This window comes from Etheostoma cragini, chromosome 1 (genome assembly GCF_013103735.1).
Source record: "Etheostoma cragini isolate CJK2018 chromosome 1, CSU_Ecrag_1.0, whole genome shotgun sequence".
Taxonomy (NCBI): Eukaryota; Metazoa; Chordata; class Actinopteri; order Perciformes; family Percidae; genus Etheostoma; species Etheostoma cragini.
Window position 1 is genome coordinate 27,065,714 of NC_048407.1, and position 71,937 is coordinate 27,137,650.

Consider the following 71,937-nt stretch of genomic DNA (forward strand, 5'->3'; position numbering starts at 1 on the left):
AAAGAAAATTTGATAATTCATTTTTTACCATGTGATGAAGAGATCCTAACAGTTTGTTAAATGTAGTATGTATTGGCCACTTGGGTCAAGATGTTGCAGGCAGCGTCTGACATGCCAGCGCTGTATTCTAAGGTTGCATTTTTGAGATGCCGCACGTACATACCTTTCCCCTGAATATGGAGTGATTTGAAGCCTCATCAGATATTGCTGTACATAGCTAAGGGAACCGATTTGTAACTGCTGTCTGTGACGGTACAATGTCATTTTGCTGATTCCGAAGCCCACAGATGTTTCTTCCGAATTCATGCCAAAGGCCAAACGTGGGCAATTAGTTGATGTAGTATATTGTAGAAATACCCATGACAGTTTTTGTCCAACAAGGTTGTTTTTGTCCTTAGTTTCTTCTTCTTGATTTAAATGTTCCTTGTTCCTCTGAGTTGGTGTCTGTAATTTCAGAGCAGATAGCCCATCAGCTAATGATAACTCAAAATGGCCCCTTTAGCCATTGAGGAAGTGAGAATTTAAACGGTATACATGCCATACTCTCCCTTACACACTACTATACTCTCTCACACACTACTAAACTCTCTCACACACACACAACTATACTCTCTCACATACACACAACTATACTCTCTCACATACACACTACTATACTCTCTCACATACAAACTACTTTACTCTCTCACATACAATACACTACTACACTAACACACATACAATGCTATATTCTCTCTCTCACACACACACACACACACACATACACACACTACTATGCTCTGTCAAAAACACAGCTACACTCTCTCTCATACACTACTATGATCTCTCACATACATTACTATACTCTCTCACATATACTACTATACCTTCTCATACATACATGTAAATAGATTTTAATAGTGTGGTTGTGTATGAGTATAGTGGTGAATATGCAAGATCATAACAGTGTGTGTAAGATAGAAGCCTCTTACAGAGGTAAGAGGAATGGAGAAGTGTGTGGAGGAGAGAGCCCAGAGATAGTGTAGGAAGGAGGAAGAGGGTTTGACAGGGTGTGAATGACCTGTAAAGGTGATGGGTGAGTGATGGAGTGTAAGAACGAGACAGACAAACAGGGAAAGAAAGAGGCAGTGTTTTGGAACATCCAGTTCTTCTTCCTTTCTAATCCTGGCACAGCCGTTGGGATTAAAGGAGGCAGTTAAACTCGATACGATTTGTTTGTGTCAACCAAAAAGAAATTTAGATTGTTAGTTTCAGAATTTTGTTGTTGTTTTTCTTGACCCATATCTCCTGTTTCCTGTTTACCCAGTTGACCGTCTGCTAAACCCCTCTGCCAAACAGCGACTCTCCAATCACAGCAAGAAGGTACGGGGTTCGAACCCTGGTCGTCCCGGGCCTTTCTGTGTGGAGTGTGAGTGGGTTTTCACCGGGTACTTCGGTTTTCCCCACCACTAAAAATATCTTCCCCTCCCTCTCTGCCAAGATGATGTGTGATGAGCGTTTGGCGTCATAAGGCTGCCGTGTATCCCCTAGGTGGGTGCTACACAATGGTGGTGTCAGAGAGTAGTTGCCCCTCCTTTGAGTGTCTATGATAAAGCGCTATATAAATGTGATGAATTATTATTATTATTATTATTATTATTATTTTTATTATTATTATTATTATTATTTTTATTATTATTATTATTATTATTATTATAGCTTAGCAATGGTAACCTGGCAGGGCGAGTTGAAGTGGTTTGCATTGGGTTCTATTAAGAAAGATACTTTTACAATTATTTTAAACGTATTGATTATTTCTTTACTTATAATATTCATGATACCAAGACTAACTGGTAGTGATGGCCAAATGAAGCTTTTATGAATCAGTGTCTTTATTTTCGGAGCCCACTAGATGGCTCTCTCTGTTCAACAATTGGTTGAGAATACACCGAATTGCAATGCCTTAGCCTTTCTCTTTAACCAGAGCACCATCTAGTGGGCTCAGAAAATGAAGACACTGGTTCACAAAACTTCATTTGGCCATCACTACTAATAGGCTAACCACTGCTAGACAACAATTCTCTTTTCTTTACAAAGCATTTTTTTATGGATCATCAACTGGAAGGGATGCTGGATTTGTTGTTTGCAACATGCAGCTTTAGTCGGCATCTTTTAGCATAATATCATAATGTAGCCATCAAGTGCAGATTTAAGACCCCTTTTACAGGATTCTTGTTTAAAACTTGTCAGCTGGAAACATTAGAAAGAAAGCTGGAGACAGGGTTTTAAGCCAACTCATTGAGAGTTATGGTTAACTTAAATAAATAGTTCATCAAAAAACATGATGGTTTATCTACCTCAATATGAAATTTAAGAATCCATTTTTTCAATAACTACCTAGAATTGTTTTGTGAGAAAAACTGCTCATCTCAACATTGCAAACTGCATAGGCTACAGTATGTGTCCTGCAGAAAGGAAAGCTAGACAGACAACCGAATGGTAACTGCTCTGAATGAGACAACATTGCTGTCATATCATAAAATATGGTAAAGAAAAACCCGGACTGACCATGATAGGCGATGCATATTCTTTCATTTATTTTTTCTACAGTTCAGAGTTATACATCTACTCTATTTTCAGAGTAACAGATCTTGCTTTGTGAAATAGTGTGACTAACTGGCTGTATCCAATCAGTGAGTGGAGTGACCGCAGCGAAATGTCTTAAATCGCACAGAGGGAGTTGCTGAACAAATTCAGTAATTCCCACATGAGACAGATCTTGCACTCAAAGAGGTGAAATCCACTTCCTAATCCCCTGCCAAAAAGTCAGCTGGAGAAATGAAAGAATTGGTTTTCCGGAGTTAGTTGGCTGGAGCTCCAATAAGGATCCTATGCTGTCTCTTTCTCTCTGGTTTCCCTACTGACACTTTCTCCCCTTCACACCCCTTCACACCCCTCCAAAGCCCTAAATCACTCTGACTGTGGACAAGCAGACAGTTAATAAACCTAACAGCTAGTAGGGAAATGCTAGTGTTGCCTGTGTGTGTGTGTGTGTGTGTGTGTGTGTGTGTGTGTGTGTGTGTGTGTGTGTGTGTGTGTGTGTGTGTGTGTGTGTGTGTGTGTGCGTGTGTGAGTTTGCGTGTGTGTGTGCGTGTGCGTGTGCGTGTGCGTATATGTGTACGTGTAAGAGGTCCACCTTTCTACTCTACTGTATCTATAGTATGTATATAGTTCTCTTGGCAAGAAAAAGCCCCCTTTCTGAAACTAATAGCAGCTTGAATTGATAAATCCATTCACTGTATTTTCCAGAGCCATCTTTAAACATCCTTCTATTGCCACAGTGGAGTAACAACTGTATACTGTATGTGGGAAGATATTTCCCAGTGATACTATTTAACAATGCTACAAATTGCTGAAGACATGGTTCATTATCTGAAGCACAATGATGATGAGGCGTCAAAGCCAAAGCCGGATTTAGGCATGGATGTTTTGTGCTATGTCACGGCTGAGAGGTTGGGTCACACAGTTTGATATGCAGGTGCACAGAAGCCTCGGGCTTTCTACAGCAAGCAGGCAGCTCTTTTGTCAGAGGGGTACTGAAGCATGACAACTAAAGACGCACACATGAAACACACACACACACACAGACGTCCCCTCACGCCAGCCATCCGCCACAGGACAGCTGATAAAAATATCACAAGCCCTATCAGGCAATTAAACAGGAAGACTCAGTAGAGTGTGTTGGCTCCTTAATGGCTTTGGGCTCCCCGCAGAGGAGCCAGTGTGACTAGCCATCAGGGGGGATACAGACCACTGATGGAGTGGGAAATCAAAAGGTGGGTGAAGCAGCTACATTGGTCTCAGTGAACAGTTTTTCTGTCACATGGTGGAGGAAGACTTTTCAGGGAGGTCTCACCACGTATTGAGTAAATGTATATGTGTGGAAAAAAAGGTTTAAACTGTGATCCTATGTTAGAAATTAGAATAAAGATATTCATCATCAATGTAAATAAACTAACTTTAACATTAGTTTTTTATGTATAGTATGTTGGTACAACTTTTCACCAAGTCATAATTTATGAATTGTCAAATAGAGGGTTTATTAATGGTTAATAAATCATTAGGTAATACTACCATGTGTCAGTAATAAGCCATTTTTTAGGTTAAGACTTGGGTTGCCAGGTTGTGAAAAATCCTCCACCAGCCATGGGCTCATGGATGTTTGGGTTCTTTGTAGCTCTTTATAAGTGGTTTGTAAGTTAAAACATGTAGATTTATAAAGGATTTATTATCTAGGCCTTAAACATGTGTAATAAGGCCATTCATTACCAGCTCTGATAATGCTACTCTATATGCAATGTTAAGAAATTTCGATTCCTTGAGTTTCATTAATTATCATTTGTACATTTTTCTGTATGCAGTGTTCAAAACTGTCTCCCACTGTTCTTTGAGCTCTGATATTGAGATGCAGTCAGAGACCCATGTAGAGGTTTTGCTTACTATGACAGGTACATTCCTGGGCTCTAGGTTTGGGACCTTATGGTAATCTGTCTGTCAGCTAAGTAAACATATATGACAGCCTGTCACTGGTGAAGAAGACAGTATCTCTGAATGACTGTTAAAGGAATAGCTATATATGTGAAATTGTATGGAGACATGCAAAAGCTTGTCATTGGTCATTGAGCCTTTTTCATTTCTTTTGAAAGATATTAATTTGGCTGTTTTCCATGAGCATAGACTTCTTGTTTTGTGACAAATATACAATAAAACCATAATGCTCTGCGACATTTTTTGGGAGTTGCTGTTAAAAACTGATTTGGTAAGACATTTTGCTTTATTTCAATTACTTCCTTGTTATCAATTACATAAAATGTAGCATCTCTGTGTTTTCTGTGCTCTGATTATCCCTAACAGCAGCACCACAGTTTGACATCCCAGGTCAACCATACAGCAGTTTATTATCCCATCTGTACATGTAGATGTCATACCCCTGATCCTGCTTCGCCTTATGCGGAACACCATGGAGGTGATGGACCTACACTTCGTAATGGACATTATTAACTGGGCAATAGAGGTTGGTGTCTGGGCCCTGGCATGTCTTGGCTGCTGGCTTGTCTACCACTCTCACCTCAGCAGAGGCTCTGGGATGGACTCCATATCGCCTCACACAATCTCAGCCAGCCGTTACAATGTTGGATGAGAGCATAGACTGTGATAGAGACACATCTTTTTGGTTTTGTATGTGTGTTTTTATAAGAGATTTACAGTAAGAAAAACGAGACAGCGACAGCGTGTGTCCCAAGTTTATGAGATTCCAGCTAAAGTTAATGGAGACAGATAGTTCTCACTCCAGTGGAACAATAGCAATGATAAACTAGACACCTTGTGTATAACTCAAACAAAAATCAACATTCACCCCTGGTGGAAAACCTTTTTTCAAAGGGCTTTCTTTGTTGGTTTGAAAAATCTCTTTCAGCTTGATTAAGGTTTAAACATTACAGAGAAGATGAGACATATTTTAGCACATTTGTAATTGTGAAAACTCACATTTGTAAACCAATTATCCTCTGCCTGCAACTTTGGTCAGAGTAATAATAACTGATATTACTTGGTTTGTGGGAAAGATTACACCACAATGAGACGTTGCTAGTGTTGCATCAAATTAAATCTAGCTTTAAAATGTGCTTGGAGTGTGTTGGTTCACAGATGTGAGGATTATATCACATTGCTTGCAGACATATGAGTAGCAGTGTGTACAGTTGGTACAAGCAATATTCAGTGCTGTGCTATCAACAGTGCAAAAATTGGATTTAACAGGCAATCAGGGACTTACTTGTACAATACTGATTAGAATAAAACTATCAACCGTATAATAACCAGCCTGCTGACATGTTGCCTAATGTGTCTCTTTGTGTTTTCAGCCAAATATGGCACACCATGGTGGATTTGGCTGAAAAAAAACATGGGATGGAAACACATGGTGAGTGGGTCAAAATGGAAAAAAACACTTACTCAATGTAATAGCTCAATGTTCAACTGTACTCTGTTAACATCCTACTTCCCTCGCTATCAGCACTGACATCCAGATGAAGGGCTGCTAAGTCAGCTCTGGTCCAGCCTGCTCCACAGCTCAGCCTCCCAGTGTGTGCATGCTGCAGACAAAGATAGGACTCTCAAAGGACCAGCACAATACTGGCCTGCTCAAAGGCTCCCATTTCTGCTTGCGCAACTCAGTCTCCCTCCCACTATCCATCCCACTTTTTCTAATAGAAATAAATAACCCGGCCAACACATCAGATCAAGCTGTAGCATTGGCAAAATGACTTATTACCCCTCGCTGCACACTTTCCTCTCCCTCCCTGGAATCATCAAGCTCCCAACCTCCCCTCAAAATGGCTGGTACCTCCTGGCGCTTGTCTAGCCTGTCACACTTCCTCTGCAGTGACCTTGAGACAGAGATGAAGGAGTGACGGTGCTACCATAACGGTCGCAATACTGTCCCCCCCCCCCACAAAGCAGCAAGACGGCTCTCACTTACACTGACAGCTGGAGGAGGGGGGGAATCCTCTACTTATCCGCATCAATCAGATTAGGGTGCCTCTCTCTAGTCTCTCTATTTCCTATTAACTTAAAGTTGCTGATGAAACACTGAGCTGTAACATTGTAACTGGGGTTACAGAGCCACAATGTAGCTTTTACCATCTTCAGTAATTTCGTCAAATTCAAAAGAGTTCAGCAACATGAAATCACAGGCAAGTTTAATGATGTAGATTGTTTTTGACAGCAATTTGAAATTGTGTGACAATGTGTGAAAATAAATGTCTGCTGTGATCAACCACCTTCACATTGCAAGATGATCCACCCCCCTTAGGAAACTGTTTTGACCAGTCACGTGAACCATTGCATGCCATTCTTCCATGTCCTGGTGGAATAGGGACACAGACAAGAGATGATGCAAGCATTCTTAATCAAATAAAGACAGTGAGAAGTGATAGGAGTGGAAGGCAATCATCCAGGCCGTGCAGAATTAATAAGGCGGTGGCTTCCTTCCACATGCCAAGTTTCTGAATGACGCCGCTTGTCACCGTTGGCTTTCTGGACCCGTCTTTACCATCGTCCTCAAACCCAGGGCCCCAAACTCCACCCTGTGATGTCAAATCGGCAGCCACATCTTCATGGAACCTGGAGGACAGATTGGTTTACAGGGTTGTTCACCTCCTGTAAATTTTGAGTTTTCAGGCTCCGCTAAAAAGTAGGCTTCCCTGGCTCAGCGACCCTGTCCAGAACATCCTTCTCTGACCACCTGAGCCTGTGCTGTGTCCATCTGCTGGCAATCAAGTCGAACGCACAGAACCAATTCATTGCTTCACACCAATTCAAAGTCTATTTGCACTCGCCCTGCGAGGTTACACCTTTCCCTTACACGTCTACCTCTTTTCTTGACACCTGTGGTGATGACACCACATAGCTCTACCAGAATAATGCTGCTCTGTCCTTATTGCTTAGAGTGAACAAAAAATTACTCACAGAGGAGTTGGGCATTCCCACGACAACCAGGTCCTGTGGTACAGGCAGGGATATCAGGCCCAGCCCAATGCTATTTGCATACAAATTGCCCAGCTGGCACCTTGTTGTTATGACAACGGCACACAGCTCCCAGAATTAATTTGAAAGTGAAATACAAAAGGATAGCAACCAGCGATGAGAGACATTGACATAATTCTTTTTTTTATAATGACAATGTCGATGACACAGACTCTATGTCATGTATCGCCTTAGTACCTAGTACCTGCAGGAAATGAGGAAAAAATCATATTATCAAGACTGGAATTACTGGACAAGATAATGACTAGAATGTAGGTCTTATTAATTGCAACATTAAATGGGTATGTACTGTACCTACAATAAGTTCAACTGACGAAAAAATTGTTTAATATTATGTGAATAATTAACAAAACATGCAACTATTCTGACGTGAAAATCTTTTTTTCTCTTTAAAACAACCACATTTTGTGTGTGGCAGGAAGTTTACACAACCGCTTGTCCGTCTAAACGGATACTATTTAGCTCAAGGGCAACTGAGCTGATGCTTTTCCATAGTCATCCTGCCTCAGTTTACTGGCCAGTTAAATTGCCCTGCCATGGGCACCATGAGCATTCTGTGAACCCAGAATATCTACTTATCCCTACAACCCCCACGAGGCTGGTTTACTCATTGGCTTCTGTGCAGCTATCAGACCATCAAAGGCTAATCAGTGCCTCTCTCAGTGGGAAACAAAGCAGTTCCTCGTTCCAATACTTGACCTGTAATACTGTGAAGAGTGCTGATCTGTGGGCAAAGGGAGCACTTTTTGCCCCTTCAAGGTTTTAATGATGAGAGCACCACAGAGTCCTAGTCCTGTTACAGATTGTTGGAGACAACTGGTGCAAACCACTTCAGCCCAGATTGAAAAGGCCTGTATCAGCAACAACACAGCTGTGTGGGTGTGTGTGTGTGTGTGTGTGTGTGTGTGTGTGCATGTGTGTGCATGTGTGTGCATGTGTGTGTGTGTGTGTGTGTGTGTGTGTGTGTGTGTGTGTGTATGTTTGGCAGAAGGAAGGTGACACATCCTGCCTCCCAGCATATAAATTCAGGAGCCTTCTCGCTGAAGTGGCGCTGGCTTTAAGGCATGACAGTTAAGTACGCTGCTTCCTCTGAAAGTGCAACCTTTCCCAAGGTTACAACTCGCCAGCAGCTTAGATAGGCTACTTACTAAAGCACCATCCCGCTCATTTGCCATCCAATTGAACATGGCAACCCGACGGGGACTCTGTGGTGCAGGGAAGATCAGCCATGACTTCAGCGGGGCCATGAAGATCACCAGGTAGTCTATCCAAACAAACTCAATATGTCTTTATTGCTACACAGGGTGTGTCCCTTGCACTGAACAGAGCTGCTGCCACAGCAACACTGTGATGAATGCGTTTGTGTGTGTGTTTACTCTCTTTTATACAGATAGCTGTCATTGCATGGAGGAGTTTGGAGTGTGCCAAAGAGCTTGCCAAGATGCTTAGTATTCAGGTATTCCCCAAGGCTCACGACAGCTATGAGGAGCTGGCCAATGACCCAGACGTCGGTGGGTTAAGAGCTGTGAGCGCCCTGGCAGCACAAGCAGAAGTAATAGCATGTTTCTGTTTGAAGCTGAGCCTGGACATCTTTGCCCTCACAGACTGAGAGTGCTTTACACAGAGCACTGGCGTGTCGGTCTGCTGTTCCTCAAGGCCGGGAAGAGTGTCTTGTACGAGAAACTGTTTGCTATGAACTCTGGACAAGTGAAAGAACTTGTCGTGGCATCCCAAAAAAACAATGTCTTTCTGATGGAGGTAAGGTTGTAGGGATTTAGTCATTCAAGTAGACCTTTGCCAAGGGGCTACTTGCTGCCAGGAGGGGTCATTTCAGGCGCAGGTTTGGTAGAAACATACCAAAAAAATGAAGGCGTGTTAAGACATTAAAACTAGAAGGTACGGAAGAGGATTAGGGCCACTGGTGAAAAATGTATGTGAGTTCTGACTTTTTTCTAAGCTTTCTGACATTTTTTTAATTCTGAGATTAAGTCAGAATTCTGAGAAAAAAATCAGAATTATGATTTTAATCTCAGAATTTAAAAAAAGGCAGAATTCTGAGAAAAAAGTCAGAACTCACATACATTTTTCACCAGTGGCCCTAATCCTCCTCCGTAGGAAGATAACACACAGACATCCTTCCCTTTAATATCTTGTGAAATGCACATGTATCAAATGCAGACAAAAAATGTTGTTTATGTTGCTCCTAATGTAATTGTTTGACATGTACGGTAGGTAGGTAGGCTTAGCGTTATTTGCTTTCCTGGCAAGAATTAGATGAAAATATAGGTACAGTAGCCATATCTTGTTAGCGTGCTTAACTCTTCTCATCTAACTCTTTGTTAGAAAGCAAATAAGCACATTTTGCACATTGTCTGTCTATTGCTTTAACCTGTCACAAACAGTATTGCAGCAGGTGGCATTTTGGTCTAGGAACAGTTTGTTAAAATTCACCTTGAAATTTAGGTTAACAGCTGTATTAACGCAGGAGTGCAGATATTTTAAGAACAGGAGAATAAAGTAGTAAACAAAATGGGAATATTTATGACTCATGGTGCAGGAATACAGAATGTCATGTTTGACCAGCACATCTGACACAGAACTTACAGGAGGTGGGAGAAGTGGAAAGCTGTGGTAATAAACTGCAGCTCAGATGAAACTCCAGCACAAGCTGTTTACTTGTGCAGTAGTGCTATGTTGTCTCCTCTGTCACTCTAGGCCATCTGGTCCCGCTGTTTCCCCGGCCTACTTCGGCTCCCCTCAACTCCACATTCCCTGGTCGGTGTAGAAGGAGCTGGGTGGTGCTTACTGCTGGATATCGGAGTGTACTACCTACACCATGAATCAGTGATCACTGGCTATTGAAACCATAAAGAAACGGCAGGAAAATAGGAATCCCAAGTGGGATGTAGAAGAAACTTATCTATAAAATCACATTTTTTAAAGAACTGTCCAACATGTAAACACCTCGGGAAGAATTCTTCACACAGAAAATCCCAGACTTATCTTTAACATGTCAGACTAATCCAAATCCTCCCCGGAGAATACAGTAATTCAGTAAACCTGACAGGGGAATATGTAACTGCATGTCTCACAGCCAGATATTCTTTAATGTAAGACCATCACATAACACTATCCTATACATAAGACACATTTTCTAATCCTTTACCTACCTTTGTGACATATATTTGAAAACTAGAAAAGAAAAAAACGTTTTTTTGTGACCTATTTATTATCAGGTCATGCCAGTAAAGCTGAATAGAATTTGACCTAGTGAAAGTGTGCTGATAAGCAGTGTATTGAAATGAGGTGAACTGAACTAAATGGAACATAATGGCCTTTTGCGCCTTTCCAATTGCTGCTCTACTTCCGAACGATGCTGTCATCAGCGGCACCAAGGGCTCCATTACAGTATGCTATGCACAGGAACATTTTACTTAATTAAGAAATGATTGAGACGTGCAAAAAACTGAATTAACTGGAAATTACTTTCACATTTAATTAAATTGAAGTATTCAGACAAGGATCCACTGCATTTGATGATTTATGAGTTAAGTGATTGAATCATTCAAATATGCATTTCCTCTTTGTTCTCCCAGGTTTTTGGCCCCATGCTCCGCCCTACCACGCTCGTGGTCAACGACGAGATACGGGTACCTGCTGCCCATTCCCTGCCTCCCTCTGAATTTCACCAACAGCCCCGGGCTTAGCTATGAGGCAAAGGAAGGGAAGCAGGTTCTGATTAAAGGTAGGTGATGATAAAAGGAAAGATATGTATTTGTTTTCAAAGAGGTGGAATTGCCAAAACCACCGTTTCAAAGGTATGGTGAGTTTGAAAGAAAGCCGCTGCAATTCAGTGAAACAATCGCCTTGCTGGAGCTTCTCATGAGAATTTCTATGAATGCACTAATCAGATTGACTCATAATCAATGCTGCTATCAGTCCTTGGAATGTCCTCTAGCTCATACAGTAGTACACTCCTATTGGTTTTGCCTCCTTCATGACTTTACATCCCTGCTTTGATTTAATGTTTGCTTCATTGTGGATATCCTCATAATTTAACTGTGGTTATAAACAGACATGTTTCTCACTCAGTCTGATTATTCTGTTAAACTCCTCTTCATCTGCAGGATTTAAGGAGAGCCCACGGATGCCTCTGGCAGACAGAGTCTTACTGACAGAGATCATGGATGAAATCAGGAAACAGGTGGGAGTTGCCTTCTACAAGGACAGACAGGGACATCACTCCTAAGACGGGCTGTTTTACCTGACCAAAACCTACTCAAATGGAACAGAGGGAGCTAGTCGGGGCAGGCTTTGGATCTTTGGTATTAGCAGATCACTCATGGGAGTGTGTGAGAAAGCCCAAGCACAGTATCACTGAGACAACTGTGACTCAGACAACATAGTGAGCTGCCACTGAATTAAAGATACAATCTGCATATTATTAGGACATGTAAATCTTGGGTACATATATTACTCTTTGTTTCTTTCATTTTCTCTTTTTTCATTTTATATTTTAAACTGTGCATGTAACACCTTGTAGGTCCTTATGATACAGTACACAGCAAACACTGACAGTTTAAAACGGTCTTAAACCAGATACATCGCAATGTAAACACACACAGCAACCATGTCCTGTAATCAGTCCTAGTCCTTTGAAGGAAAACCCAGCTGTCACTGTGGGATGTGTGATTGATGAATCCAATAAAGGACCAATTGGGGAAATCCTTGTTTCATTTCCAATATAATCCGCAGGAGAAAAGAAGAGACTTCGAGTGGGACATGATTTGAATGAAAGTGTTCTGTCATGTCTGACTCCTGCAGCCTTTACCAATATACTCTCTGTTCTCCATACAAAAATAGGTTGCACTCTGCTTTTCAAGGTTAGGACAGAACAAGGCTTTAATGAGTCAGCAAAGAGCATGGCTCATTTAGTACTTGTTCTCCAACCTTTTGGGCTCATGGGACTACTACAAACTGGAGGGTGTCTCATTGAGACAAGATGTAGTGGGAAATGGCATATTTCCATGCAGTTACATTTTGTTGCCTCCTGTTTTCTTGCTTAATGAATACTGCAGATGTTTAGTTAGGAACAGAAAAAAGAATTCTGAGGAAATTATAAACAATAACATGCATATACCTTTCTATACATGTTGTGCTGTGTCTGTGCCACAAGTTTAACCTAATACATTTCCTCATTTAATAGAGGTTAAATAAATGGACCATTCAGCCTCAAGCAATAAAATGATAAATAGCAGGCCTGAAAAAATGTCCTTGTACATGCCAGCTCTTACCATAAAAAAATGGGGGTGGGTAGAATAATTTAAAAGATGAACAGCAAACAGTAGATTTAAAAATTAAAATACATACAAATAGAAAAAAAAACAATAATACGAGTTCTGGTTAAACAGAGCTGTCATTGTATACACTTAATTTTACTGTCTATGAATATGGCTCTTTTTTGGCTCAATTTGTTGGACATTGGCAAGACATTTATAGTAAAAAATCAAGTGAAAACTTGTACAACTATAATAACACCGAGCAGGCGGTGAAAGCACCGATTTAAGAACAAGGTGATGGATAATATTAACGAGGTGGTGGATTTAAAGTTGCCCTCAATTCTGGAGCTGATATGCTAGCTAACGTTAGCCCTGGAAGTGACAACATCCCCAAGTCACCTGTTCTAATGGTAACTACTAACTGGTTTAACCTTATTCTTGGTAGCTTGGGGTAACTGTCTTGTTGTAAATGAGCATGGTAGTGTGTCCCTTTGTTTTAGCTCCACAACAAGATTCCCTACACATTACATGCCTAAGGTGAACGTTTCCGCTAGCTAGACCAGGCTTAAGTTTACTGCCACAGATAGCGTTAACGTTAGTTTCTTAGCGGACCAGGAAATGCATTGGGACACAAACATAACTTGAAAATGCAACCAGCTGCTGGTTAATGTTGGAATTTAAAATGTTATTTGTGCTTAAACATTGTGTGTGATTTGCATTATACATTTGAGCTGAAGGGCAGAGGAATTGTTTCAGCATAAATGAAGATGTGTTGGTCATGCATTGAGTTTGTTGTTCATGCATTAAGTTGTTTTGCAATGCTCTGTTCTATAGCATGGGATGTTCTGGTACATTCCGTTATAATCCAGCCTCTCCTATATGTGTCGGAAGCAGAATTGATTGTTAGCGACGCTTCCTGAACTAGTTTCAGTCCCACTTTTACAGTCCAGTAATCTTTTGCTCTGCAAGTCATGAACTGAGGGTAATAAACTTTCAGTCACAATCCAACTGAAAAGATAACGAAATAAGCACACAAACAAATGTGTGATGTGGTCGTTTGCTTATTTTGTGACCTAGAGACCCCACCCTTTAGTGAATAAGACCAGGTGCAAGAGTCGAAGAGCCAAACAAAGGAAGGGGAGAGCTGTGATAGCTTGATCCAGGTAACTTTGTCTCTGGATATTCGATGTAATAAAAAGGATTCAAACATTAACATCTGAGATTCTGATTACTAATTGACTGAACCCTGAGACCGGAGCAGGATTTAGCTACAAGATTAACAGGTAGGAAATTACCTTTGTTTCCCCACCGAATCACACAATCAAATTCAAGCTAAACTGTTAGCTTAAAAATAAATAAAAACAAGTACTTTTCATGTAAAAAAAAAAACAATACAAAAAAGTGACCATCTGAGTAAAGGCAGGGAAGAAAGAAGAGACAACAGCATTAAAAAGTAGTTTGCCTATTCTGCTGTTATGAGCTCTATCTGGACGTCGTTTTTGTTCAGATCACCATTATGGTATTTTTGTGCAACGTCACACACTTAAAAAATGATGCTGTGTCTCCACCTTCTGGAAGAGGACTGCTACAGCAACTGCACTCAATCTCCGTCCGTTTCCTGTCCAATATGGCAACCAGGTGGGGAATCTGTAGCGCTGGAAGGATCAGTCATGACTTCACTGTGGCCCTGAAAACTCTTCCTTCTGAAGACCATCAGGTATCTGAGTATGCGTACACACAGAAACATCTCGGGTTTCAAATGCAACACGTCTCTTTAGAACTCGGCGAGGCTTCTCGTTCCGTGCAGGCTGTATTGTTTCTGACTATCTGAAGTTCACACTGTTACAATGAGGTCCTGTTGTTATGTTTTATTCAACCTGGCGCCTTAACGGGCTAAATGCCACAGTCACGGCACAAGTGAGTTTATATCGTAGACAGTCAAGCAGTTTGCAGCATTTCGAACACTTTGGCACACTTTTTTTCTTTACCGTAAACTCCCCACTAAATGGGCGTCTACACTTTCGTTGCCCTCTATATATAAGTATTACGGTACGTTTCACACATTGATTGAGACGTTAAGATGAATATTATGAGAGAAACTGTAAGAATTTATTTTGCCATTCTGGTAAATTTACATCCACCAAACACTGGGGAAAGCCCAATTCTAGCATTCAATTAAGTATTTGAGTAACGAATAAAAATAAAAATGTAATATGATAACACTTACTCCCTATTCCTGCAACAAGTTAGATTGTAACGTTGGGCCTTTCATTAAGTTGGAACAGAAGCACTGTGTGTATTAAATACTACGCTGTTACTGTATTCACAGTTGGTGGCTGTGGCAGCTCGCACATTGGAAGATGCACAGGGGTTTGCTAAGAAGCACAGCATCTCCCGCGCATACGGCAGCTATGAGGAGCTGGCCAAGGATCCAGACATAGGTTTGTTTCTGTCAGACATGGATCAGATTAGACTGACAGATGTCTCTTTGCATTTATTATTTGAATATCTTTGAGCACCACATCTAAGCAATTTGCTGTTTCAGGACCCTTCAGAGTGAGCTAAAACTTTACAAAACAGCAATCCTTAACCATATGTTAAATCTCAAATCATTTCCAGTTTAGTTTGAACCACAGCTGAATACCTTTTGCTATTTTACTGTTACTCTCTGGTTTGTGTGTTTATGTGAGTGCAGATGTGGTGTATGTTGGAGTTATCCACCCTTACCATCGGGTCACTTGTCTGCTCTTTACCAACGCCAAGAAGAATGTGCTGTGTGAGAAGCCGCTGGCCATGAACACCAAGGAGGTGAAGGAGATCCTGGCCTCTGCCAAGAAGAATGACGTCTTCCTCATGGAGGTAGGGATGGAGCAGACCAAAAAGTAAAAAGAATGTCCTCTTCAGAGCTTTTATTTCTTCTTCTCCATTTGTCCCCTGTAAAATCACTGAGTTAAAAGTTTACTTTATTCTTTGCTTGTTACAGAAAGTGTCTGCAGAATGATTGCAGCATTGGGTATCGCTTGGATTTTTAAGATTCTGATTCCAAAACCGATTCTTTGAAAACTGACATCAAAGAAAGGCTCTTTCATAGCGTTTTTTTTTTTTTAAAGTGAAGATTAAATTCAACAATATATTTACGTTTTATAGTACGTAAATATATAATAAGTATGTCGTTTCCCTCTTTGCACATAATCGTTTTGAAACATTAGTTGCATTTGGCGATGTCGGAATCCTTGGCTGTGAAATACAGCCACACTTTTGACCGCTTCGCTTTAGGCATTTTATATGCACTGAGAGTAGCTAGCAAACGATTTATTTGTTTATTTAATACAGGGACGGTGCATATTAATGGACATTTCTGTCAATACGCCAGAGTTAGCCAAAAGGCTATTTTTCATCTGCAGTCCCTAGACAGATCGTAACAAGTTACTCTAAGAAGTAAAAGTACACATAACACCATAACAATTACAATATATCATACATTGGGCAAAAGTACTACTAGTAAAGTTAAATATAACAACAGTTAAGTTAAATATACACTGGAAACATAGCTGACCAACAATCAGACAAGCATCAGACAAAGACATGAACACATGTACACACACAAAGCAAGAAGCCAACGGGGCAGCAATAGCAGGTAGACGACAAGAAATGTTGACAGCTCTGATTGTCAATGAGCCATTTTTTTACTTTATGTGCTTGTTTTTCTGATGGTTATGGGGGTGGGGTTACACTTTTACCGGAAAAAGCAGTTTAAGCAAGAAAAGTGTATTTGGCCATGCTTTTTCTGTTCTGATAGACTAGCCGAGCAAGTGTAATATGTTACTGGTGATCACGTGCAGTGAATGGTTAATATGCTTCTACGTCCGTTTTGGTGAACCTGGGGAAATAACGGTAGACTACAAAGTGTGATATTTTTACATCCGTTTTGGAGCGACAGAGGGGAAATATTTCAGTTGACAAAAGTTCAGTTTTCTTGATGTGTGTAAAAATATTGATAAACACAAACTAATTGTATAAAGATTACATTGACATTATTATTTCCTGTAATATGCTGCCTGGAGAATGCCTTTTTTTTTTAAGGAAATACTTCACATTTCGCTTGCAAATTATATATTGTATCTTTTAAATTTATTTATATGTGTAAATATATAAAATATCATAAAAAGGCATAGTTACGAGACCTTGAAAATGAAGTGAAGCTGTAATGTTTGAACTGTAGTGTAAGTCAACACCTGGATAAAAAAACACCAAGGACATAACATGTAATGGTACGAAATGCCTCCTGCCCCTTGCTCTAGGCTGTCTGGACCCGATTCTTTCCAGCCTCAGTGGAGATCAGACGCCTGCTGGCCCAGGGGGAGGTGGGAGAGGTCAAGATGGTGAAATCGGACTTCGGGGTGCCGTTGATGCACTTGCCAAGAACGACACAGAAGGAGCTTGGCGGAGGCACGATGCTAGATATTGGCATCTACTGCTTGCAGTTCATATGCATGGTGTATAATGGAGAGAAGCCAGAGTGCATCCAGGCCATGGGGACGTGCCAGGAAACAGGTAATTTCTGAAGCTCACTTCATGAACATGTGGGGATGTGTCGTGGAAAAAAAACTAACAAACCCAACAGTCTTTGTTCACATGATATGGGTGATATTGGTCTATAGTACATTCAGAAGCAGGTTGTAATTGTCAGGTAATCCGCCTCTCTTCTGCTTTCTCTTTACGCGTAACACAGGTTGACAGTTCCAGGATAGTTACCCATTGACCTCAGTCGTATACATTTGCGTGCAGCTTCTCATGTGATAACAGTTTTTATGATCCTCCTGTCTGTGAATTGAGAATTGTGTTCGTGTCTGATAAGACTTCACCTCCTATGTGTCAACTGGCACAATAAACATGAAGGTTTGATATCCAGACACTTAATCACGCCCTGCAGTCTTGTCTTGTTCTAAATGGCATTCTTCTTCAATATAAAGCACAGTGGAATCAACTGACATTTTGTTTGCAGAGGATACATGGAAGACATTATGTTGCATTTTTTTATTTTTTTAATGTATGTCACTAACTTCACGTTTTGTTTTATCATTTCATCAAATGTAAATCACATTTCTGTATGTTATTGCAGGGGTGGATGAGACTGTAGTTGTCACTCTGAAGTTCTCCAACAACAGGATGGCAGTGTTTACCAGCTCTTCACGTATACAGCTGCCCAATGACGCCATTATTTGTGGTACTAAGGGCACTATCAGGGTAGGTCATCACAGCCGGGCTGCTTCAAATATAATTTCCAAAAGTCTGAAATGCAGAACCAGTTTGCACTGTGTACATTTGCTTGTTGAATATAAAAGGAAAGGTTAGTAAGTAAACCAAGGTCAAGGGTTAAGCACTGAAAGAGGGAAATTGTATAGTTAGATGGGTGTTATGTACAAAGAAGTATTTTCACTGCACACACTATCCTCCATCATAATCATAAGTCTGCCATTGATGTTTTTTTAGATCCCTGCCCATATGTGGTGCCCAACATCATTGGTGGTGAATGGGAAGGTGACTGAGTACCCAGTGCCAGAACCCTATTTGCCTCTCAACTTCCTCAACAGTACAGGGATGCGTTACGAAGCAGAGGAGGTTCGACGGTGTTTGCTTAAAGGTACATACACTATATTTTAGTGTGTAACTATATCACTACAAGAATGCATTTACATGTTAACAAAATAACAAGCAGTAATCGGTCGGTAATGACTAATTTGTGTTTTTGAATTTTCACAAATACACTTTCAACACAAGGTGGCATCAGAAACACTGACATGTTAATGGCCATTCACTTTGGTCCTACATGCAGACTGAGCAGTACACTGTACCTGTTCTGACACTGATCTTTCCCATGTAGGGCTGAAAGAGAGTTCAGTTATCTCCCATGCGGACTCTCTTCTGCTGGCTGAGGTGGAGGATGAGATTCGCAGGCAGGTGGGGGTGGTGTACAGCCAGGACTGCCAGTAAATAAACATGAAGCTGGATCATTTCTGCTTGATAAATACAAGTTTGTAATGGAAAATAAATGTTTCTTTAGGTTTTAACTGGACTTTGTGTATTTTGTTTTTAAAGATGATTTTTGGGGCATTTTTAGGCCTTTATTTTCACAGGACAGAATAAGATGTGAAAAAGGAGAGGGGGGAATGACAGCAAAGGGCTGCAGGTTGGAGTCACAATCATGACTGCTGCGTCGAGGAGTATACCTCTGTTTATTCGCCTGCTCTACCAACTGCACTAACCCCGCCACGACTTTGTGCTTTGAATGGACTTAATAGTAATTATCAGTTAGGAATATGGTACACTTTTAAGGAGGAATAGAGAAATTCTTTACCATTTTCTTATTTGGCCTTAATCATTAATATAAATACAATGTACCACCTGAAATTTAAACTCAAATATTTGAAAGACAGAGTTAAGGTAGGTGTTCATCTCTTTAATTGATGGAAATCCAGTCTTTTAGGACAGCTAAACATAACATGTTTACATTTAGTTAGTTCTTACACTAGTATTACAATCAGAAGCATGTTAAGACACATGAAGACAGCTACAGCGGGTCACCAACATAAAAAGGAAGGACAAGCAGAGGGGTTCTACTGTTTACCCACTGTGGTTTAGAGGGAGAGGGTGTCAACCCTTCACTAGCTCCCCTTTGAAAATAAACCCTTAAAAGTGCTCAATAATAGTCATCTTTAGTGAACCATACATAAATGCCAACTTAGAAATGATCCAAATGCAAATAAAAAGGTAAAGGCATTATGATGCATCTAATGAAATAAATACAGTAACTAGCTCAAACACCACTGAGATGGACATCCAAAACTAACATTTCTTTATTGTCAGACAAAATATAAGTAGTAGTGGATGTCCCAAAACAAAACCAACAGCTTCACAAAAGTCAAGCATAATATTGAATGTAACATTGTCTGGAGGAGTGCAACACTTACATATACACTTAAAATACAGTGATAGCTGGCATAGGGAACAGACACATCATACAGACACTACTACAGAAGGATCCGTTTGGGTGGAAGGTTGGAGCCAAGGCTGCTCTGTGGGAGGAGCCCTTACATTTAGGATGCCACACGTTTGTTCGTTACATCGGCAGAGGAGTGTGATTAGTAAACTGGTACAGTACTCAAGGTGCTCTGGTAAGATCAGCCTGCCCTGACACCAACTCCACCTAAACAAGAGCCAGTATGCACATGCACACAGACCAGGATGCATTCACTCTGACTGGTTCCCCTTTAGTAATACAAGTGTTTGCGTGAATAAATACAGCAGTTTTTGGTCAGGGTGTATTAATCTGAGACACTGTAGACTGGTTTTATTGAGAAAATCAATGACAAATGGAGACATAATGTGGAATTGTAGCCTTTACTTCCACTCAAAAAACAGCTCCTTGGCCATGAAGACTATATATACTATACTCTATTTTCTAATTTATTTGCATTATTGTCTAAATGATCAATTGGTTAGAGATCGAGTCTGTGAGCCCAGGTGTTGGATAAGGGCTGTGAGCTGAAGTGGAGTGTGGGGTGGAGAACTATAAAAGATAGATGAAGGTGGAGGGTGAAAGCAGAGCAGCCCTGTTCGGCTGTTCAGGCAACCAGAACTACGCGCATGGTGTTGGTGTAACCGGAGCCTGGGCGCCAGCCGGTCAAGACGATGACGGCGTCTCCCACTTTGAAGAAGCCTCGGGCCTTGCCTGGTAATTAAACATTAAAACATGAATATTTACCTTAGCATTGCTTTTACACATTGTGTTTAGCACAGTGGCCTAGCTTTGCACCAATAGGTATTATCCTGGAAACACTGAACATTTGTTTTAAACTGTTAAACAGTTGTGGAAACTACTACAACAGGTGACATAGATTCTTACCCATATCCATGGCAAAGTTGACGCGCATGTCAACGTCCTCTGCCCACACGTCGTGGGCGGGCTTGGTGTAGAGGACGGGGAAAATGCCGCGGTACAGGTGGGCTTGGCGAGCCGTCTGGGCGTTACGGGTCACAGCGAGGATGGGGGCACGGGGCCTGTACCTGGAGATCAGGTGGGCGGACCTGCACATACACACAGCTAATGGTAAGATTTACCTCATTGACATAGTTTTTTAAACTAATGATTGAAAGAGTTTGACATAATACATCTGACTGTTAGGGACAAGTGCAGAACTAAAATAATAAATCATGCTTACTTTAAGGTTGAAAAAAATGTGTTTACTCTTGGTTTTAAAAGTCAGTAAGAGGCTTAGACAAGTATAGATTACTATGATATACATTTAATAGCAACATTCTGAGACAAATATTCTATAAAACCTTACATTGAACAATTTTAGCACTGTATAAGCCATTAACCTTAACACCCTGTACATGTAAATTAACTTAATACAGATGTATTCTTGGAGGAAGCAATTTAGTCTGATTAAAAACCCCACACCCAACATACAGCAGGTGTTTTTCAGATATTTTGGGGCTGGTTTAAATTTTGACAGAGCTCCTGTATGCTGGCCGTTTGCTGAGTTCAACCAATTTCATATACTTAAATCAAAACAACAACTAAAAGGTTGAGTTGTCATGCACGAACAGGTGCAACGCAACTCACACGGTAGAGAAGCTGAGCAGAGTCTTAATGCCCACACAATCAGCCAAATTAAGTGACACTTCTGGTGTATCTTGGGTGTGGCGAGCCTTGACGTCAGTTGCCCAATCAAAACGTCCACTCTCACACACCTTAGACTTTGATTTGCATTAAACCGGTGAGGACTAGGGGCTGAAGAAATGACCTGACCCACAATTTATACTACAGTGGTATAATGTTAAAAACAGGGAAGAACAAGGTTACATGTATGTTACTGTATAAAGTAGCACTGTACCGTTTTCTGATTTGATATACTATAAGAAGTTACAGTATGTAGTATCTCATATGATGTTAAATAAGGTATGTGAAGGATGGCCATTGGGACTGGGCTAATGACAACTCCTACTTTTGCGATCTGTTGCTATCTCCACCCACCCTATGTAACAGCGCACTTCAGACACACACACACACACACACACACACACACACACACACACACACACAACATCAAAAGGAGAGGGGGCTCTGCGAGAGCCAATTAAGTGTTGGAGGGAGAATCAGAAGCTGCGTTGTCGTCACCTTACCGCCTGGACTCAGATCCCTTCACCTTTTGCCTTCTCTTTCTTACCTCCCAGGCTTGGTGAGAACAATCATGGCACTAGCACAGCATTTGAAGGCTGACTCAACGGCACCAACAGCTACGACCTCAGAGGGGTCTCTGGTCAGTTGGGAGTTTCTCCTCAGCTCCTCAAACTGCCGTCTGTGGAAGGTGGCGGCCTCGGCCTCTCGTGCTATCTGAGCCCAGAGGAACCACGAGGGAGGGGAAGGGTGGGGGTTACTCTTAATCCCCCACACTACCACAACTGCACACCGAGTCATTCACACCACTGGGAGTGACGCGCAAATGCATAGCTAGATTCCTGGTTGAACAAGGTTAGTTGTTGGTATAATGATGGACTAACATCAGTCAAACGTTTGGTAAATGTGTAAATTTGTGCCTTTTTACTGCAGGTCTTTGAAAAAGAGCTTCCATTTGTCCACTTGGGTAAAAATCAACCAGCAGTCTACTTAAGGCATTTGCCAGACTCTCCCAGTTAGTTTGTCAGTCAGTCAGTCCCTGTCTGGCCCTACTCTCCCTCTCTCAGACTCCTAAAGTACCGATTTCATTTTCCTCCTTGAACTGCTAGGACCAGATAAACAGCCTACCTTCCAGAGCCAGTGAGCACAATCAACCCAGAGGCTAAGCTCTTAAAAGAGGCCTCAACAGCGCCGATTGCAATAGCCTCAGCGGGGTCTTTGCAGTGCGGCGTGGAACGACGCAGGTCCTCAAACACCTGTCGGTGGAACATGGCTGCCTCGGCTTCACGAGCAATCTGGCACAATTGAGGGCAAGATGCATCAAGACAAGGCATTCCCCCCCAACCAGACACACACACACACACATTAAAAGAGGTAAATGATTGGAGGGAAAAAGGAGAAAGGTCAGGAAAACGGAACAGAGAAGGACAGTGTTAGAGAGACACAAGAAGAATAGAAGATAAACAATGAATAGAAGAGTAAAGGTGTGCAGTTAGTGGGGGGGGGGGGGTAAATGTTAAAACAAATCCAAGAGGCAACATTTTTCCACAACATTTACATGAGGTATTAGAAAAACAAAACAGTACAATACAACCTATTCTAATCTGTGGACAACTATACTGCTGAGATAACCTTTTTGAAAGGACTATTTAACATTAGGTTTAAAAGAAACAAAATGAAAGAGCTGAGTTTAATAAAAAATTAAAACTTAAAGTATTAAAAACAAAAATTAACTCAACTGGGAATTGAAAAATGGAGCTGGGAGTTAGGCCATGCATGTGACTGCACACACATGTAAAGAAAAAACATTCAGGAGGAACGAACTAATGTATTAGTAAGATTGTAGAAAATGAGATGAAGACAATGCCAGATAATAAAAGATAATAGAAGTGACTTAGAAGCAGAGTTAGGCCACGTAATGTTACAAGAAGTCTTCTCATTAAAAGTACGGTGTTAGGCCAGTGAAAATTGATGTTCACTTTGGACTGTGAAGCATCTCATGCAAAATCAGCTGGAAGACAGCAAGCTCAAAGGGGGGGGGGGGGGATGGTGCAGTACTGCTGAGTCACCCCTGCATCTGCATAGCAGTGCAAAAACTGATTGTAGCCGAGAACGGTGGAGGTTAGCCAAGAAAGACTTGAACAGCGAGCCAGACCTTCCTCCACAGCGCTGCGGAGATTGGTCTGGTAATGCGAGACTACCTTAGTTTGGGTGGATTAAAACGGTCCCTACATGCCATCACGGTAAGTTATACATTTGACTGTGTGACAATGTATCAAAAAACACTGTCACAATTATCACAACTGGCAGGAAATTATGCAGGTCCAGCCGTTTATAACATCTGTACGGATGGATCGAATCTCACAAGGATGAACAAATAGTGGTTTTCCCAACTATGCACACCATTAACATACCATTACCTGTAACCGATCAAATTTGTAATTGATGATCATACACTGATTACTCAAAAGCGTGCATAAAAGGTGGTGAATCCATAAACTGGAAATCAGTGGATGGATAAATGAATGAACGAGAGGCTCTTCCAGTTGGCCTAACAAACTGACACCTTCTTCAGCAGCTGTTAGGCCAAGTGGAAAAAGAGATGCGGCGTCATTGGGAAACTGAGTGAGAAGCCACAGAAGTGTTCAGGGGAACACAAAAAATCAGGAAAAGAGAAAGAGTAGTCTCCCAGACTTAAGAGCATGCTTTACGATAAATGAAGCAGATGAAGCCCTTGAGCATAATTATTCTCTCTAATAATCCTTTTTTAAATGATATCTCATCATGCTTTGAGTTTGAATACATTATTGCAATGTGTATCTTGAATATACATTAACTCACCATGTGCTGTGTGCGTACTGCCTCCAGAGGGTAATCTCCCTTGGCAGTCTCTCCGCTCAGCATGATGCAGTCGGCTCCGTCTAACACGGCGTTGGCTACGTCACTGCCCTCAGCACGGGTGGGTCGGGGCTTCTTGATCATGCTCTCCAACATCTAAATGGTGTTTGTGTGAGGTTTAAGAAGGTAACATTCACAAATTTCAAGATAACCAGCCTTTTGAGTGACCTGGTTTTACAGGCTGCATTACAGTAAAGTACATGTAATTTACTGAACTTACTATACGGTTCTACTATTTACCTTTACCCACTAAGTCAGGAAATCATTTCTGGAAAATATTTATCAAAAATCTCATTGTATAAGAACATTTTGTAAAAGCACCAATATTCAATCCTACAATTCTGTAGCAATATTGACATTGAGGTATTTGGCCACAAATGTCGTGATATTTGATTTTCTCTATATTTCCCAGGCCTAACTGAGACTGCCCTTCTTCACATTAATATGGGTGCAAATATGGACACATTTGAGCGGTCCAGTACACCCAGTCATCTGCCAGTCTTTAAAAATAAAATAAACCTCAGCTCCTGAGTCTGATATAGCTTAAGAAAGGCCATTATGTCCTTTGCTTTTATCTAACCTGAGTTGCACAGGTGATTGGCTTGCCAGCTCTGTTGCAGCGACCAATCATCATCTTCTGGGCTAGGAAGACCTTTTCTGTGGGGATCTCAATTCCCAGGTCACCACGGGCCACCATGATGCCATCGCTGGCCTCCATGATCTCATCAAATCTGCACAGGAGACAGAAAGGAACTCATTTTAATCACAACGTAAAACTGCCAATTATCATAGGATGTTTGGCGTTTGAAGGCCATGTAAAAAGAGTGGATTAATAAAAAAAACGAGGAATAAATTAAATAAGATTATCACGGCACAATTATCAAGGTGTAAACAAAAGATACATTTTTAGATCCCATACATAAACAAAAACACTTTGTCCACACTCACCTGCGTACACCCTCGTGGTTCTCAAGCTTGCTGATGATCTTGATGTCTTTGCCTTTCTCTCCCAGCACTGCTCTGACAGCGTGAACATCTGCTGCCTTGCGGATGAAGGAGGCAAAGACCATGTCGACTCCGTGCTGCAAGCCAAACTGCAGGTCCTGGATGTCCTTCTCTGAAACAGCAGGCAGGTCTACAGCAGCACCGGGGAGGTTCACTCCCTTCTTGCTACCCAGGGTTCCGCCGTTCTCAATCTCACATATGAGGAAATCAGAACCTAGAGAGACATTAACATATTAACAGGCTGAGGCCTTTCATTGGATTTAGTACAGCACAGCAGTGCTTTCAAAACATTTAATGATCACATGAGATTTAATTCATGTTTGCCAGTCCTCCACTCACCAATTTCCTTGACCTGCAGGGATATAAGACCGTCGTCAATATAGATCTTGCTACCAACTTCCACCACTTTGGTAATGTTCTTGTAGTCGAGCCAGAGGATCTCCTCACTGCAGTTCTCCTGATAACCATCGTCCAAGGTGATCTTGATCATGTTGCCCTTCTTCAACTCCACCTCAGCTGTGCCGCTCTGTCAAATCATTAACAGACATCATTTTTACTTTGTGGTTGGTTTTCCTGCTAAATGCTTTTTAAGCCATTTTCAGGACTACTAGGCAATGTTAAACTCACTCCCTTGATGAGGCCAGTCCTGATCTCTGGGCCCTTGGTGTCCAGGGCAATGCCGATAGGCCTGTATTGGATACTGCCAGGCTCAAAGCTCTCACATGCCTCTCGCACATTTTTGATGGTCTCTGCATGGTACTAAAAAAAAGGGAGGTACAACAAGTTGTAATATCTCCAGAGATAACGCCGAGCAAGATACTAAACTGATTTAATTTTTGTATTTTGTTCATACCTGTGACTTACAACAAATTATGATACTATCACACACAAATAAATAAAAAGGAAATCTCTTTTTGGCAGAGGCACTGGTATTACTAGAGAGACTTACTAAGAGATAAAGGTTTTAGTCAACAGAAACAAACATTATGCCACTTTAATTGAAAGGCGAGGCATGTCTGCCATATCACCCAGTCATAAACATGAGTCATACTGTCATCAGTATAAGGGTCATACGAGTCTTTCTACAAAGTGTCAGAAGAAATCTGAGTGCACCAAGCAGAACAACTTGGAGCCTTTAAGTTCAAGTGCCTTATGATTTAAGCATTACATAACTCATTAAATAAGACCTGAGAGATCACATAACATACAATATCACTTCAGTAGCATTATACAGATATAGAATGTCATCCTATGTGTCACTAAGAATTACTTTTGTCTTTTGCCTCAAGTGTGTTTTATGAGTGGGCCAGCTGAAGAAGTGCAGTGTTTCTCAGGAGGAGGTTCCCCAGTGAAGTTGGTGTTAAGTAATAGACACAATACAACCCAACAATGGTAATCCTATCACAATTAGAAATGTAAACAGACTTGTCTGAAATCATTACTTTTGTGGCCTAATCCTGTTCACTGAGTAAACAGAATCTGGTGGCCGACCTTGAACCTGAAAAATGTTTTCGGGAATTGATTGAAGATAACTTCGGGGAAATTCAGCACTGTCACATTAATGTTGCAGCCATCTTGGCGAGTGTTTAAAGACAGCTCTCTGCTGCACATGGCTTAAACTGCGCACCTGGGAAACCAGAGCTTTCAGTAATAACTTAAGTGGCAGGTAATCACTTTGGCTGACTTTCACACTGGCAACACATTGAGCTAACACTGCTTTCACTGCACTGGATAGTGCAGAATTTTAGTAAGAGACCGAGGTGTGGTAGACAATGTTGCACAGGTGACCTAATTGTACTGTATGTCATTTTTGTTTAAAGGTCAGGGTCCATAACTTTGTAATTCCATTTTCTACATGTATAGCAAGCATGTAAAGTGAAACTCCATTTCACATTTAGCTAGTTCTCATTTCATTAGATATTAATATTGTTTCTTGTTTTTTTAAGAAATGTGACAACTGGATTTGCAACATAATCTACATCCCACTTCTTACTTTAGTTTAAAGTGGACTGACCTTGGTGTTGGTTTTTCAACACACACAATTACAGTGTCAACATGCTGCCTGCTGAGGAGATCAAGGGCAGGGCAGGAAGCTACAGAGGACGTATTTATAGTACCCAAAGCAAACTTATTTTGCTTTTCTCCAAATCTAGGCCAACTTTTGATGTTGTTAAAACACCTAGACCCACAAAAACCAGATACTTTTCATGAAGAAGAATTTCAAACAATATCTTAAATATTTGGGACTGAATCCATTTTAATTCATCTACACAAACAAGTCTTTGCCAAGAAGTGTGGGATGTATGTGTCACATCTGTTAGTGCAGTGACATTACATTTTAGGATGTAAAAGCTAAAAAAAATAGAATTCTTTGAGCTTCTTACATGCTCCTAATTTACATGGTCCGCATTTAGAAAATTGTCATGATGTCAAATGACAAACGATTACGTGACACTATAATAGTTCATCTGAATTCAAAGAGCCCCGCTTTGCATACGGATGTGCGTCTCCCCTCTTTGTTTTACCTTGAGATAGGTTGGGGCATAAAAACAACTCACCTGAACATGCTTTCTTAAGTTAGCCTTAAGTCATTCAGAGATTTTCTTTTTCTTTTTCATTAGGCAAGCAAGATATCAAAGTGATATGACTTTTCTGGCTTATAGATGAAAACTTGTACTGGCAGATGACGAGACTAATCCGCTAATTTTCATTTGTCCGTTTTTAAAATAAAAATAATTATAGTCAAGAGCGAGGTTTTACTTGTGCCCATGGGTTTCGACTTATGAATGGTTACTGAAGTTAGCTTAGGCACGTATCGGTTTGTGCACTGATACATAGCTGGGTGCTTTAGGTGAGCTATGGAGCTGGTATAAGCCACTTGATTCATCTGTCCTCCAATCGAACTTAAAAAGTATTAACTTTACAGAGCATGTGCCCTTGTGAGACACAGATCAGGCTTAAATCAGACTGCATCAGTTTGAGTTGAACTTGGTTAGAAAGCCCATGATCTGAGCTTAGGTAAAATAGCACTACTATTTTTTTTCCCCCAATTCTTGCTGGCTGGCCTATTCTTGCTCAAGAGTCAAGCTGATTTTCGTTTATAATGAATTAGGTGCTTGCTCACTGTGCATAGTTGACCTTGTACTTTCACCATAGTTAGTTTAGAGTTACCAACACTGCTTGAAAAGCTCAAGAACTAAACAAGAAACAGCAAGACAAACAAAGATCAACATACCAAGCAATACTATTCTGTGATAAGGAACAGCATGTTGATTGGAAATTATCAGCACAGTTTAAACGTGACTTTTAACAATGAGACTGGTTAGCTGTAACTTTAGAAAGAATTGTGCAAAGATCTACCTCATGTGAGCCATGGGAGAAGTTCAAGCGAGCAATGTTCATTCCAGACTTGATCATCTCTTGGAGCATTTCCACCGAACGGGAGGCTGGTCCTGCAGGCAGTTGTAGAAAGGAAAAGATTTAGGCTTGTCACAACATTTTGAATGTAACATTAATTTTACTTCTCCTGGTTGTAAAGTGAATGCATGTCCAGATTCATTTACATTTAGGACGTTTTCACACCTAACTCATTTGGTCCAGACTTTCCAGTGTGGTCCGAACCAAAATTGCAGGTGAGAAAGGCTCCTTGGATCAAAAGACAAAATGTTGGTCCGACCAAAGAGGTTGTCTCGGTCCGGCTCAAAATGAACCATGGTCTGGTTTGTTTATAGTGTTTAAGCATTTTTTGGATGGTTCGGACCAAACACAAGAAGCTCTGGTAAGCTCTCCCTCACTTAATGATTAGTACATTTCTAGTAGGATTTATTTATGAGGTCATGAAGTTAAGTGTGTGAGCGGAAACGGGTTGAAAATGTTATCATGCAATAAAACTGCGCCGTTCCCAAAGATAATCGTAATAATTATGGTGCAGCCCCACCAGGTATCCACCTAGTAGCAACCCTATCACCTTAGCAACTAAAATGTTTACCAACCAATAGTGCAGATGATGCCAGTGTTGCGGGCCGTGGTGGGCTCGGAGTCAATGTCTAGAAGGCACATGTGTTCCAGGAAGGTGTCAGCCATGGCAGCGTTGAGCTGCTGTGTCTGGATGAAGGCAGAGCCCATGTCTATAGATTTTAACTGAGGCATTGCGATCACTGGTGTAAATGGAGAAGTCCTGCGGAAAAGACAAACGGAGAAAAAGAGTTAATATAGGAGGACTCAGAGACGGCAAAATAGCTTTCTTCAGTTGACCACTGTTGGTCCAGGTTTCCTGAACTTTTTTTCAAACGTTACCAGCCACAACCAACCCAAAGATTAAAAACTGAATCTGCAGGTTTATGCACAACTTAAAGGTACTATACTATATAACAATGGTGCAGCCCTAGTGTATACTCTACATCAGATGGCCGTCAGAGTACACCAAAAGTAAAAATTTAAAAAAAATTTAAAAAAATCATAGTATTTGGCTGGTAGCTATATGTGTATAACTCAAAAGGATAGATCTAGGGTGAGAGATTTATTCCCCCACTAAGGTCAGACTGACCAGCAATTATTGGCACTTTAAGGATAATTCTTCTGCACTGCCACCATACTCCACACAGAGTAGAGTAGTATAGCTTATTGAGTTGCTACATCATATTGTACATTCTGTTCTCATCTGCCTCTCCCTGAGTCACCCATGGCAACGACATCACGAAGCTCATCTACAGGGCTGGAACTGCCAAGCTTTCATCACTCATTACTAACAAGAAAAGGGAAAAGACACCGTAAACAGCAAGCACAGACGAGATATTACATCAAATTCTGTGTAAATGGCTGAATACTTGCCTGAGGCACTTCCTTTTTTCTTCGGTCTAGCCCTGTCATCATTATGAAGGACACTGTATAAACTAGGGGTGTCACTATTCTCCAAATCCACGATTTGATTCATTGAAATGTTTTTCCCAACACTGACGGCATGCCATTTCTAGACTATTGAGTGTTGGTTTGTAAAGATCAACAGGTCGATGGTGATATGCCCTCACATCTATCATTTACATTTACTAATTCTTCTTTAAAAAGATCGGGACTATTTAAGTGCTGGGTCCTCGTGTGGTGGTCAAAAATGGGCCTATCTGTATTTCTTTACAGAAGCTGAGATCTAAAAACGGGAAGCCTAGTTGATAGCATTACCAAACGTCCCTCACTTCCTTAAGGTTAAGACCTTGCCAGACAAAAATGTTGCTTCAATACTTGTAAGTGAAAAAAACTCTTACAAGAAAGTGTGCTGACTACCTACATTCCCACTGCCATACACTGATGTACCGTGTGTGTGCCCAAGCGGGGTTGAATCTGTACACTATCCACCTGTTGAACTTTTCACAATCAACTCATCCGTACAAAACAATGTGAAGATACTGTCCATGATCATACATTTAAAACTAATGCCACTTCAAACAAGGATAGAAAGTGTTTTAGAATTTAAAAAATTAAATTAAATTTAACATTAAAATTGAAGTTAAACAAAGCATAAAAATTGATGTTGATGGAAGATACCAATAGCCCAATGAAACATTTTTCTCAATTGGTTTTAAATATGACTCCCTGCCAGGTCCAGCAGTCTCAGCCACAAGGGACAGATTAAGTTGTCTCTGTTTAAATTATACATTGAAGTGCATTTAAAAAAAGAACACACTCACTGGTTGCTTCTTTAGCAGAGCAACAGGATGATAAACTGATATCTCTTTATGGGAATAACAGGGTTCATAGGACTTTTAACCAAGACTTTTCGTCAAATTCCATGACTATATAATCCTGAAAATCTTAGTAGACATTATACAATAAAAATAAAAATCAGAGTTAACGTTTATCCTCAGAGGTTTAACAATAAAATAAATGACAATGTATGCGGTTCATAGTGGAATTTGTAATATCACGCCCAGAATAGAACGTTAAGGTTAAGAAGACTTGAAAAAAAAAATGTATGGAAAGTTTTTTTTTATTACTCGCATCTTATATTCAGAATCAGCTTAATTCGCCAGGTATGAGAACACATACGAGGAATTTGACTTAGGTTGGAGCAAATCTTGCTATGTTAAAAAAAACTTTTTAAAAAGACTTTTCCAAAATTTTCTGGTTCTTTTTAAATTTTTACTAAACCTTTTCAGGCCTAGAATTTGCATTTTCAAATTCCATAACTTGCCCAGGTTTTTTCAAAACTTGTGAATCCTGGAATAACTCCCTCTTGTTGACAGTGTGAAAATAAAGCCAAATTTGACCCAAAAAAAAATGTTACTTAGGAAAATCAGTCTCATCTTCATAGAACAGGTTGCGTAGGCTGATGACTTAGGCTACTTGTAAAGGATCGCTGTGGCAACTGCCCCTCACCCCTCCAAAAAATCTCTCAAAAGGAACGTGTGTTCCATTCAACAGTAACACTAGTGGTCTGATCTCCTCTTACTCATCACGTCCTAATTGCAAATGCATCACGGTGGGGGATTCCAGGCAATGCCACTATACTAACAAGCTCCTTCAACGGGAGCTGCAGGCTGATGATGTAATACTTGAGTCAATGGGGCAGACCAGTGCTGTACGTGAGCACAGTCACATCCCACTACTGCAACACTTGTTCCATTTTTCATTCATTTATAAATTCTCTTTTTGAAGAAACAGAATTCATTAATAATAATAATAATAATAATAATAATAATAATAAGTATGCTACATGGCATTTCTTCACTAAATGTTCATCAATAGTATAATACCAGGAGTGGAACCAAGCTAAACCCCACTGTTGATGGGAGAAAAGAAAACTACCTAATGATACTTAACAATAAATAATCAATTTATTGTTTTAGCATTTTAACCATTAAAAACATCAGATCATTGCTGGTTACCGCTTCTCAAGTGTAAAAATATGCTGTTACAGTGGCTTGTTACATAACTTACAAGGGCAATTCCCTTAACTACTTTATTTAAAGACTAACAATATACAACAAACTATCTAGACATGGATATGGCAGCCAATTTGGTTAAGAATCACTCTAAACTGCTTTGCTATTGGAGCATGACCAATATAAATATTGCAACTTCACAGGTTAATGTACTACTACAACAATGCAACACTGACAGTTGCAATTGCAAAACTGAAAGGGATGCACATTGAGCTTAAGAGGGAAATTATGAGAACCCCCCCTTCCCTTTTCCATTTGAATCAGAGTTTCCCTCTATTTCCAAACAGGCTTACTAAGAAATCACTATGTGTCATGCATTGTGTTATGTTTAGCTTGTTATGTGCATCCACAACACAATTTGCTCTGAATCTTTGCATTACTGTCATGGAGTCACTTTAAATTAGTGAACAAGTCCTAGCATGTATCTTTGTTGGTTTAATTGAATGCCATCCTCAGGCTTGTCAACCTCATATACTACCTGTATTCTCAGGTGAGGTGTTATTTTTGAAGCTATCAGAGGAAATGTGTTGATATTACTTTGAAAATCAGGTAGTAGCCAAACTATCCCTCAGCAAGTGCAGTAATTTCTTTCTATGTCTGATAGAGCTTGCCAAATCCTGGTTGTTATGGAAAGATAACATGACATCATTGAAAGAATTGCTGACAGACAGAAATGGTGCGTGACCCCAGGACAGCCAGTGAGCAGCAGCCATCACAAGCCAAAAGCAGACATAATAACTCAGACACGGATGCAGGGCTAACTTTAGAGCCGCCTGCTAATAATCACTGCAAATCCCCACCAAAGACTTGTTCTGTAGCATTGAAGCATACTCTGTTGTAACATGCATGCAGTCACCGTCTTTCTAAATAATTTCCTTATCACTATGCCTGTGCAATCATTAGCAGCCACCGTAGCGTTGCTGTACAAGGTGACATGACATTTAGTGTTATCTACTAGAATTTGATGCAACTCTGGGCTAATCCAAGTTGGCTCACAGAGACAGTTTCCATCCGTCACACTCACTCATTCAACCACAGTTTGCAGGTTGCACTACATACCCCCAGTAGATTTTTCTGGACCTCCTGGGGACAAACAGACACGTTACAACCAATGACCTCCACAACAACCCCAGTCTGTTGGATCTTCCAATGTTAATGAGCGAACCACTCCCTGCAACTGCATTCCAAGCTAAACTGACTGCTGCAGTGCGCGTGCATACATATGACACTTTCAGGTGCTCAAGAGTAAATCCCTTCGGTAAGGATAAAGGATATGAAGAGTGCCTGCTTTGACTGGGTCGCCATAACCGCATACATTGGACATGCATGAGATATCCACAACGATACGCCAGAGCCACACCACTGGCATTAGCAGCCGAGGTCATACAACACCCCAGGACTAAAAACGGAGGCTTGGCTAATAATAACACACAACATGCACAGTCTGTTTGTAGAAATATAATGCTAAGAAGTACGATGGTATTTGCACTATGTATGCCTGTAAAATCCTAAACAAACCATGTAGCTGAGGTACTGCTGTACAAATTCATTGCATTTAAAATACACGTAAATCATCTGGCAACATTTTTAAGTAAAGCACTTTGCATCAAATTGAGTGCATAGAGCTTTTTCAGTACAGTCAAGTCTATCTGCCGTGGCAAAGTGATACCCATAATTGGTAGTTTTCCAACCCATGGCTTCACATAGCATTAGTCAGCAAACATGCAGCATTGTTGGGAAGGAAAGGACTGCATGAGATAAGTGCCAGCTGCAAGAGGCCTAGTCTACTGCACTGACAACAAGCTCAGCTGCACCTTACCACCAGGTCAAGGACACTTCAATCCAGGACAGAAAATGAAAGTTTTGCCTGGTGGACTACACATTAATCGACTAATCTGTAGTTTTGGTCTTAGTAGACTAAATTTCATTAGTCATTTTAATATGCTTTCTCATGCCAAATGACTTATTTCCCGAAAAAACATGCGCATAATCTCTGGTAAACACAAGATTTAAAAAATATTTCTCACAATACAGCACAGCACAAGCAGGCTACGCCAAAGGCACTATGCATATCCTACCTAAGACACAGTTCATGTATTTTATATTACAATTTAAAATGCACCTTTTACACAAAGCACTGCCTTGGTCAAATCATCTTTCTGCTGTCTGGGAACAGGCCTTAGTAATCCCATACCAGACAACACAGTCCAAGCTGCCAGACAGAGACTAAAAGCCAAAACTTCTTAACATATTTAATAACAACTTAACTTAAACCTAAACCTATTTGTCGTAGACAATGTGTTAGACCTGCCCATGTATCCAGTGTCAACAAGGCCTATCTGTGGCACTACCACTGCAGCAAACTACTAAAGTGAAGCTGCATAGGCACTGAAGAGATTTCAATCTTCATTTACCATAAGATGGTTATTTCCTACAGCATAACGAGCGAGGTTCAAATCTGTTTTAAGTGTTTCTGGTGAAATAAGACAGGAAAGAATTATGTATAAAAGGATGAACTCGAGGAATGTATCGACTGACTAACTGCCATTTGAAGGAAAACGACGAGAACACAAGGCTTTTAAGTATGCTGGGGAGTTTGAGCTTTAGCGCATTTGTTTCCCTAGTCAAGACGCTATATTATAATAAAGGCCTTAACTGCAGACGATGCGCTAAAGGTCACGTTCTCATCCTGCGTCACATTTTCTGATCTAGAGACGTCACAGAGACTGACCAATGGGATGCCGAAAGGACGGAGCCGCCACACCCACAACAGGAGGCAACAGGAAGCGTTTCTCCAACGTTCAACTCTTCACGCATCACGTTTAATTTCAGTTATAATAATTGTGTTTAGCGATAAAACAAGACTACAACGTAGTAGCAAGTTGGTGACAAAAAGGATATGCTCAGCACACGGACACCTTCTCTTTCTCTATCCATTAATTGCATTTTCAAATCAATGTTTTATAACAAATACCAAACCAGCATAGCAGGACACACAATAGCTCGTCTAAGATAATCACATACGTCCAAGTGTAAAGGCTTTTTAAAATTAGCTTTAAAATGTCAAGCTAGATACTGAAGCCACCAGTGAACGACTAACTAACGTTAACTTACGTTACATGCCCGGATTTAGCTACAGCTCGCAGGATGTAACGTTAGCTACAGCTGTAATAAAAGACAAAAGGCATTATGTGAAGGCGCAAATGTCCCACAAGTTATCAGGTCACTTCGTAGGATCGTTAAGCGACAAAATTGCAGTCCGTGTTGAGGATACCCACCTTTTTTCGCTGAACAACTGCTCTGACTGATGTAACTGCCGTTGTTACACTGAGAGACAGGCTCAAGGTGATCTCTCTAGCTAGTCCCTGACTCTGCGGAACTACTTTCTTGTGATGCTGAGACATATCCATCCGAGAGAATACAGATACATGACAATAAAAACACAGTGTGAACACATTTATATCAACCGCACTCATCACAGACTACGCAAATGTGTAATTTATGTTAGCATCACTCTTGTAGAAATTCAAGGAATGGTAAAAACTCAAATCGAAGCGGAATGATACGCAGATACGCGGTGGAAGTGCTTGGTAAAGTAAGGGAACCAATAGCGGCACGTGAATGCATCAGTAGAGCACGGAGTCATACATGTGACTGTGGATGGCGTGCTGTAATTTCCTGAAAACCTCAGTGGTTTGGTTTCAACGATTATTCGGTGTCTTTAGCAGTTTAAGCTCCCTTTTAGAGATACACATGAGTCATTTATCATGTTGTCGTTATATGTTTGAAACCATACTGCGGAAATCATCGGCTGCCGAAATGATTCATGGGAAGCATCAGCACACGCGATGCATTATACGGTAACTGTAGGATAAAAAAGGTAGATCTTGTAAGATACCAAAATATAATTTACTCCCTTCTAATGTTTTTAATTTACTCTTAATGCCCCAAATGTCTGTAGTCACAGCCACTCAATGCGTTTTTGAGTGATGAATCAAGGACCCTCGTGGTATTAATACATCCTTGATAGTACCTTGCCACTGTGCTGTATTTAAGGCAACACTTCCATCTAGTGATGAAAAATAATATAACAGTTAGTAGATAGTTTCCAATGACATTCATTCATTTATAGTTACTTCATATTGAGTATTGGAAAAACACGTGTTCTTATTATATGATATAGCGTTCTTCACACCATTTACTCCATATTTAATCTCTTTTATATTGTACTCTATATTTAATTGATTTTACTTTCTACACATTCAAAAAAGCATATTGGAGACAACCAAATATTTAATCTCTTTTATATTCTACTCTATATTTAACTGATTTTACATTCTACACATTCTGAAATAGCATATTGGACACAACCAATATTGCTTTACTAACACTCTGCACAGAATGCAGATACATTTACAACAGTATAGGCCTACAATTAACTTCTACTACGTTTTTGAATGTTTGGACATAATAATTATTTGATTTCCACAGAACATAAAAAGCCTTAGAAACTTTTGTTGTAGCACAGTACATTGCCATGCTTTTTTTCGACATAATAAGTGGAATGCTATGCCATTGCTAATCAGTGATGGCATATTAATGGCCAACAGTCATTACAGATATACAGTAGTTGTTTGTCCAGTGCAGACTCTAGACAGCTGTATCGCATATGTTCCCCAGGATGATTCATTCTGGTGCTGGCAGACAGAAACTACATTTTTGACACAGACACATACCCACCCAACTGTTTACTATATCTCAATCATTGTGAGATCCAAATCTAAACATTTAAACGTTTCAACACAGATTAGACTAATCAACCTGGCAAAGATACTCCTCAAAGTTCTATTTTATAATTTTTTTAAAAACTGGTGCTATACTCAATTTTATTTTCTTGACTCCTTGCAGCCTATTGTGCAGGTGGACTCTTCACTGAGTCCATGTCTCCTTGCGCTGTGTCCCTTTTTGCTCTCACCTGTTCACAGCTGAGGTGGTGTTAGCACTGCTGCTTCCACTGCCCATGTTGCTGTTTCACTGCCTGCTGGCAGCTTCTGCATGGATTCACTCCACTCCACTACCTGAGGCCAATGGACACACCTGTCCAGGTGAGAGACAGATCTGCTGTTCAGTCACCTTGTCCACTGGCCACGCTCATATCTGTCAGTCAGAATTAATGGCTGCTAACCCCTGGGCCACGAGGTACAGTAAGACACTGTCGGTATATGCTCAGATAAATCTCAGGTCTGAGCAGATGGGATGCCCTAATGCTTCAGTGTGTATTATCACTGTATGAACACACCAACTGGTACCAGTGAATGGATTATAAGAATAAAAGAGGAAAAATAATCAAACTACAAAAAGTGAAACCAACACAACCCCATGAAGGCACACATAGAAAAACCTAAAATAGCACACGTATGGTAAAGAAAAACAGAAAGACACAATCAATGCAATTGTCAATATCAAAACCAAAATGAGACATTACAATTTGTAAATATTTCATACTCTCATAGTACAAAATAAAACAAAAATATTTACTGACTGTTACTGTACAGTGTATAAAAGATGGGGGACTGTTCTAGGGCTACTACTAAAGTGTACTTTTCATGACCCTGGATCACCTATTCATATACAAGAAGTATCAACCTGTATAACCAGGGTTGCGCAAGCGACTACTGTTTATGGCATAATGTCAAACTTGTTACCCATATTTACACTGTGCCGTCAGGGCCATTTCCCTTTAGTTTACCTAATTGTGTACCAAACAAATGTTTGAAGAGATCTGTCTTTCTTCATTCCTCTCCTGACTACAGCCACACACTTATCAGACAGTTGGCCTAACACCTGTTTACTCATTAGGTCAGTTCTTAAATAGATACCTTGGTATAATGAGGGTAAAGACTGATTATCTCAAATACCTAGTGGCCATTGTCTCACACATGCACACAATGACACAGTGTATCATAGTTACAGGAGATGTGATTTTTTTAAGGACATTTTATATCCATTTTTAAGAACTGAAATAACTTGTTTTTCTAATATAATTTGAATATTTTATCAATTAAGTCTATGCATGTTTGCATCCAGCAGTGCAGCTAAGTTACAGGCACAAATGTAGCATTAAGCACATTTATGGTTTCTTTTTTTTCTTCATTTTTATTACATTATGACTCTTTACAGGATATATCAACCAGATGCTACCTCGAAAGCACGATTGCAGAGTAACAGACACTGACTTATGCAATCACATTAACACAAAGGCAGACGCATAGACATGAGCAGAGCCATTTTTCTTCTTGCTTCTCAGCAGCAGTGCAGTCAGCTGCAGGTCACATGACTAGCTTGCCTGTTCTCAGTGAGCATGCTCAGACCCCTCAGTGTTGTCAGGCAAACTATAAGACAGCAGTAGCAGCAGAGATCTGCAATAGATAAACACAGTCTCACACACACCAGCTGGATTGCTCGCAGACACACACCACAACTACAGAGAGACAGACGCTGTAGAATTAGAGAACGGTGGCTCCAGCTTCTCTAATCTTCTATTTTAATGGGCTTATTGTCATCTATCATTTCAGTGGAAAACAGCCACAGAGAAAGAAATCGGCAGGTGTGCCCTTTAAGAGGGGGAGCAGCTGAGGCAAGGACGGCATCAGAGTCTCCATCCTCTGTGGAGGTAAGTGTGGATGGATGCGGTGGGGGTGCAGAGCGTGGGGGGAGGGGGAAATCCGCCTGATTGCATCTGTGTTAGTGTTAAATATGATCAGAAAGCGGAATGGGGACGATGGTGGTGTTGGCGTGTGTGGGGGGAGGCAGTTTGTCGCGACTCTATTGGTATGTGAGACAACAGGATATGGGAATGGTGGGGAGTGGGGGCAGTGGAGGGGTGTAGATGCTAGCAGGGTTGAGGACATGGCAGGGCAGCAGACATATAGAGGCAAGGAGAGGAGCTGAAGTGGAAGATGATAATGACGGATGAGCCTTGTTTTATAGGATGCAGTTGATGTCTGCGAGGGTGTTTTTTACAAGAAAGGGGACAAACCGTAACACGGAAAAAGGACAGATGTCCACCACCAGGAAGAGAAAAACCACAGTATCATGATTATTTTGTGTAGGCTGCATGTAGATAATGGCCCAATTAAGAGTAAGGATGATTAAATTGCTACATGCTGTTCAGTCTTTGTTTGCGCATCTAAAGATGCTGATAAATGTAAAAAAACTTTATTATTTTGGTTTGACATGCACTAGGTTATGTAAATTGCAATTAGTATTCTGATGCTGCAGTGTGAAATATGCAACTCTGCATCCACATCTTTAAGTCTTGTTGAAAGGGACACCATTCCTCATTGTTTACATGTCTGACACAAAATGTGATTGTCCGCCATTAAATGCAGTGTAGCTGCCTCTGTTACATCAGCAATGTTGTTTACCCTTGCAGTTTTTCTTCAGATTTGGTCATGTTTTATTTCCAAATTCGGACCATATCAAATTAAAGATCCTTTTTTCCCCTAACCATGACAACTGTAATTATTAATTTATAGGCAACCATTATTTTATTATGTAAAATTCTTGATAAATGAATAATATAATAATCATTTTACTCAACCCTGTGCGCCTACAATGTATTTGATTTATGCAAATGCAGGAAATTAAATGGTGTTTCAAAGATTTCTTCCATTTTTTTGCCAGGCAAAATCAAAGACGTCAGTCTTACCATGCAATGACATCATTCGCTGTGCATCTGTAAAGGTGTGCCAACATTTGGTGCTTCGGTACTAATATATTACGTTCCTGAAAAAACAAAACAAACACAGAAATGGAGACAGCCTGTGTACTGAACGTACAGCAAACATTTCCCACACATTCTCTCCACAGTGATTAATGTTACTCTGAAAGGAGGCAGAGATGGCTGTTGCTAGGATACATGGCAAGGTGAAGTGCGGACCATTTAAAGAAAAGAATAGGAGGGCTCCATTTACAAAGCATGGCATCAGTGGAGATGGTCTCTTTGTTTCCTGCTATTGTCCTTAGCTTCATTTTAATCTTAATTTCCCCCAGGGTTTGCGGTTCTGAAGAGTGCAAGAAACAGCGGTGGTCAGCCAAATCTCTCCGGTTTTCTGTTCTCGTTCCTTCCATCTGGACATAGGCTGCAATGGTTGGCAGTATTCAAAGGCCCACACCTGTCTGAGTGAGCCCTATGAACAGAAGACCCAATGGTAAGACAGCTAGGATTATATTGGTGTAACCACTACATTCGATTAAGCTGTGTTATCCATTCATTTTTTAGTTTTAGAAAGTGTTACATTTTGTAAAATGGCATTGCTATGGCTATTTTCCATATACATGTACATATACATATACACATATATATGAATGTTGTATTAGCTTAATCTAAGGATATGACTTAAGTGAAATACTGTAGGTTTTTACAACAGGACCTGGGGGGTTTAGGTTTTGCTGGAAATGACAAGAGAAGTGTTTTTTTTCTTATTATTTGATTAACTCCTCCCTTATGATTGTAAGTTGAGTATTCTTTTGAAGGTTGGATTTCAAGAATATCCTGTCTTTTGGAAATGAATCACACCTCTTTGTCTCTCTCTTTGAGATGCCATATAAAGCAGTGTTTTGAAGCCCGGTGTTTTGAACGGGAGGCTAAATAGGGAGATGTGAGAAAGGATGTGAGATGAAAGGATGATAGAAAGGGGTTGCATTTTCTTTTCGCTTCACTATAATGGCCTTTTCACAATGTGTGGTCCCACAGGACATCAAAGGCCAGTGTTGGACAGACGAGGAGTCGGACGGGGAGAATGAGTCCGAACAGTTCCTGTATGGTATTCAGGTACAGCAGAGCTCCTGTATTACCCTTCCTACTTCAAATCTCTGTTTAATCTGGTGTTTGTCAGGATATTGACATTTTGTCTTCAATTATAAGTCTCAACAGCACTGTCTCATCTTTTTAATTTAAAAATACAGTAATATCCAACTTTGATGGGTGTGTTTTGTTGACCTACAAGTTTTACTGCTGTAACTTGTTAGCAGCAAATAAAGCACGGAATAATTGGAATATATTGAAATAATTTTGACCTGATGTTGGGGCCAGACTTTAAGTCACCAAAATTATTTGGAATGATTATTGTGGGGAATAGTTTTTGAGGTATTTTGCTCTGGTAGTAGACAACCGACTGACTGTGATTTCCATCTTAATGCATCCCTGTTGCATTTTAATTCATCTGAAGCACTATATTCATTTACAATGTAAAACATTTGTCTTTTAGTTTTGCAAGGTCTCAAATATGAATTTATGTTAACTGACAAGATCAAATCTGACAAATTACCTCTAAAGTACAACACAGGTTTAGTACTATCACCCTATGCAACTTTAAGTTTCAGTCCCAAGCAACACTGTCAAATTAATTTCCGTGGCTGCCATTTTATGTATCGTCTCATCTCATAAAGTTCAATGCTTCACTTCCATATAAGATCTTAATCTGTTAGTCATCTTTTTTTTTTACTGTTATCTTCAAAGTCCTGTGATTGAAATGTAAATCCAGTCTGGGACTTAAAGCTCATTGCTATGCAGTCAGAGAACTTAAAAGCAGCGTAGTAAAGATAAGGATGAAAGTGTAGGAACTGTCCTACACACTCAGCCGAGGAGCTGAGAGTCTGACTTCAAGTCTAGACACTGGAATTGTGCATGAAAAACTTAGGTCAGCTACTATTATTAATACTTGCTATTTATGGAGGATAACCAAATGCGCTAAGGTAACTACAGACCGTATTTAATGACAGGATGTAAAACCATCACAGACATACCAAAATCAACCAAAACATACAGTAAGCCAACAGTTTTAGAAATATATCCAAAATCCTCCTCTTTATTAAACGTCACATAATGTAACTCTGATTTTATTGAAAAAATATAAATTGTGTTTAATGTTGGATCAGATCTAAGGAAGGGATGTCATTAATAATAATTTCATGATGTGCCACGAGAGTGTGGTTAAAGAGGCGAGAGATTGAGTAGCACAGCTGATTTAAAAATATAGAAATTGATTTGATTAAAATAACGTGTATGTATTGAGTCAGCTGTAACACCTGAACACGACAGTATGTGTTGCGATTGAGAGTGAGTTAAAAAAAACTAGCAGAGAGGTCTAAATAGCTAAAAGCATTGGATGAATATATTCTTAGCTAAAAGCAATGGATGAATGATTGAATTAGAATGCTTAAAATAATTAATAAAAAATTTAAGAGTTAAATTGGTAACTATAATGGATACATTTATATTATTCAAAGCAATGAATGATTGAATAGTTGATATAAAAACATTCATTAAACGTTGTTGTAACAAAATCCACTTTTATGTAGTACATTTTCTTAAATAATATCTAGTTTAAAATAATCTTTAAATTCAATTGTTGAAGCTGCTAAGATTTATTTCCATGCTATGATTTTCACTCATATAACACATACTGTATAACTACAGTCTCTTACCACTGATACAATGTTAAAGCCTTCACAATCTGTATATCAACAAGCTCTCGAATGTCCAGGACAATAAGCCTATCACTGGAATATACTGCACTGCCTAGATATGGTCTCCTCTCCTGCTGGGAAAATCTTATTACATTTCACAATGCTCGTTTATTTTCACAATTCTTAATGGATTTATTATTAGCACCTCCCCCACTTTACCACGTTCCTCACTTAGAAACGTGTTCAGGATAGATTAGTTGTCCCAAGTAGGAAAATAGTTTTTGGCCAGACAGCTTTTACAGTTTTGGAACATCCTTCCATAAAATATACAACATAGCAACTCATACTGTACCTTTGCATATGTTGCTTTGCTTCAAACTTGGTTAAAAAGGCAACCAGACCTGCAGTTGTACCTAGTCACCGTATGCCTGACTTGCTTGGTCTTTTGTTTGTGTTTGTCAGATTGCTTCCCTTCTTGTTTCACCTATGTCTTTTTTAATGTGAGTTTATGTTGTCATGTCATGTTTTAACTTTTTGGGCTAATTGTCTGCTTAACGTTTGCTGTGTATTAATTAGCTACATTTTACATGTCCTCCTTTGCATGATGCTTGACCTAATCCTCTAAGCATTTTTTTTTGTAAATCCAGCTGTAAAGTTTATTTTATTTGGTTTGATTTTGACACGTTCTTGTGTGTTGTCTTGTTGTTGAAATGGCTAATTTAACATCTGGCCAAGGGGCAACAATTAGAAAATATGCCGTTTGGCACATTTACAGTGATGTTGATAAATGTGTTTTGTCCCTAAAAAAATAAATCAATCAATAAATGAACACATTTGGAACATGACGCGTGGTTTCACTGAAGGGTACTTAAATTCATCGGAGAAGCCTGTGGCGGTAGGTTAGAAGCCACTGTAGCATGTCCTGTGCTGTGATTGTGACCAGTGTTAATATACTGCTTGTTACAGGGGAGCTGCGCTGCTGACCTGTACCGCCACCCTCAACTAGATGCAGATATTGAGGCAGTAAAAGACATCTACACTGACAGTGCTGTCTCTGTTAGGTACAGCAAAGATACACAGAAACACCCCCCTCTACATATACACACACACACACACACACAATTCAAAGATAGTATGTATTCATTTTTAACTCTGCACTGTGTGGCAAAATATGAAGAAAAAAACCAACATATTTTTTCCCTCAAGTGATAATCACTTAAAAGGGTTGGAGTGTAATGAATCCCATTATTTATGACAAATTAACTGTATCTGTTGTTGTGTCTCTGATCAGGGAGTATGGAACCATTGATGACGTGGACATCGATCTTCATATTAACATCAGTTTTTTAGATGTGAGTCAGCATTCCTCTTTTTCTGCACACACCTCCTCCTTCTTTCCCCATTACTATTCCAACGTTGACATTTTGCAAAGTAACACATCATTTATAATGCATTGTTTGCTCATTATTTATTCATGCAGTGAGAAATGGCCCTAATTAGAATGCTAACTCTGTATATTTGTGTGTATGTGTATATGTGTGTGTGTCTGAATCAGGAGGAGGTTGCGACAGCTTGGAAAGTTATCAGAACAGAGCCCATTATTCTGAGACTGCGCTTTTCTCTTTCTCAGTACCTCGATGGACCTGGTGAGTAAAGATGTCAGTGTGGATGTTGGTTTTCTGGGAGGGACTTTAGGTATTTGTGCCACTCACTGAGCGTAGGAGGTGAGTACCATATGTGCTATACATGAGGGAGAGTGAAAGAACGAGTCTGTGTTTGTCTGTGCCCTGTGTGATAATGTTAGTCATCTTTACTCAGAACCGTCAGTAGAAGTGTTCCAGCCCTCCAATAAAGAAGGCTTTAGCCTGGGCCTGCAGCTCAAAAAGTAAGTCGGCAGCTATAATGTTTTATTTTTTATCATGCATAGTATATAACCTCAGATTGTGCATAACCAAATATGCTGCATCAGAAATAAGAATCACTCAAATTTTGGTTCGACTAAGCCACTAAATAATAATGCACACCAACAACAAAGTAGCGCAATTCACTGCCTGACAGGTTCACTCACATGCCTTCCTGCTCAACTGTCCTTATCTGTAACATGGCAGGATCCTGAGCACGTTCACCTCACAGCAGTGGAAGCACCTCAGTAATGAGTTCCTCAAGGCCCAGCAGGAGAAGAGGCACAGCTGGTTCAAAGCCGGAGGAACCATCAAGAAGTTCCGAGCCGGACTCAGCATCTTCTCCCCCATACCCAAGTAGGTCTCTCTTACGCTGTGCGTCTCTTTCAAGGCGTCCACACAACCTTCCCTATGTTTAAATTACAGCTTGCTGCATATATCTTAGGCTTGCAATTGACACTCAGTTGGCAAATGATAATAGCCTACAGAAACTGTTTTCATTGCATTGCAAAATCCACATGTCTGTTGTCCTTAATTTTTCTTTTAAACACTTCAATGTTTCCAAGCATCCTCAATCACTCAAGAAGAAGATTAATTAACCTTAATTACAGAAAATGATTAGTGTTATTTGTGGTGTTATTTTGGCATCTGCAGTATGTTTTTGTAGTTCTTCTTGAGTCTGTAATGATTTTTTATAAGAAAAGTATGCTTTCTTATGTTGTCACAACGGCTTTCAGGAAGGAATGTCGTAGATAAAGTTTATCATAACAAAAAGGTGTTATTTATCATTTAGAAAAAGCTTATTATTGCAAAATTATGGGAGTTATTAAAAAAAAAATTAGAGTATATTGTGCCCTCCTAGTTCAGTTCATTGTGTTCTTAACTCCTCAATCTGGAGACGCCTTTACCAGTACATATATCAAGGAAGGATGTCTATAGTTTGTGTTTCCTTTGTATTTTGTATTTTCTATTTTATTTATTGCTTCCATATTGTGTTTCTATTTGATGTTGTCGTTTTTCACTCTTTTGTGCATCACTTTGTGATGTCTAATCTAGTATGGTGCTATATGAATGGATTAACGTAATTACATAGAAGCAAGATATTTTCCCAAATCCGAAGATTTCTGTTGGAAGATATTTATGGAAATACTTTGAGAAGGTTTGTCTGTGAAAGATAAACTGTAGCAAAGAAGACAAGCAGGGAAAAGGAATCTCTGACACTGCATGTTGCAGATTGACTTAAATTCAATATTTGACACACTCAACCAATTCCCCAAGGAAGGAACTACTCTTCTCGGCCTCTGTCTTACTCCGGGAGGCTTTGACAGTTATGGGTGCACAGGGATTATAACTTGGCCCACTCGATGGAGGTCATCCTCACTAACTACTAGGCTGTCACAACATCCCCACAACTTGACAGGAGTCTCATGTCAAGACTGTACATGGATATTGTACTAAGAGTGATAGTGGAAGTGAACACTTCTTGTATATTAACAGTTAGTGACTTGAGGTACTGCCCAAACAGATTTCAGAGGTAGTATAATACTTATTCCAAAAGGCCCAGCCTGCTGTGATTGGCTTCAGAGAAAAATATGGCCCACCTTTGCAAAGGTAGTTCTCAAGCTATGGGTGGACATACTCAGATGGGGGGCGGTGTATTCTAAAACTAATGATTTATACTTGTATTAATTCTGCAGGGGAAATTACAGTGTTTTCACTCTGGTGTTAGAATACACAGTACACACAGGCCTCCAATACACACACATGCACAGTACCTATACATGCACTAATGGAGAGATGTCAGAATGCAAGGGCTGAACCTGTTGATGGACAGGCGCCCCTTGTAGTTTGGGGTTTGGTGCCTTGCTCAAGAGCAGCTTGGCAGTTCCCAGGAGGTGAACTGGCACTTCTCACACTACCAGTCCACCACCATACTCGGGTCCGTATTAGTACTTGAACCTGCATGAGAAATAAGGGAAGACCAATCTGAATGGCTTGTTGACTTCCATGTTTTCTGATCTAGACAGCTAACAAAAAAACTGACTGGGTCATCGTATTTTCTTGGTTTGTGGGTTGGTAGGCACTCCACTAAATGTGATTTTTTTTGTGATGTGTCCACTTTAACACATTACAGAGTCTTGCCATGCTTGATTACAGCTGAGGAGATGTTGCAAATTATAACATTGGTAGTTAAGATTGTATTCAAAGATAGATTATAATTATACACTCTAAAATTTCTGATGTGGCCTTTTAAAGCCAAACCCTCCACTATATCCTCTCTACAAAGGCATGGACAGCATCAACATTTTCTCATCATAGAAAAATGGTTGATGAAGTGATGTGCATGAACTGTGTTTTGCTTTTTTCTAGGTCTCCGAGTTTTCCTTTGATCCAAGACACAGTTTTAAAAGGGAAGCTGAGCGTCCCTGAGCTGAGAGTGACCCGCCTGATGAACCGCTCCATCTCATGTACCATGAAGAACCCCAAAGGGGAGCTCTTCAACTATCCCCCAAACAGCCAGGTCAGTGCCAGTCTGGACAAATCAGCACACCGGCATCTCTCAAATTTGGAGTCAGATACCTCTTAGTTTGAATCGGAATTTGCTCCATTAACAATGTTCCACTGTCCCCCCACCTATTTATCTTTAACATGTCTCACTTACACATTTCAACTTGTGGTCATAGTGTTTTTGTCACAACTCTGAGGCTTCAAACTTCGCACCCCTTGCGTTCCTTATACTGCTGATGTAGAAAATCAAGACACTATGATAAGGAGTTCAAAATAATCCACACTACAAAATGTTGATGACAAATGCGGTTTTAAGGCACTGTATGTTGTTCTTGTCTGCTCTGTGATCCACTCTGACCCTTTTCTCAGTCTCCCGCCACCTGCACTGTTCCCACCTGAGCCTTTCCTTACCCCTACCATAACATGGCTTGTGCTCCGTTTCCCATAATGCTTTGTCTTCACTTGACTCATCAGACTGTGGCTGTCCCGGCGGCCAGGGCCCCTGCGCAGATTACCACGAGGCAGCTGATTGAATTGTTTTTCTCATCCCAGGCGGGCGGCCACTGCAAGAACATCCCTACCTTGGAGTATGGCTTCTTAGTGCAGGTTAGAACTCAAGAAGATATGAGTATCTGCTGGTAGCTGGCAGTGACAAGGGGTGGGGCCCACAGTGCATTGTTGTGCTAGGACAGGATTAGTCAAATGTAACTGCAGTACAAAATTGTGCTTTTTTGAAAATTCTGCTGCCAAACTAGTCTTTATTCCCTAATATGGCAGTTCTTCAGGTGGGAGTGATAACTGGGAACACCACTTTTCTTCAAACAGATAATGAAGTACTCGGAGCAGAGGATCCCCACACTCAACGAGTACTGTGTGGTGTGTGACGAACAGCACGTCTTTCAGAACGGATCCATGCTGAAGGTATCAGAGATGAGAAAGAGAAACATACTGTACAGATTGAGAAAACCATTTCATTTTGGTTTAAAAATCAAATTGTGAAAAGCATGTTTGTGTTGTTTTATCTCTCTATTAAGCCTGTGAGTGGAAAATCCACTGATCATAGTGGATTTTCTGCAATCTTAGTTTAGAGGGAGCAAGATAAAGAGTTAAAAAGAGAGTCAGTAAGTGTGTGCATGAATGTTTTTGTGTAGATATGTATTACACGTTGAAATGACTTTATTTGTATACATCTTTTGTCTGTGTGTGTGTGTGTGTGTGTGTGTGTGTGTGTGTGTGCTGGCTATCTGTGATTATATATAGCCGGCTGTGTGCACCAGGGAGCTGTGTGTGTTCTCCTTCTACACTCTGGGTGTGATGTCTGGAGCTGCAGAGGAAGTGGCCACCGGAGCAGAGGTGAAAACAACACAACATATTGTATATGATATAATTCTAATTAGTTGTGTTTTGTTTTTTTCTTTCAAGTGATGACGTTAATCTCTGAGTATTTGTAGTTTCTATGTGGTATAGGAACTGATGCAGGTTCTTCTCAATAAAAGCATCAAAATGAGCCAAGGAGAGCATCACATGAAGGCAGAAAATGTTAATATAAATCCCTCTCTCCGCAGGTAGTGGACCTACTTGTGGCTATGTGTCGAGCTGCTCTGGAGTCTCCCCGTAAGAGCATCATCTTTGAGCCGTACCCATCAGTTGTTGACCCCAATGACCCCAAGACCCTGGCCTTCAACCCAAAGGTCAGCATCTTCACTGCTATAATCGTGATTACTAACTATATCAATATGCACATTTCATTCCCAGATGACATATCCATTTGTGAAACACAACTCCTACACCTCCTAGTGCAATGAGTATTTTCTTCTTTTCAAAGGACACATTTACAAATCATAACAATATTTCAGTAAACCTTTAACCTCTACAAGTGATTTTAGATGTCTGTATGTTGTTCCCTTTCTCATTGCATACAATGAATGTTTGGCTCAACCGATGAACACAGAAGAAGAATTATGAGAGACTGCAGAAAGCATTGGACAGCGTCATGTCCATTCGGGAAATGACCCAGGTACAAGGAAGGGATGGGAGGCAAAGAATCAAAGGGCCACAGTACAGTTAGGCTTGATGTATAATGTTTAAGATTATGAATGTTAATGTTTAAGAAATGAGTTTTTAGTTTATATAAGATCATCACTTGATGTCCACCCCATGGCTGAAAATGTCCATTGCAAAGTCCTGTTTTAAGTGGACTGTTTGAGCAGCATGGGTGGGGTCTTTGTTTTTTAAAGTGACAGTTGTTATTGATTAGTTTATCTTCTCTATTGCTTTTCTTTGCTCTTTTTTATGTAACTTGTTTACCCACTGTGGCTTGACTGCATCTTTGCTATCTATAAAACACATTGTAAGACTGTATCTTGCTCATTTGGCTTTGAAAAAAATAAAACAGCCCTGAAAATTGAAACACATGCTTGTGCGCTTTTCCAGGGCTCATATCTAGAGATCAAGAAACAGATGGACAAACTTGACCCTTTAGCTCATCCCCTGCTACAGTGGTGAGTAAAGAGTATCTGTTCCAAAAATGGGTTTACTCTGCTTTGCATGTTGAAGTAATAATGTCAAACACTTAGTTTTATTAAATGTCTGTTGTGTCAGATAGCATCTAATGAGATAACACAATGGTGATTGAGCCTTTGGCCAACCTTTGAAAGCCCTTGCATCTTGCATTTGCCGTATTACAAACTGGGTGTCGGTGGCAACATTCCCTGGACAAATCAAAAGCAGCACACACTTAGTGATGCAGAGACGGTAGGCGGAGCTAATGCAAAAGACTCACTTCGCAACTCACTTGTGTTTGAAGCAACTGCCAGTTGACTGACGTCACACACTGTTGTAATCTCTGGGAAAGTGAGATCCAAAAACATACCTGTAATACCACTTATAACCATAGTTGCTGCAAAAGAGAATGAAATGAAGATCTTTGAGATTTGACTAATTTCAGAAAATAATATAGCACTGTACCAACAACAACACTGAGACACTTCAGTAGAATATTGCTGTTTTTAATGTTATTAGTTACATCCATGTTTTTCATGCTTTTACAAGTCAAAATGTCTGCTGGGAAAAAGTCCTATTGTGGTTAAAGCATATAATAACCTCTTTGCTACGGCCATGGCTACTACCATGGCCGTAGCAAAGAAGTTATTATGATAAAGAGGTAAAAAGGTTATTATTATAACACACACACACACACAAAATACTACAGTATCAAAGGTAAATGTACTGATTATGCAGAATGGCTCCTATGTGAAGTGTTATATTATTATACAATATTAATTTATGCTGTTTTTATCACAAACAAATACAATGTAAAAAGTACCTAAGCTTTAATTAAATGTAGTTTAATAAAACGTACAATATTTCCTTCTTTTATGTAGCGGAGTAGAACTAGTAGAAAATGAAATGCAAGCACCAAAAACCGTAATTTAGGAACAATCCTGTAATGTAGTTACAATTATGTAATTAATGCAAATGTAGTTTGTTACTTTCCACCCCTGATTGTGACAAATTGTGAAGCTTTATTAAAGGTATTTTGCCAACAGGTTATTCAGCATGTATTTAATTATAGATAACAATTGTCTGAAGTGTATAGTTTAGGTCTGAATTTTCCTTGTTCAAAAATACCGTAAATAAGCTCCATTTATAATACAAAGTTCTGAACCTCACTAATCTCTTAACCTTGGTTATGGCCCAGGTGGTAGCACAATTTCTGGTACTTTAAATTATGTTGTGCCTTAATTACTGTATGTTTTGATCTTCTCTCTGTCTTTTTTGCAGGATTATTTCCAGTAACAGGTCTCATATTGTCAAGCTGCCTCTGAGTAGGGTAGGGAACCAGAATGACATCCCTTTAGTGTCTTGTATCAAATGAATGTCTTATTACTGCATTATTATGTCATTGAATGGTTCATACTCACTCTGTATCTGTCTGTTTGTCTCCCTTGCTGTCTCTCTTGCTGTCTCTTGTTCCGTATGATCTCATTGTGATAGCAACTGAAATTCATGCACACCTCCCACCAGTTCCTGCTGCTCAGCAGCCCCCCAGCAAAGGAGGCTCGTTTTCGCACTGCCAAGAAGCTATATGGCAGCACCTTCGCCTTCCAGTGAGTCCCCTTCGTTCCCTTCATTAGCTGAGATATCATTACCAGAATGGCTACTTTGAATGGCTACCTTGAGGCTTATAGCTCGTAAAGCTACAGTTGCAGAGTTGAAATCATTTAGGCCGTTAGAAAATATCAGAAAACAAGTTGTTGTTATTATATTCTTCAGCTTGTTGCTGTTGGGCAAATGTAATTTGAGAAATCACTCACTATAAATAATTGATCTCCAATCAAGCACAGTCATTGAAATACATGCATAATTAAACGCTACAGCGGTACACTCTGTCAAACATATACAGGTCTCTGTGTCTCGCCTGATCATTATGTTGCGGATGGAGGAACCACTCCAGCAGATTTTTATGGAACCGTAACAAACGGCAAAGAGCCGTGGCCATTCTCTTGGACTGAGAAACCACCATGCTAAGCCAGCACATGGAGCCAGCAGTATTGAGATTTGTACTGTAGCAGAAGGGGGTTTGCTGAATATTTTAGATACGCATGGCCCATCTGGGCACTCGCAGTGTGCAGCTAACACATGAGCAGTGCCTACAGTCTTTCTTCATTTCGGTTAATTCAAAAAATTGATTCGTTCTCAACAGGAAATTCCAAATTTGTACGTAAGCTTGGCTGCCATTATTTTTTACAGACATAAATAGAAACATAGAACATATAAATACATGTTTAGATCAGTTTAATGCCAAAATGTGAGACTTAGACAGAAATCCACACTCTGATTAAATGAAATTAAGAACTGATCCGTGTTTATTTATTAGACTGTGGAAACAAGAACTCTGTACCGCTTTGAAAATAGTTAAAAATAACAGCACTCGTGACACTGCTGTGACTGTATTTTATTATAAGACAGTCCAGATAACTGCACTGGGAGACATATTTAAATAACCCATCCTGTGCTGAAAGATAGCAGTGATGGGTTGTCATCTTTGATCTTCATCTTTTAATAATTTATTTTAGTACTGAATGCTATAAATTTCAAGTACTGTGATGATGTAACAGTCCCAAAATGTCCTTGCACAAATTGCAGAAATAGATGACTACAGTAGTTCCTTTGTGGTTGGCAAAAGTGAGCTTGAATCTTCTCTCCATGAATTTCTAATTCTAGGTTTTATAAAATAATTAGTATAATGATATAATGTAAAAACCTGTAAATGTTTTTTTACAGTTATAATTCAAGACATTATCAAAGTCAGTAAATAAAATAATAATAAATGAATAATAGTAAGTGCCCAATCAAAGCTCTCAGACAAAATGTGCCGCAGTGTTATTTAACAGCATGGATCTGGCCCACTACACATCAGTGGATCCACGCTGTCCTTATATTGACACAGCACTTTGTTTTATCTCTTCTTTCTTATCTTTCCCTCTTTCTACACTTGCTCTAGTGGTTCCCATATAGAGAACTGGCACTCTGTTCTGAGAAATGGACTAGTCAATGCCTCTTATACCAAACTGCAGGTACGTAACCCTGGCAGTTGGCTGGAATTTACGATGCATCTCCCCTCGGACAGTAAACCTGCTCTCTGACAGAGCAGGCTTGCTGTCCGGCTGATTCATTTTTGCAGTTAATGGATGCCAGCTTCCCTTTCGTCAGCTTTGCAATTGGCATTTTAGCGAGCGGGGCACACTGGCAGATTTTCCTGGCCAATGTTGGCGGCTTTCTGCCACCAACAGCAGCAGACAGCACGCCTTTTCCTGCTGTGGGACAAAGAGAGGGGGTTGTGGTGTCAGCTGTGATGACAGGAGGCTGCCTGTGTGCCCTGTTGGGGTTAACCACCTAGAGCACTGAGTAGGCTAGGTCTGAAGCTGAAGGATGCAAAGGACAAGCTCCATGGTAGTGAGTAGAGACTTCCTGTGGGTGAATAAGGAGGGCTTCCATAAAAGGTCAGTAACCGCCACCACTCATTATCTACTTAAACCTGGGTCAAACAGTAGCCTCAAAACCCCTTTGTGCATGAATAATGACAACCTCGGTCAGGAGTTTTCCCCAAAATATTTTTTTCTTCTTTAGGCATGAAAAAAATAACAAAATTCACTTAATTCTATTTTAAACACACATTTTCAAGGACTTTTTCACATTTCCACAGTTAGACTGCATGTATTTCAAGTTATTAACATTTAGAAATATGTATTTAACACTAGAAATTCCAGCATTCCGTTTACCCTGCCAAAACAGCGTGAGAACTTGTAAAATATGGCATTTCTTGAAGCAGTTAAATTATTAATTTTAATCTATTTTTTTTAACCCTTACTCTATTTTTTTTAAGCAAGTACGACTTGATAAATTAACTATTTCAAAGTCAGTTTATTGACTTTAAGCTCTTTTACTATAGATCAAACATCTATTGTGTTGTGTGTCTGTGTGTGTCTGTGTGTCACACAGACACACACAGACACACAACGCTCTCAGTACATGCTCCAGTTGTAGACACCTCTGTCCCGTATTGAGCCGACACAAAAGAATATAAATATTTATAATCACTTTAGCTACTGCAGTAGGCTAGGGTTAGAAACTGCTAACGTTACACAAGTTACGTCTAACTAGGATGTATAATGTCATTGCTGGACTGTAACCGAGGCACCTGAGTGGGGCGCTCCATGATGGGTCATTAAAAAAAATGGGGGCAAGGGTCTACTACTAAAGAGGTATTGGCAGGATATTTCTGAGCCGCTAAGCATGGTAGGTCCAAAATTGGATTTGCTACAATGGTCGGCGTAGTTAGGTCTAGGCATGGGGAGTGGGGATTGGTTAGGGTTAGGGTAAGAATATCAGGGTTAAGCAGAATAAGGCGGGTCAAGAAGCATGTCCTTTGACGTCAACACGTCTAGCAAATCAGATCTAGCATCTACAGCTTAGCATGTGTGTCTGTCTGTCAGCCATCTTGGATTTGTGAAATTTGTGTTGTACTCACATCGGCTGGACAGTGGGAAGCAGTGTGTGGAATGACAGACTATTGTCCATTGTGGTGGCTGGTGTGGTAATACCATTAAAAACCATGCATATGCACGGAAATGACCACCACAATGCCCAAAAGTGTTAGAGAGTTCTTTTAAACCTAATTAATACCAGATGAGTATGATTGACAAAAAAAATGACCATAAAGATAGTTTTAACGAAGAAGCAGAAAACCAAACCTTCTTTCAAAGTGTCTTCGCTCAGGTCTGCACACATATGCATTTTTATATTGTTTTACCAAGGTTGTTGTTACGCTCTGTGACCCAGGTCTGTAAAAGATAAATAACTAAAGCAAGAAAAGAAGAAGTGAGCGCTAGAGAGTGAAGAATTGTCTCGTATGCACAATACTGCAGATAATGACTTCTTGGAGATACAGCGGCATGTCCTGAAAATAGATGAAAAACAATTAAATGTGAAATCTGAAGCATCTTTGAAATGTTCACGTCGGCCGTGATTGCTCCATCATGCTGATGTGTGTCATTTATGCCTTCTTTGTTCTCCGACTTTCATAGCTCTCCAGCTTTGATCTGGCATCACTGCTCATCTGCCTCCTCTTTCTCTTCTCCGCTTTTCACCCCCCCTTCCTCTGTCATTGTATTTCACAGGAGTAGGACTGAGTCCGCCTCCAGCTCCAACCATCACACACAACCTCTCTTCTATTGTTCCTTTTCATTTCTTCCAGATGTGCCACTTCCTGACCTCCGTCTCCTTTACATTACTTTCCCGACCTATCAAGCTGCTCTTTGTTCTTCCTCTCGTTTCTCCGCTGGTTTCACTTTGGCTTATGAACACCATCTCACACCTTGTTTCTTCTCATTCTGGACCTTCTTTTGTGAAGGCTTATCATTATTATCAGTCATCCTCATACTTAACCATCTTTACCTTCAAGCCAGCATACAGTGTCTCATTTCTCTTGTCAGCATTGCTTGAGCACCTCAACATTTTATGCACAATTTTCTTTTACAAAATGCAAGAGCACCATATTATCTTTTCTGGACTACATTATGTTGTAAGCAGATGGTGACTGTGTGGGTTATAGGAGTTGTTTCATCTCACTGGAATTATAAAATTATCTTTTCTCTCCTTGGCTCTTTGGCTCGCCATTCACCCATTTTCGTGTGTGCGTGCGTGTGCGTGTGCGTGCGTGCATAAAAGTGAGGTTGTCCTGTGCAACTGCTCAGTGACCCTTCCTTCCTTCCTGCTTTTTTCAAACCCAAGCTGCATGGGGCAGCGTATGGAAAGGGGATCTATCTGAGCCCCATCTCCAGCATATCTTTTGGATACTCAGGTAGGAACGGCTCATTCCTCGCCACCCAGCCCCCTCCCCCTAAACACTCTCCCCTTTATTCCATGTTGACCGAGTACGCTCTATGTTTGTTACGTGGCCTGGTATCATCCTGGAACACTTCATTTTCATATGTGGGCGCTGTCCTCCATGCTATCCTATTGTGCTGCTCTGTGTTGTGTGTCCATTTTTTGGGTGCTGGACTTGGGCCTCTGAGCTTGCGTGCCGCCTATCATACTATACATTATGTCATGGCTGTGTAAAATGGAACTGTCAGTGGATCCGTGTGTATGACTTTGTATTTTGTTGGTTTAAAATATTATTTTCATTTTCTGGAAAGGGGGTGAAGAGACAAGTCCGTACCCCCCCATGTGTATTTCCACTAAACACAATTTCACAGGTTGGTTTTGAGGTTTCCAACTGTGATTGTGGCGCTAATTATGAAATCATACAGTATGTGAGGTCAGCAGGTTGAAAAATGGGCCCATCTGTTATGCATAATAAGAAGCCCTTAAAATATAGATGTTCCAATAGTCATACCAGTAGCTGGTAACACAGTGATTTTATGCACGGATCCAGTTCCACTTAACTTAGCCCCAAGAAAGTATACTTTAGGTATTTTAATTATATTCTCTTGCCGTTTTGACTCACTGTCAAACCGGATAATATAAGAAAGTTCTGTGGCGTTCATTGTTTGTGTTTGTTCATGTTTCACAAAGAATTTAACAACAACAATAGAAATCAGGGGCCCCTGTGGGTTCACGGACCTCACTTTGGGAACCAGTGATTTAAGAAAAGCAGTACTTGCTATATCACCTTTTTGTGTCAATTCTGAATGTTGTAATTTAATTTTGTAATGTAGATATATTGAGTAGCGTTTTGGAACAACCTTCATATGAAGGTTGGCACTGTGGGGAATAACTGCTCTGTACAAGGAGCTCGAGACCACTAGAGGAAGGTTTTTCACAGCTTGTCTGACTCAAGGTAAGGTCGTTCTGACTCAGGGTTGTTTGCTCTCTGTCTGCTGCTTATTGCAGGAATGGGGAAAGGACAGCACCGCATGCCCACCAAAGATGAACTGGTGCAGCGTTACAACCGCATGAATACCATACCACAGGTGAGAGAACTGGAAACACAACATCCTGACACATAAAGGTATACCATATATTTTTAAAAGATGGTTGGGTTCCACGAATTCAGAATACCATCACATACAGAAGCTACTCCAATAAAGGGCCAGCAACATGAAGTGATTTGAAGCATGGAGAGAACTGTGAGCTGTTCAGTGAATTTCAAATGTTTGGTATTCTGAGTACAAATGTTCCTTGTGTACTGGTTATCACTATTAACACTGTACAGAGTCAGTGTTTGTAATGGTCAGGGTTTGAACATTCTTCTTGGATATCATCAGCTCAGTGAGATCATGGTATTTACTGGAGCAGCTTTGTGAAACTAAACTGTTTTCTTTTTGCCATAGAGCCGTCCAATACAATCAAGGTTTCTTCAGAGTCGAAATCTCAACTGCATCGCTTTGTGTGAAGGTAATCCCAAACAGACTATAGCATACGTGTTCAAGCTGAGATGATAGTGAATATGTGGCGTTAGTATATTCGATTAATGTTCTTTGATGTGTATCTGTCTCCAAACGAATGCACAAAATGTAAAGAATATTATATTGATTAATTAATATATTATCTAATACACACTTTTAGAGAATACAGTGTTTCCTTTATCAAAGTTGTAAACAATTTCATAAAGTTGGACATTTCAAATCTAAATAAAACTGGCTAATGTGACTCCTGTGTTAATGTGCAGTTTAGGAAAGCCATAGCAATTATCGTAATATAATCCTCATTATAATAGAAAAACAACATATATAAAAAAACAAATAAGGTTAATCAGTTAGGATAAAAAGCTGAGTTTAAGCCATTAAGCTTTAGTGAATAGTATGTATTATATAATGCCACAAACAACAGCAACTCAATATCAAATAGTAATAATAACAGAATAAGAAGAAAGTAAACAGAAACCACCATTTCCAATTTTGTGGTGAAAAATGCATCTTTTTTTCCAACAGTTATCACATCTAAGGATCTGCAGAAACATGGTAACATCTGGGTGTGTCCAGTATCTGACCATGTCTGTACTCGCTTCTTTTTTGTGTAAGTATTCCCAAAACTTTTAAACTCCTGGATCACTTCCTCAGAATGAATTAATGCGTAATTACCAGATGAGCTTGCATAGATACCAGGCAGCAAATAATCATCATAATAATCCCACTTAAATGCATAGTTCATCACTCAGGTTGCTTGTTTTTTTTTCCTGCTAAACCGCACATGATGAAGGTGATTTAATGAAGAGTTATGGTGCATGCTGCAGTTGCCCCTCATCACGAATCATCATTTTAAATTAGCAGTGGATAAATTGTCCTGATGGTTGAGTTTTGTTACCGCTTCACTGAACTGGGTTCCTCTCAGGTCATAGCCTTTCTACTTGATGTTTAAAACTGTGTTTTGAAACTCATGAAATATCTAATAACTGGCTGCGGATGTTAGTGTTCTGAGTCCATGCTTTTGACACAAAGGCAGTCACCAAATGGCAAAGTCTAGTATCATGTTCACTGCTGTCCTCTGAGTTGGAAATTAGGTTTGAGATGGCCTGCACCCAAATTTAAATCACAGATAAATACAATTTAATTCCGAATTTGAGCTTAGTGTATTACTAATAACACTATAAATCACTAATTCACTTGCTTCTTGACAAGAGCAACTCACAGGTTAACTTTTCTATTATAAGTATTATGCATTGTTTATGAGATAAGAATAAATGTTATGCTATGTATCTTTGAACTTGGTCCTTATAGTATTAGAAAAAATGAGGGAGTGAGCAAGACAGGGTGATAAAAACTTAAACATCTATTGATGAAAAGTAAAATTAAATAAATCAAAAACGTATGTGTACTCATCTATGTGGATGTGCAGGTACGAGGATGGCCAAGTAGGAGATGCCAACATCAACACCCAGGAGCCTAAGGTGCAGAAAGAGATCATGCGTGTGATTGGAACCCAGATCTACTCCAGCTAATGGCAGTTCTCCCTACGTCTCTCTGGCGGAGGCACACAGAAAGGCAGACAGCGAATGTTTGGGCGGGGCCGACCTCAGGCCCGATACAGAAGGCTGAGGGAGCTATTGAGCACATGAAGTTGTTTTGTTCATTTCCCCTCATTTTCCTCTCAATTGTTTGTTCCTCTTCTCCGAGTGGTTACACATTACATGTTCATTTAACCTTCAGTTAAAGTCAGTCTGCTTCTCTCCGTTAACACACTCATGAAGAAAAGGATTGTGGCACTACCTTTGTGGGGACTCGTCATTGACATGATGTATTCCCTAGCCCCTTGCCCTAACCTTAACCATCACAACTAAATGCTTAACTTTAACTTTTACCCTCACCCTTACCATAACATAAGTCTAACCCTAATCCGAAAACAAAGTTTTAACCCTCAAACAGCTCTTTAAACTTGTGGGGACCAGCATTTTGGTCCCACAAAGCTGTTGGGACCCTACAAGTATACTGGACTCCTGGTTTTTGGACCCCACAAATATAGTTAAACAAGACCACACACAGACACACAAACACACACACACGCACACACACATGCACACACACATGTACACACACACACTCAACCATTGGTTGACTGCGCTTTCTCCTTTCTTTCTGCACTTTTACCAATTCTCTGGACTAATGATCTCTATTTGTCATTTCTCTTTGTGAATATTGAGTTAAAAAAAAGAAGAAAAAGAAAAGTCAAATGATTAATTAGATCCCTTTGTGGCAAATAAGTGATGGATTTACATGCACATTGAAGTTTGTTCTCTTATTCTGTTTGCAAAGGCATTATTTCCCATCCATTTATTTAATATCTTTTGACTAATGACATGAATTAGGTCTGTGACATGGTTATCTGAGGGGCAAACAGTGCTCTGTCACTTTGTCCTTGTTCGCTCCCAGAATCCAATAAGCGAGGTGTGGCTTGAACTCAAGTTACATACACCATAGGCACTTTGTTTTTGATAACATTATCAAATGTATTTTCCAAACAGAATTCAGATGGTTCTCATTGATCATGCACCTTCAGACCCTAAATGTCAAACAAACGGGAATTAAAATAGAAAATTAATACTTTTATTGTACTAAATAAAAGTGACATTGCAGGCTCAACAAAGGTTTTTAACCCCCCCCCCCCCCCCCCCCCGCCAAAAAGACAACAAAAACAAAACAACAACAACAAAACAGTGGATTTACTCTGTAGACATGTTATATCTGTAATCTTATGTTCAGTAATCTACCACAATATGTCATCATGTTTTCTTTAAGTGGTGGATATCTCATTTTTAAATGAATCTCTCTGTCTATGAACTACTCTTCCCATTGAATTCACAACTTACAAAAATCCACTGTACAGCAAATCATGGACAATTTTACCCAACTTTCAACTGACGCTCTCCAGTGCAGGTGATCCTCCAAGTCCCCTACCTGATGGACACCGGATGTTTTAGATCGGCATTAATGTGCAGCTCTGGTTTCACCTTGGAGAATGGCAACCTTGTATAGCTAATCAAGTTTATCAGTTAGTCATGTACTGTATGTATGTATGTATGTACGTGTGGGTTTGTATTTTCTTGACATTATACTAGACATTGCACTTATTCAACGTTTGCCTAAACTGGAGAAATGGACTGTCCTCTAACCTGCAGTAGACGGGTTGTGGAGGAAAGGTGGTGAAAAAAGTATTTGTGGAATCAGCAAGACTAGAATAGCCAACACTGTCCGTACTGAGATGGGCTTTCTTTGTCTCCTGGAACTTAAGATTCGGACTTCTGAATGGACTTTGCACAAAAAGAGGGCATCTTGTAAATAAGGACATTGGAGACCTCGTTGAAAAGTATTGCCCAAAAAAGGAGTGGACATGTACAGCTTACTCACTGTGTTGCAGGGACTGTGCTAATAGCTGATGCCTGTCTTTGGCCAAGAGGTTAAAGCTACGAGTCTCTTTGAGAATCTATTCTCCGGCTGTGGGTCTCTGGTGAGTTATGTTTTCAAAGATGACGTTGACGACAGTGATGGTGATTATGACAATGGTGATGACAGGCGACGATGCAGGAAAAAAAGAATAAAGCCTCATTTTGCACAGTTTTACATACAGCCTCCATTTCTTTGATGTCTCTGTGGGAAATAAGTATGACCATTCAATGAATTATGACTGAGGCATTGTGCTTGGATTTGTGCAGAAGGGGGCACCATTACTCCATTGAAAACAACGGGAGCTCTCTATTCTATCATCAAAAATAAATTATAATGTAATTATTTGAAAAGGTTGATGCCTTGAGATCTTAATGCTACTCCCTGAACAAATAAAGAACATGGATGAGTAATAACCAAAATATATCTATCCTGTTATTTCCACATGGCACACATATCGTGCAAAAGGTTTTTTTCAGAAGAGGCGTAGTGATAACTGAGGAGATCTAACCTCTAAATTGTCACTTAACAACATAGCATCAGTGAGTATGTGAGGAATTCGTGCCACGTACAATACATAACCCTAACCCTCGCTGAAAAATGAATTTTTATATTCTTTATACACCACATCATACTAAACTAACTTAAAACAGAAAAGTAAATAGAAGAAAAATAACATCACAGTCCTTAAGCATGAATTCCCCATTCTAACTGATTTTCCTTTCAAAAGTAATTGATTTAGATACGGAGGAAGTGGTGCAGGACGGACCAATATACCGACATGTACTGCACTACCTAGAGGTTTGCTAAAACTACATCTAATCGTTTTATTGCTTCACAAAGTCATTAAAGTTTCCATTTATTTATTCCAATATAATCTTTCCTGGTTAAGTATGGCAGGGTATGCTTTCACCTCAGAGAGAGCAGATCAGTAATAGTTGTCGACCAGCTAGTTGCTCAATCTGTCCTCTCTCTCCCTTCCTCTCCCTCTGACCACAGAAAGGTCTCCTCTTTCAAACCAGCTGAACACATCTCATCGCTACTCTGCTGCAAAAAGTCAAGTCTGATGGCTGTTTTGGCAAAGGAGGCACTGTATGTGTACAACAAGTGCTGGGTGTGTAGAGAGTGGCCATAATCATGGGGAAGCTAAAGCACTGATGGGCCCTTGAAAGGCACTTTGTGTGTGTATTTGTGGCTACGGTAATTGGGCCTCTCCCTTTGTAAGCTGACCCATTTGACAGGGCCTTGTGGCTTGGCCCTTGTACTGATATCTGTGGATGTGTGTGTGTGTGTGTGTGTGTGTGTGTGAGACTAGCAGAATGGTGTGTATGGTTCACGTGTTACTACGATCTCCGAAACCCGACCCTCATGTTGGACACGGTCCCCTGCTTTGGCTTTGTCCCCCGTTATCAAGGCCAGCTGGCTGGTGGGACACAACTGCACATTGCTTTTAGATGGGGCTTGTTCTGGTGCAGTTTAACCATCCACCACTGAGGGGAGCTCTGGTGTTATTGGACTTTGCTTGGTTTCAAATGATTTCTTTGCATATTTAACACTGAGCACACACACACACACACACACTGGGCATTAGCACGCACATGCAGGTTAACACACACTACACAGTGGTTGTTTGGTCAAATAAAGGAGTAGTGACGGGAGGGCATAAGGTCATGAAGGGAGTCTGGCAATTGGTGCTCCCAACCTTCCTCTCTCCTGCCTCTGTAATAAGTGTGACCGTTTGATTTCTGCACAAAATGAGCAATTACAGGGAGTTGTTTAATCACCCACACTTTTATTGAGCTCAGGGTCTCTTAGCTTGCAGCTCAGGCCCCCGTCGCCGGCAGCAGCGGGCGACAGGAGTGACAGAGAAGGTCGGTGGTTTAACGGGGCGCGAAGGGGTCTCGTTTGAGTTAAGACTTCGCAGGCTACTCTGCACGCTGCGGAGGCCCCCGGGACAGAGACAAAGAGGTAGATGAGACCAGAAGACAGGCTCGCCAGCCAGGCAGAGAGATAGATGGACTTAACAAAGAGGAGACTGGAGGGCAGAGTTTGGGGGACACATCAGAATCAAAATCACTTTATTGGCCAAGTAGGATAAATGTGCAGGCGTTTCTCTGGTGTTAGCACAGAGATAAGGCGGCGACAATTTAGCCTGTGCAGTGTTAAAGAGGCATTCAGGTGCATGGCAGTTGTACTTGTTGAGCAGGAGGTGTGCCAATTCCCAGGGGTGCAAGTTTATTGTTTTTGGGTAGGAGAAATAAAACAAGCTGGAACAAAGCACAGACATGATTTCTGAACTATACAAGCAGTGTAGCATGCAAGGACTTGTGTGGACATTGTGAGCACAGGGATGGCATACAAAAATGTGTTTTTTTTTTTAAACAAAGAGAGAGAGAAGAAAAACAACAGAATTCGATTTCCCTACTTTACAGTCAGCCCAGAGCCCCAGTAAGCCCAACTCCCATTCAAAACAGTACCAAGCACTGTCAGTGTCAGTGCCTTTTATTGAATTTTCAGCCCGGGTGTTACTCTATATTTGTGTGCATGCCGAGTGTGTCCTCCTCCCTGGATATGAATGATGGAGTACAAGTCCTTGTCTAGTCCCTCAGAGATGGCAAGGTTGGTGGTATGAGGTGAAAAAAAGGGTTGGCGACGAATGGTAAGAGCTGATGCATGGTTGCGGTGGGGTTTTTTTTTGGGGGGGGGGGGGGTTGTTTTAAAATGGAACTCACTGGAAAGAACAGCTCCAAGGTGTGTTTGTGTGTGTGTGTGGGTGTGTGGAGAAGAAGTGGTTAGAAAGAGATAGAGGGTAGGGGGAGAGGGAGGGAGGGAGGAAGGGAGTACACCATCGCTGCTCATAAAGCTAACAGCTGTGTGGGTAATGTTTTGTGACACCGAGCCTCTCCGAGCCCTTCTGTTTCCCAGAGAGCAAGGAGACGCCATATTCCGTCGTCACAAATGGCTCTGTCATTCACCCCCTAAGTCTTAATTATCGCTCCCGGTTTTTTGGCCACGTTTTGCTCAGGCGTATGGATCCATCTGCACGCTGTATAATTCCACTCCGCAATTTACAAGTGGCATTTATTACAATGGCCTCCGCGGCATCTCCTCTTTAACACCGGCAGCCCTTTTCAGAAAGACGAGGGGGAACAAAAGAGCAGTGCAATCTGGCAGCAACAGTGCCCACCCTCAGTTCACTCAAATCTCTCTTGTCTTTTTTTTTTTTCATCTGTACCCTTGCTCTCTGTACGACTATCTCCCTCCTCCCCCATACTGCTCATTTTTTCCACTTTTATTTGTGTGTGTGTGTGTGTTTTCCCTTTGTTAATAATTTAATTTTTATGGGATTCACAGTTCTCGCACAAACCGCCCCCTATCTGCCTCGAAGCAGAGGAAAAGGAAATAGCTGATGTTGATTTTTTTTTTTCCTCCTCTCCTTCTCTCCCCCCTTAGTAATTCATTTTGGATTAATTCCCCTGTCTTCAGAGACAATCCTAATTCTTTATTATTTCCACTTCACAGGCTTGATGACATCCTCGTATCCACATATCATATCCAGGGGAAACTTTACACCCAGCAGACCTTCTTGTTTTCTCCTCTCTTTTTTCATACCTCTCGCCTCCTTCCCCTCTGACACCCTACCTTTCTCTTTCTCTGTGTTGTTCCTATCTCTCTCTCTCACTCCTTTTTCTCTATTTCTATTCATTTCTCAACATCCCCTCCACTCTGTCTTTCTCACCAGAGTGAAGTTACTTGTTATTTTCTAGCCAGCCGTTGGGCTCCTCTCTACCCAACAGAAGTCGGCTGCCTGTCTCACACACACCCTCCCACCTCCTTCAATCAATATCATAATATGTGTGTGTGTGTGTGTGTGTGTGTGTGTGTGTGTGTGTGTGTGTACTGTGCATGTCATGTCTTCTCATCTCTTCCCATTCACGTGGAATAAAATGAGTGTTCATTGCCATTAAAGTGCCACTGAAAAAAAAGAAATCTTCATTCATTTGTCACTTGTCTTCCTCTCCTCGTACAGGGCTTTTCTTTGACTCCCTTACTTGTCATTTTCATGTGCTATTAGAGATGCTCATTGGCAGATGGTCACTCAGGCTGATCATATAGCACCTTCATTTCTTACTTCTCTGTCTTTTTTTGTTCTTTTTCTCTCCCAGTCTCTCTTCTCCTCCTGCCGTCCTCTTCTCTTCATGTTTCAGCTGCTTCAGCATTTCCCTCTCCTTCTCACAACCTCTTTCTTTTGCCTTATCCTCCTCCCCTCTGCATCTCTATCTTTGAACCTCTCCAATGCTCTTCCATTCATATGCATCATTCTGTTCCTCTGCTTTTCTTTCTGTCACTCTTTGTTTGTTTTTCAGCATATCTTTCTTTATATCATTACACATCTCTTTCTCTCTGCTTTGTGATGCCTTTTTTTCCAGGGAGTTTTTTTCTCCGCTTTTTTTCTCCGCGTTTCTCAAATCAGCCTTCTTCAGATTTTTTGTGACCATTTTCGCTGCTGCCATGGGCGCTCTCCTTTGTCCCACACCTACCAAGTGCTCATGCACAAACCCATACCCAGACACACACACGCACACACATGCAATGTCCAATCTCCAATTCACTATTAAGTGGGCCCTGAATTTCCCCTGAGCTCTGGTACGGTGGCGTCCGCCTCTTGAGTCCGGCTGTGCTAGATGTGTTGTCTGCTCCCTTACCATTCAATTACCCTCCTGTAATCTGACAGGCTCCTCATGGCCTGCATTGGGACAATCACTAGTGTGTGTTTGAGTGTGTGTGTGTGTGTGTGTGTGTATGCTCTATGAGTGGAAACTCTCTGTCTATTTTTGTGTGCATGTCTGCTATTATGGCTGTTTCTGCGAGTGTATTCCTGCATTTTAAGATGCACACAGAAGCAAGGACCTTTCTGCATTGTCTGCTTTTCTTTTCTGTTTCTTTCCCTATTACTTATCTCACTTAAAGTCTCCCCTAGATCTCTCCCCTAAAGTCACTTGACATCCTGCTGCACCCGCAGAAACACACACTGACAGAATGAAAGAAACTAAGTCATGCCACAGACAGCCGAAGCCAACGTTTAGTTCTCTCATGTTCTGTTATTTTTGCCTTGCAATCTAGCTCTTGTTCATTGTCACTCTCTTCTTTTCCCAACTTTGTCTCTCTCTCCCTTTCTCTCTCTCTCTCTTTATCCATCATTCTATCATGTTCCCCTAATCACTGTGCCCGTGTTTTACCTTTTTTATCTTCATCTACCCCTCCCCCACCCCCAAGCTGGCTCTGTGTTGACCTGAGAAGGACTGACATTCAGAGGCCGGTCCCCTGCCTGCAGCACTGACATTTCTGCCAGACTTTGATGGCGCCTTTGAACAGAGATGTGTGGAGGGAAGAGCTGCCTGTCTTTCCGCCTTCCAGCAGCTCTAGCTCTGCCTCTCCACTACTGAGAGTGAGATGTACTGTAGCGGGCTGCTCTCCCATTATGCATGTAGGCCCACATGTGCAAACACATGCACACATACACATAAATGGGATTGTACATGTATACACACGTGAACTTATTTAATCATCCTCATTTCTTACAAACATCAACGTTCTCACACTTGTACAACTGTATGTATGAATCTCTGTGCCGTTAGGTAAAAAACACATGCACACACACAATCATACACTTCCTGCTGGGACGCCTTCAAAGACAGTCATTGCTCCCTTTGACAAAACTGGCACAGGGAGAGCAGAGTGTTTCCCACCTCTCCCCTATCTACCCAATCCCCTCCACCTTGCCAACCCCACCCCCACCTTGCTGTGAGGCCTTCAAAGACATCCATGTCACTCCAGTAACCCTGTAGCTCTTCTTCTTCCTTAATGCATTCCAATCTTATCTAACCTCTTCTTCGTGCACCACACTCCCTTTGTTACCAGCTTCTTACAGGGTTACAAAACATAGTGAAGAAAAAAGAAATCATTAAATAAAAAAGAAATAGAGACAGAAAATTGCTTGATGGGGGTTGCTCTTCTGACAATGAGTAGAGCATGATGTAAAAATGGCGCTCTGTTCCGTTACTCAGTGAATGACGGTTCTGTGCCAAGCTGCCCGCTTTGGCAGATCCCCCTATCTCTCTGCTGTCATTAAGGGGAATGGGATTTTTCTTTTTCATGTGTTGGAGGTAGGGACCAAAGCATGTGGTGCACTGCGAGCCTAATTAAAATGATATGGCTATTTTGCCATGCGATGGTGTCTCAGAGAGGTGGATGAGAATTGAAACACTTAATTTTGTTTCGCCTGGTTCCTCCTCTCTGTGGAGTTGGACTGAGCTGAGCCTTTGATGAGAGTGCAGATTTGACAGCTGTACATTAGTTTGTGTGTGTGTGTATGTGTGTGTGTGTGTGTGTGTGTGTGTGTTTGTGTGTGTGTGTGTGTGTGTGCGCACTGCAAACAAATTTAACAAGTCACTTAATTTGTATTCTGTCTTATAGTCATAAATAATATATCTTCCAATGCAGAGGCATTAAAATGTCCTGACCACAAAGTGTAGAAATTGTGGTGCTCTTGTCAGGCAGTTTATCAGCTGAGTTTGACTTGACTCATGTTTATTGATGTTCCTGGAAAGAAGGATGAGACTGATTTCCCAGATGCCTTGATGAAAGATATACTGCCAAAAGTGTCCATATTGTATTATTTCATCCTATTATCTGTCTTTAAATCAGTCCTCTTGCACAGTAAAACAGTGTAGCTTTTGTGATATAAATTCACTTGGGTCTAATGCATTCCAGTTACTTTCAAGTGCCTTCTCAAATTAACTGACATTTTCTTGAAAAGCGTAATCGCCATCTTTGAAGATACTGTCACTTGTTTTGAGGAAAACTCTTCAACCAGTGAAAAATGTCTATTTGTACAACTTACAACAACTTAGAAAACTCACTACTAGCAAGTTAAATTCCATAAATTAGATTCAAGTTTTAGATTTTAACTTGTAAGTAGTGAGTGTTCTTTTTTCAAATCCCCCTTTCTCAGTCATATAGAAACACAGTTTTTATTTCCAAGGTTTGACTGGAGGGCAGCTTTCGCCTCAAAGGATGCCAACACTGCATCACTTAGTGCGTCAGTTTTATTAACCTGGTTAAGTTTAAGAAAAGTGAGCTTTAAAGATTGAATTTGCCGACAAATTATGCCTTCATGCATTTGTTGCTTTGTGTTTGTGCGTATGTGTGCAGAAAGAAAGGAAGTGACAGGTCCAACCCCTTCAAACAGCCCTCTGGCCCTGTAGCATGGTATGATTCCACCTCAGCCTTTCTTGCCAGCTCCCCTTTCTCCCCCTCCTCCTCTCTCCTCCCTCCAAGCTGTGGGCCCCATGGTGCCTGCAGCCTGCCTGTACTGGGCTATTGATTAGGAACAGGGCTGCAGCTCACCTGCTAATTGAAAGCCGATTGGGGCCCTGGGGCAGAGCTGTAAAACAGGCCCCATGTGGCATTAAAAGCTGAAGGCTGACGGGCCACTGTAAATCCAGAGCTTCTAATAGTGGTGGTGTATATCCATCTGTGTTAGAACTGGATGAGTGTGTGTGTGTGTGTGTGTGTGTGTATGTGTGCATGTGTGTTAGCTTGTTCTCACACGTACATGGTGATACTGCATGTACGGTACGTGTGTGTGCATCTTAATGTGTGTACGTGCTTGCACATACTTAAACTGTGTGTTTTAGGTGCATGGGCTGGGTTTTTATGGCTGTAGTGTGTGTGATGTGTGTAATCACATTGAGTCAAATGTATATGTTCAAGTGGATACATTGGTATATTATGTGTGTGTTTATGTGTGTTTTTCTGTGCATATGCACACATACACACACACACACACACACACACACACACACACACACATACACACACACACACACACACACACACACACACAGGTGGTTCACAGTGACAGTCTGGTCTCCCATGGCACCAGGAGAACAGTCTCGTCTGTAATGGACCCATCCTTCCTCTTTCTACAATTCTTGTGACAACAGCTCTTCATCTCTCTCTCCCCCTCTCCCCATCTCTCTCTACCTTCCTCTAGCTTTCTCTTTTTTTGTCTTTGCACAAGTCACACCTGTGATCCTCCGCTGAGACATCAGCTCATGAGTTGAGCTTCATTTTTTCCTTCCCCTCCCATAATTTCTCATTTTTTTCCATGACTGTCTGTCTCCTCCCTTATCTCGTTTTTCTCTCATTTTTGATCAATCTATGTAAGTTTATATGAACATTTATTGTGCTAATGTAATGTATCATGGGCTTACAGTTGGTGTTCCAGTTTATCAAAGAGGTGCGTGATGGAGTTGAGGTCACAAGTCTGTACAGGCCTGTCAAGCTCTCCAACAACAAACCTTTTCTTCATGGATCTTGCTATTTGCACTGGGGGCATTATCATGTTGAAACAGGAAAGGTGCCATCCCAAACCGTTGCTGCCTGGATAAAGGCGCACTATTGTCTAAAATAAATGTATATGCTATAGCCCTAAGACTTCCATTTATTAAACAATATAGAGAGCTAGCCCAAACCATGAAACAACTCAATGCTGACCGACTCGGGTGTCTGCATACTTTTGGCCATACACATACATATATATATATATACATATATATATATATATATATATATATATATACATACAATCTCCTTCCCCTTCTCGCTTAGTTTTTCTTCTATTAAATCTCACTATGCTTTCGCTCCCGCTCCATCTCTCTGTCTGTCTCTCTCTGATCAGTGTGATTGAGTAGGGAGGGTGCTGGCCGTCCTGCAGCATGGCGCATGGAAACAGAGGTTAATTGGATTGTAATTAGAGCGGAGGTGATTAATTGATAGCATCTGTAAATTTGGATGTTTCCATTGTAAATGTGACAAATGAGAGCGTGGCAGGCCGAAGGAGAAAGGGCAGAGGGAGAGAGAGGAGAGAGAGCAACACACGCACGGATGGGAATAAAGGAGGAGAAGTTGCAGAGATGGTAGAGAGAGGAAAAGAGAGACAGGCATAGGAGGGAGACAGAAAGGTTTATTTTTAGTTAGTGCTGAATCCCATGGTGGTAGGAAATGGCAAGGTTGATAAATATGACTGAATGCTTGTGCAAGCAAGGTGTCAAATGGTGGGACACACTTTATATCTGATTTTGTAGGTTTGGCTAAAACTGAGTGTTTCAAAGTGGGTTAAATTCCAAGATAAACAAATATCTTCCTTTACTCAAATGATTACTTCTAGGTTGTAGGTCAGGAATGCTTTAAGCAATTGTGTTTATTCACTTTCTTGCCAAGAGTTAGATGAGAAGATTGATACCACTTTCATACCCCAAATATAAAGCTACAGACAACAGACGATTAGCTTAGGTTAGCATAAGCAGGGGAGAGCAGCAAGCAATTGGTTTTTGCAACTCTTGATTAGAAAGCAATTTCCCAAAACTATTCCTTTACGTTTGGGTATGGTGTAATTAAGTGCAGTTAAGGTCAAAGTAAAAATCAGACATTTATAGACACAGCATAGTTTATGATTACAATCTTACAAAATGTGTAACATAATGACTTTTGGACCTGACTAAAGTTGTTTTCAGACTAACAAAAAAAAAAACTTTGCCACCATATTCATTTGGATGAGACTTTCTGTTGATGGAGTGGGGTTAGAAATGCAGAGGACGCTGGCAAGAAAGTTTAAGCTGTCTCAAATGTGCCACAATGCAGTGTTGTGCAGCAATGCCATGCATTGGCACATTCCTGCAGAGATTACTTTGTACCATCATTGAGGTAATTCTGAGACATATAACAAATTATTCTGGTCATGATAACTTTCCTTAGTTCCTCATAGTGTTTTGGCTTCTCAAAAGCTTTAAAATTCATGGATGTATTATCTAACATGGGTCTCTGAATTAAATAATTGCAATATGCATTTTTCTCATCCATCATATCACTGTGTGAATGCTGCTGAATCAGCATTAACAGTATTGTTATTCGATTCTTCCGTACTTTTTTTGGTCGCCTACTACTTCCACATACTTTTAGCCTCAAAATACATTCAAATATCAAAATGTTCAGCTCTTTGTGCTTGTATTCCTAGTTTTTTCCCACTATGTATTCTTTTCAAAATATTAAGCTTTTTTCTTTTTACATTGTTAGTCAACAGAACAAACTTTAAACTCTATTAGAAAATGATCACGCTTTTTGATTTCTTTTATAATTTTTGTTGTTATCACTGTTTATATTTAATGCTTCTTTAGGCTATTTCTGTGTTATTAATCAGAACTGCACAGTGTGGGGGATGATGTCACAGTTACAGTGCAGAGGATAGAGAACATTATCTTAAAACTTTCCCTTTAACTTACCCCAACAGCCACATTTCTGACATCTCATACACCATTTATACGTCAAAATGCAATCATACTTGTCTACTTTCAGCCAATATGTAATTTAAGCAATGCATATTATACATTTGACTCAGTGAACCTCCAAAGGACAAGAGCCACAAGTAGTCCTTCATTGACAGCCCTTCTGAAACAGCTTCGACATTTCTGGACAAAAGCATAGAGTACTAATTTTTCAAATTGCTTATGTGCATTTTACTTAACTTTCTCCACACAAATTATATGTCATTATGTTCACAAATGCTTTCTGGTGCTCCCGGTGAGGTCAATATGTTGTTACCTACTATTGTTTAAGCTTTTTTCAGGATTTGATGGGAAGTTTACTGGGGATCTTTAAGGTAATCTCAGCAGCAAGCAGTTTAAATAAACAAGTGTGATAACTGTGCGATAGGAGCATTCACAGCGGCTCAGGGATTAGCACCCCTCCACATGGCAACAGCAAATAGGCACTGCAGACTCTGACTGAGGTTCAATTCCCAATCCAAGCTGGCCCTTTTTTGTGGAGTTTGCATGTTCTTCCAGACAGTCTTTGACATACTATACTATCACTTTTTTGGACATACTATGACTATACTATGACCTTTTAATAACTTTTTTCCGATTTTCTGAACTATTCCTATTTTATGACTTTTCTTGACATACTGTACTATGAAAATGTTTTGACATATTATGTGACATATTATACAAGGATTTCTTTATCACTTTTATCGACATACTATGCTATGACTTTTTTGTCAATACACTATACTCTGACCTTTATTCAACATGCCATACTATGATTTTTTAATGCTTTTTTTCTGATAGATTATACCATGACTTATTCTATGACTTTTTTCACTCTTTTCAACACACTATACTATGACTTTTCACTTTTTTTTTTTTAAACTTTTATACTATGACT

At 40.4% G+C, this 71,937-nt stretch overlaps 3 protein-coding genes and 1 pseudogene across 12 annotated transcripts; 3 read left to right on the forward strand and 1 right to left on the reverse strand.

Moving 5' to 3' along the window:
• The first annotated feature begins 8,618 nt into the window (after positions 1 to 8,618).
• Positions 8,619 to 12,303, forward strand: LOC117948396 (annotated as a pseudogene).
• A 1,825-nt stretch (positions 12,304 to 14,128) lies between these two features.
• dhdh.2 (dihydrodiol dehydrogenase, tandem duplicate 2) lies at positions 14,129 to 18,934 on the forward strand. The gene is made up of 8 exons (XM_034868662.1): positions 14,129 to 14,146; positions 14,442 to 14,580; positions 15,193 to 15,304; positions 15,559 to 15,722; positions 17,165 to 17,417; positions 17,986 to 18,110; positions 18,357 to 18,507; positions 18,748 to 18,934. Exons 2-8 carry the CDS (start codon positions 14,491 to 14,493, stop codon positions 18,855 to 18,857), a joined length of 1,005 nt encoding a protein of 334 aa, XP_034724553.1. The 5' UTR covers positions 14,129 to 14,146; positions 14,442 to 14,490; the 3' UTR covers positions 18,858 to 18,934.
• A 368-nt stretch (positions 18,935 to 19,302) lies between these two features.
• pkma (pyruvate kinase M1/2a) lies at positions 19,303 to 37,421 on the reverse strand. Of its 5 annotated transcripts, none has more exons than XM_034868632.1 (11): positions 37,360 to 37,421; positions 29,442 to 29,626; positions 28,810 to 28,901; positions 26,077 to 26,208; positions 25,789 to 25,975; positions 25,393 to 25,663; positions 25,025 to 25,175; positions 24,388 to 24,540; positions 22,675 to 22,841; positions 20,770 to 20,951; positions 19,303 to 20,595 (listed from the first exon to the last, which is right to left on the reverse strand). In XM_034868632.1, exons 1-11 carry the CDS (start codon positions 37,404 to 37,406, stop codon positions 20,489 to 20,491), a joined length of 1,674 nt encoding a protein of 557 aa, XP_034724523.1. In that variant the 5' UTR covers positions 37,407 to 37,421; the 3' UTR covers positions 19,303 to 20,488. The 5 variants fall into 5 exon arrangements, with proteins under 5 accessions (XP_034724523.1, XP_034724533.1, XP_034724541.1 ...); XM_034868642.1 differs by lacking the exon at positions 37,360 to 37,421 and adding an exon at positions 35,663 to 35,920; XM_034868650.1 differs by lacking the exon at positions 37,360 to 37,421 and adding an exon at positions 35,499 to 35,520.
• A 1,341-nt stretch (positions 37,422 to 38,762) lies between these two features.
• Positions 38,763 to 58,965, forward strand: LOC117945101 (protein mono-ADP-ribosyltransferase PARP6). Of its 6 annotated transcripts, none has more exons than XM_034872397.1 (23): positions 38,763 to 39,057; positions 40,440 to 40,597; positions 41,143 to 41,220; positions 43,824 to 43,918; positions 44,149 to 44,209; positions 44,413 to 44,503; positions 44,676 to 44,742; positions 44,966 to 45,115; positions 47,129 to 47,279; positions 47,741 to 47,872; positions 48,092 to 48,187; positions 48,527 to 48,619; positions 48,832 to 48,957; positions 49,221 to 49,283; positions 49,700 to 49,767; positions 51,050 to 51,098; positions 51,263 to 51,375; positions 52,773 to 52,845; positions 55,562 to 55,631; positions 56,666 to 56,745; positions 57,106 to 57,169; positions 57,706 to 57,790; positions 58,610 to 58,965. In XM_034872397.1, the coding sequence occupies exons 2-23, from the start codon at positions 40,595 to 40,597 to the stop codon at positions 58,710 to 58,712; spliced, it is 1,911 nt and encodes a 636-aa protein (XP_034728288.1). In that variant the 5' UTR covers positions 38,763 to 39,057; positions 40,440 to 40,594; the 3' UTR covers positions 58,713 to 58,965. The 6 variants fall into 6 exon arrangements, with proteins under 6 accessions (XP_034728288.1, XP_034728305.1, XP_034728296.1 ...); XM_034872414.1 differs by having other exon boundaries at positions 47,819 to 47,872; positions 49,218 to 49,283; XM_034872405.1 differs by having other exon boundaries at positions 44,488 to 44,503; positions 49,218 to 49,283.
• Positions 58,966 to 71,937: the final 12,972 nt, after the last annotated feature.

Bases quoted from the DNA above. Each gene is read 5' to 3' on its own strand.
- pkma (XM_034868622.1), bottom strand. From the start codon at position 33,769: ATGACCTCGGCTGCTAATGCCAGTGGTGTGGCTCTGGCGTATCGTTGT. The intron at 25,176-25,392 runs GTGAGTGTGGAC...TCTCCTGTGCAG, and splicing joins AACCACGAGGGTGTACGCAG to ATTTGATGAGATCATGGAGG. The intron at 24,541-25,024 runs GTTAGATAAAAG...AACACCATTTAG, and splicing joins CAATCACCTGTGCAACTCAG to ATGTTGGAGAGCATGATCAA.
- dhdh.2 (XM_034868662.1), top strand. From the start codon at position 14,491: ATGGCAACCAGGTGGGGAATCTGTAGCGCTGGAAGGATCAGTCATGAC. The intron at 14,581-15,192 runs GTATCTGAGTAT...CTGTATTCACAG, and splicing joins TTCCTTCTGAAGACCATCAG to TTGGTGGCTGTGGCAGCTCG. The intron at 18,508-18,747 runs GTACATACACTA...TTTCCCATGTAG, and splicing joins TCGACGGTGTTTGCTTAAAG to GGCTGAAAGAGAGTTCAGTT.
- LOC117945101 (XM_034872373.1), top strand. From the start codon at position 41,113: ATGGCCTTTTCACAATGTGTGGTCCCACAGGACATCAAAGGCCAGTGT. The intron at 56,746-57,105 runs GTGAGAGAACTG...TTTTTGCCATAG, and splicing joins GCATGAATACCATACCACAG to AGCCGTCCAATACAATCAAG. The intron at 57,791-58,609 runs GTAAGTATTCCC...GTGGATGTGCAG, and splicing joins TGTACTCGCTTCTTTTTTGT to GTACGAGGATGGCCAAGTAG.